We start from the raw sequence: 72,089 nt of genomic DNA on the forward strand, positions 1-72,089 counted from the left end.
AAGACTCGGGACAACGAAGGCGAGGGTGTAGCCCTACACCACCGTAAGGGTGTGAACCCAGCAGGCGAGCTGAGGTGGCACACATACTACACCACTGCGCCGAGTGGCAGCTCTACGGAGGTATGAAAGGGGTTTCATTTTTCTGTGTTGTGTACCTGCGGGAGCGGCAGTGCTCGCCTGCTGGTGCACGGCGGGGGAACCCTTCCTTGAAATCGAGAACTAGGCGTCGGAACAATGACCGGCCGTGCTGCTGAAGAAGACACGGGACGTTGCGGACTGGCACCGGGTGTTGCGTGTTTTCAGCAGAGCACAGATGACTGTACGCCGTGGGACAGGCGTGGTGCTACACTGGACATATCTGCCTTCGTTTGGAACTCTGAATATTTTGGGGGTGTCCATGTTCGAAGGGCTTTTATGTACATGCATGCTTCTGTTAGTGCGTTTACCGTATACGGGGATGTGAGTTGTTCTCATTGTCGCTTTACACGCCTGCCTTCAGTTTGTTGTTATTCCCGTAGTGACCAGTGGGCCCCTATGTGAATCTTGTGACAGGCGTGGAAGGGCTGCAGGCGCCATCGACGCGGACTGTGTGGGATCCTCAGGGTTTGAAAGTGCTATGCACGATCGGTGTATTGCTGAGCCAGCCAAATTCGGCTAGGGAGGGTCTCACCACCTGGGTGTGTCTTATGTCAGTGTCCATCTCTGACGGGGGTGCCACGTGCACAAAGTCTTAGCTGACCAGGAACCCTACTTTATTTTTTACTCTGTTTAGTTCAGTGTGTAAATATCTTGTATATGTTTTCTGTTTAAATATACGGTTTTGAAAACCCTCTATCAACTATCGTCGTCGTGTTATCAGTGCTACAAACATCAGGCACCAACGCAGACCATCGGAAGACTTCTACACGCCACAACACCGGGGCACCGAAGCAAGAAACATCAAACCAACCTTTACTCCGATCTTGGGTAAGGACCCATCACATCGTATGCCGCGATTTGCCAGGGAAAGCGAGTCTCGACAGACTTCATGAGGCCCGGTGGTTTACCTCCTCTTGGCTTCACAGACTGGCAAACCGGGAATGTCTACGCGTACTTCACAACCTCCTTTTTTATGCAAGGCCATGTGACAACACGACAAAGCTTACGGAACGTTTTCTGTCCATCACTATGACCTGCTAAGGTCGTGGTAGTATTCTAAGGACCTCCTTAGGCTATTTGGTACGAACACCCAGAAGAGATACTCACCACTGTATGTGCCTGCGCTTGGAATGTACAGCAGTAGCAATCCGTCCTGGCTTTTGATGTAGCAGCCGTAGTTCGGTGGCCGTGGCGCTGTAGCATCGTCGGTCTTTGCGGTCGTAAGCGACGCCCGAATGCGTTTGCACTGCTCGTCAGCCTGCTCCGCTTCGAGCATCTGCTGGCGACTTACCAAGGTTCCCCAGGTTTCTTCAGGCGTTGTAACCGCGAAGACATGTAGTTCTGGTTGCTTTTATGCCGGTAGGGGTGCACGAGACAGCGTCCGCGGCTTTGTTGCTGGTGCCCTTCTTGTATTACACTTTGTATTGATACTTTTGCAGGTTTAGGGCCCATCGTGCGAGGTGACCTGCAGGGTTCTGAAGAAGGGACAACCATGACAGGGCCTAGTGGTCGGTCTGCGTCGTGAAATCTATGCCATCCAAGTACATGGTAAACTTTTTGAGGGCAAACACTATGGCGAGACACTCCTTCTCCGTCACTGAATAGTTTTGTTCAGCAGCTGACAGAGTACGGCTGGTCAATGCCAGGGGGTACAGTTTTGTGCAATGCTCCTGTAGCGAAACAGCCCCTATGTCGTAATAACTTGCATCTGTTTGAAAAACGAAGCGGCGGTTGAGATCTGGCAACCGCAGGCTTGTGGTGTCAACGATAGCGCTTGATAGAGCCTGAAATGCCTGCCCCTCCAAAGCCGTCTAAGACCACCTGGCGCCCTTCCTTAGCAGCTGATGAAGCGGCCGTGCCAACTGCACAATGTTTGGAATGAAGTGCCTGTAGAAGCCGACCATACCCAGGAAGCACTGCAGACTTTTGACGTTCTCTGGTTTCGGGAACTGCAAGATCGCCTTGAGCTGGTTTCGGGAACTGCAAGATCGCCTTGAGCTTCTCCTCGTTTGGTCGCACTGAACCATGGTCCACAACGAAGCGCAGGAGCTCGATCCTGCTGGCACCCAGTTGTACCTTGCGAGGGTTTACTGAGAGGTCCGCGTTCTGCATGCGCTGCAACACAGTCTGTAAATGAACAACGTGATCCTCAAGGTTGTTTGCAAACACAACCACATCATTTAGGTACGCCATCACGTAGTTTCACTTGATGCAAGATGTCCATCATGCGCTGGAACATTCCGGGGGAATTCGGCAAACCTAACGGCAGCCTGACGAATTCAAACATTCCTCTGCTGCACGTGAATGCTGTTTTCGCGATATCATTTTCCGCCGCAGAGATCTGTAGGAATGTTCTTCTACAGCCGAGTGTGGTGAACATTTTTACCGAGCCTAGCGCTTACATAACCGCATCGATAGTGTGGGAATCGTGGAGAACCGCGACCTGTGATCCCGAGCCAGCGCGCGCTTCGGGAGAGACGCTTGTGCGCTGAAACCGGTCCAGCGCTCCGCTGGTTCGTCGGCGTCCCCCGAGAGATGGAACCACCGATGTGTGCGGGGATAGGCGCGCGGGTGCGGGCGGCGCGAACGTGTGCGCGCGAGAGTCGGAGAGTCTCGTCGGAGACCCGGTTGGGGCGAGATCGGCGGAACGCGGCGGTGGTGGCTACATGCATCTCAGGTGGAAGCTTTGTTTGTCGCGCGCCGTGAGTGCCTGCCTCCCGTTCGCGGTCACGACCCGGACGGCGTGATTCGTGAACGCCGTCGAGCCCTGTGCTCGCATGTTTTGGGATTCCTCAAATAAACGGCTGTGCTTCGGCACTACTGTCTACTGTGTTCTCGTATCGGCGAACCTCGCTGGGCTGCCATAGCCATGGGAGCCCGCGTGGTTGACACGCCGAGAGCTAGCGTGGGGGCCTACCCCAGAGAGCTGGTAAGGCCCCCGAGGAACCCCTCACACGTATCCCACATGGCGCCCGAACGTGGGTCTCGTTTTCAGACGAATTCGAGGTTGCTAGCTCCCCGAGAAATGCGTTGCTGCAGTCTTAGCTCGCTACCTTTTGTCCGGAAGACTTCGGACGAAACGCCTGGCGCCAGTCGGTTGCAGGCAGACAGTTATGATGCCCGATACAGCCGTGACGGCAAATGTGTAAACTTTCCTACCCGCACCAGGCGGTGACTCAGTAGGATGGGTGCAGTGCGAGGGTGCGGTGCTTGGGAGTTCGCAAGCCGCACGATTAGCCTGCCGCTGCTGCGCTTCGAGTCCGAGGCGGAGTGTTTGCCGATTTGACGCCTGACAAAGAGCGAGGGGGATCGCTGAAGAATCAGTCTCCTCTCGCTGCGGGCGGAAGCGGGAGCAATGGGACCGTTGTCTCCGCGCTTCCGGAGTGCGTGCGTCTTGATGCCGTGAAGACTCCGGTCGAGATTGCGTTTAGGCAGTAAGAGCTCCGCGCGGCTCGGCAGCGGGCTCGTTGGTCGCGAGATGTCGCCAGTCTTAGTAAGAGACGGACTCTCAGGCGACCTATACCGGTGATGTGCGCCCGTAAGCCGCTGGTATTGCGGTTGGTGCTGGCTCTACGGCAGCTTGTATTGCTGCGAGTGAGTTGCAGGAGTCCGCTTGCTTGATGCTGACGCTGCTTTGCCGACCAACGCACCAAGCCGAAATTACTCGGATGGGTGTTTCCACGCTGACCCCCCGTAATAGTCAGGCGAGCTGCCTCCAGGCGGGGGTGGCTGATGGAGCACAGTTGGCGGACTCGCGATTCCGCGAGCAAGCGAACGTGCATGGGGGAGTCCCCTCGGGCATCTTTGTTACCCTATTTGGCGAGATCGTCGATAAATAAGGTTTCCGGCCAGTCACAGGAGATTGCGGAGTCCCGCTGCTCCCCACTTCAAGTTTGGGAATCGTTTAAACTGGATGGTGAGAGCGAGATCTGCAAACGGATACAACCGGGAGCAACGCCAGTCACCACTGCCACGGACAGCGAGGATGGCCTGCTGAACTACTGGCCGCACCGAGCGCGGCCCGCGGAGCTACCGCCAGTTGCTGCTCCAGCCTGCCGGGCGGCAGCCAACCGTTCGGGAGGACCTGAGGCCGAAGCGGCCACGGAACCCAGGAGGCGGCGGGATCTGGCGCCTACGCGAGCGGCGCGAGCCTTGCGGCCGTTCCTGTTGCCGCCTCGAGCGGGGAGTGGGGGTCGCATCATGGCGCGACCCCGGCGTTCGTCGGCTGCGGCGCAGGCTACCCCCGGGCCTGCCAACCTGCTGTGCTGCCCAACCGCGAGAGACTCGGAACCATTGCAATGTGTTTGCGGGTTTGTGAAGCGAGCATCGCGACGACGGCATGGTGTGGCGAACCTTGGTGTGGACTGGCATGGGAGTGGCGTTCGGTGGCTGTTTTGCTGACTTGAGACGTCGTGACGAGTGTGGTGCAACGTGACGTCACTCGAGCTCAAGTGGCGTCCAGTTTTAGGGGGGAGGAGTGTGGGAATCGTGGGGAACCGCGACCTGCGATCCCGATCCAGCGCGCGCTTCGGGAGAGACGCTTGTGCGCTGAAACCGGTCCAGCGCTCCGCTGGTTCGTCGGCGTCCCCCGAGAGATGGAACCACCGATGTGTGCGGGGATAGGCGCGGGGGCGCGGGTGGCGCGAACGTGTGCGTGCGAGAGTCGGAGAGTCTCGTCGGAGACCCGGTTGGGGCGAGATCGGCAGAACGCGGCGGTGGTGGATACATGCATCTCAGGTGGGAGCTTTGTTTGTCGCGCACCGTGAGTGCCTGCCTCCCGTTCGCGGTCACGACCCGGACGGCGTGATTCGTGAACGCCGTCGAGCCCTGTGATCGCATGCTTTGGGATTCCCCAAATAAACGGCTGTGCTTCGGCACTACTGTCTACTGTGTTCTCGTATCGGCGAACCTCGCTGGGCTGCCGTAGCCATGGGAGCCCGCGTGGTTGACACGCCGGGAGCTAGCGTGGGGGCCTACCCCAGAAAGCTGGTAAGGCCCCCGAGGAACCCCTCACATATATCCCACAATAGATAGAAAGGGGTAATAGTCTCTTGTGGTGATCGCGTTCAGGCGTCTGTATTCTACGCACATGGGAACACTGCCATCTTCTTATCTGCCAACACAATTGGAAATGCCCAAGGGTTGTTTGTTGGCCTCACTGCTCCCGTATTCACCATCTCTTGCAGGGCTCCATCTAGCTGTGGCTGTTTGTGGATGCTCAAGGGCGTGGGGTTGAACCGGAGTGAACGCGAATCTCCTGTCTCGATGTGGTGTTCTAAAATATTCACCGTCCCAGGAGCCTCTGTGAACATGGCTGCAAAGGGCCGTAGTACTGCCGCCAGCCGCGATGTTTCCTCCGGTGGTCCTGAAAATGACTGCGAGATTGTTTGCAACCCGTTTGCAAACTTGGCGCTCGGAATCTCTGGAATCAACAACTGACAGTGATTCGAAGGGTTTTGCGGCGAAGCTGTTTAGCGACGTTCCGGGGCCGTAGTGGTAGTTTCCGGATTCCACGTGAAGCAATCACTAGCCCCGTTTTGGCTATGAAATCGCGACCCAGGATGGCTCGACAGGAAAGGAATTTGATCTTCCTCACCGAGCACCGGTCTCCCACAAGATCTCCAAACGCGGAAACCGTTGCTCCAGTGTCCAGTAGGGCAGGTACACTCACGCCCGCTACCTTCAGAGTAATGAAAGGTGAATTATCCACGCTTGCATCCTGTTCTTGAAGAGCCAACATCCAGCAGCTCCACATGCGCTTATCGTTCTTCGCTGGAGGCCCCTGGGGTGCTCCCTGCCCCAAGCCATTGCCTTTCATGCCCTCCATAGTGGGTGTGGCGGGCTAAACAGTAGTTGGTCTGGAGTGTTTGCTCTGTGTCAGCCCTGTCGTTCCTGTCATTATGGCAAAAAACGCGTACTGAAATGCCCACACGTATACATGACGGGAATATTTTTGCGAAGCAAGCTTATGCAAAAACTGAGACAGTCCATGAGATAAATGAGTCAATATAGAAGGGATATAGGACAGACAGACAGACGGACGGATGGAGGTACGGGTGGGCGGGGAGACAGACAGACAGACAGACAGACAGACAGACAGACAGACAGATGGACAGACGGATGGACGGACGGACGGACGGACGGACGGACGAACGAACGGACGGACAGGTAGGCAGGCAGGCAAGCAGGCAGGCAAGCCGGCTGTATATCTGCTTGAATTGTTTCAAATTATGTTTAAAGATACCGTTTCTTGCTGTTACCACCCACTAGGGCCACTTGCTTTTCTTACCCCTCCTGCTATTGGCTTCACCTCTCGCTTTGCGCTTTCCTCCCCTCCTGTTCGTCAAGCTGGGCACTTTTTCACCAGCACTCACTTTCTTTCACTTAGATTCTCTATCTCCTGCACTTTTTTGGCGTTCCCCACTCGCCCTCCTATATTTCTCCCATGTAGATCTTTCCTCTTCCGTTAATTCCCCGTCACTTTAAAGACCCCCCGTCTCAACCCATCATCTTTTTAACCATCAATCCATCCTATCTTCCAACTCTCCACCCCTGTATCTACATCTTCTTTCATCTCCATTTCCTTGCACCTTCCATGTTGTTCATTATTACTCAATCTGATGTGCGTTCCCCTCCCTCCGCATGTCCGAAATTCTCGCACGCGTTCCACTGCACTACCCCTCACAATTATTCATCCGATGATGACTGTGATTATGATTGCTAGCGGTATCCCCTTTGTAGCGGGGTAATAAGAGTCATCTTGCAAAAGCATATGTTTACAATCTTCGTTTAATTACAGCGCTGCTCTTAAGGCAGGCCCAAAATACTTATCGTTCTATTACAAGTAATTGCTGTCCTAGGCAATATTCCCCTCTCTGCTTTTCGTCCACCACCATTCTAATCTTACCCGCCATGGTTGCACCGTGGATAAGGCGTTGTGCTGCTGGGCACGAAGACGCCCGTCCGAACAGCAACAACGGCATGCGTACGCGATTTCGGCGGATGTCCAAGATCCCCAGGTGGTCACAATTAATCCATAGCTCTCCACTAAGGCGCGCATCATCGCCTGCGTTGCGTCGGTGCATTAAACCCTACAATCAATCAATTAATAAGCATCCTAATCTTATTTTCATCGCCTGGACAACCTTAAATTTAACTCCTTCTGTGCTGCCCTTAAATCACAGAGCTTCTCGAAGCAAAATTCTTCGCTCATGTATATTTCGATGGGCACAACCGCATTCCGACGTTATGTGCCGCAAGAGTTCCTGTTTCTTTTCCGCAGGCCACGCATACATTATCCTCTTGTGTATAATTCCTCAGAAAGCTCTTTGGTCGCAACAATCCTGCTCTAGCTTCAAAAAGCAATGAACTACCCTTTTCCTTTCATATGTTCACTTTTTCGGCCCTCTACATCTCTAGCGAAGTTTTGGCTTACATTTTTTCTCTCTATTTGTTAGATTCTACCGGCCTTGCTTATTTTTTCGTCACCTTGGCTGTCTTCGATTCGCCACAGTTTTTTACGTATTTCATCGTTAGCATTCCAGCCTTCCTTATCCACTGCGTGTCCGGGCTTTTGATTTATATCTGCCTAAAAATTTAGCTGTCCGCCCACGTTGATAAATTGCTGCCAACCTCCCTTCAACACATATTTTATTCTGAGCTTCTCAAACTCCAAACGACGCCCAGCCCATTTCTCCGTGCACTGCTTGCTTCGTCAGTTGTTTTACCATGCGCTCCTAAGGCCAAACGGCCTACCGTTCTCTGGTTGACCTCAAAGCATTCTAGAGCGTCTGAGTTTAAGCAGAGTACCGCATTCGCAAATGTGAGGCCTAGAACCATTACTCCTTTCCACATTCCTCCCAATACTTCATATTTATTACTACTTCCCAAAACCCTATGCTTCATTATAGCTCCATTTCGCTTTCCATTACTCCTAAGTATCTCCTCGTGAGTTCTTAAGATGTTACTCTCAAATATTTATATTTCTTGACCAAGGGTTATTCGCCATGATGGATTGACACTGCGTCAGTGCAAGAGTCTTTTAAAACCGTTATTCCTGATTTTTCATTGTTTAACTTTAACCCGAGGTGTGTGGCTTCATGACCACTAATATCTATGAGCCGTGGCATGTCACTCTGGTTATCAGTTAAAATAACAATGTCATCGGCATATAACATTCCCGTAATGCGCTGTTGTACAACTTCGCCTTACCCCATGTCCGTTAGGTTGAACAATAGTTGCCTTCGTTCTAGTTTTTTTTTGTTACCCTGCCATATAAACAAAACTGTACTAGGCTCATATGGCATCCCCGTTTCAGTACTCGATGGGTGTTTACCTGCTGTGCGCATTTTGGCCCTTCCCATTTCAGGTGCACTCTATTGTTTTTATAGATTGCTATGGGGAACTGTATTACCTCATCGTCTAAGCCCTGGAGTTTCAGCATACTCCACAGCAATTCTCTATTTACGTTTGTATAAGCCCATTCAACGTCCAAGAACGCAATCCGTAAATTTCAATGCATTTTGTTATTACGAGCAGATTATCATCTATGCGCCTGTCTTGTCTAAATCCATTCTGCAATACCCCGACAATTTCGTTTTCTTCCACCCATGATTGAATTTCTGATTGTATGGCGTGCAATACGAATTGATTCATACAGCGTGCAATACTGTATGAATCAATACTGGCTTGGGGTTGCCTGTAACTTTACATATTAAGTTCTTCCTACTTTCTAGACAATCCCCCGGTATTTTTTTTGTTTGTATCACGGTATCTACTGCCCTCATAAACGATCCCTTACTTTTTGATGCAAGCAGGTTTATCAGCTGCTCTGGTATTCTATCCTGGCCCACTGCTTTTTAGGGGGAAACGTTTTCCTCTGCTTTTTTCCAATCAAGGTGCCTCAAACTTCCTCCCATTTCCGCATTCTTCTGTGGTGCTAATGTTATCGGAGCAGACTTCCCTACCTCTATTCCCCTAAACTTCTCCTTAATTACTCAATGAATATGCGCCAATGCGTGCTCTCATTCTAAATGTTTCCCCTCCTCCTCAATCAAGAATGTTTGATGGGTATCGTTTCTTGAGGTTAGCAATTTTACCAGGTTCCAAAACTTCTTGGATGCAATTTTGTCCTTCTTCCGTTTTTCTGCCATGCTTTCTTCGTTTACTTTTGTGTTACCATTGCTGCATCATTTTCTGCACTTCTAGTTTTTTTCCCGGTAGATATCCGATTTTTCTTTCACGACATTTCCTCCATTTTTCCTTCAGGTGTCGAGGGTGGGTTGTTGATGGCATCCGGGAGATTTTACCTCGCTTAGGCGATACAAGTGAAAAAAATTAACAGATCTGCTGTGGGCCTCACTTTTTGGCATGCCGCAGAGAGCAGGTCCGCCACCTCAAATCTACTCTTTACCGATTCTACTCCTCAACCACTGCCAATTCTCGCAACACTTTCGGTTCGCAACACTGCCAGTTTTTAAAGCACTTGTAGAGGCCAAGAACGGCCGCTACGCGGCGCGGGCTGTCGTTAGAGGGCTGTAGTTTAGCGGGCTGTCGTTAGAGGGCTGTAATTTAGCGGGCTGTCGTTAGAGGCTGTACTAGCCGCGGTACGTTTCCCGTCACCATGTTTCATGCATCGCGGCAGCCAAACAAAAATTCTCAGTGCTTCTTTGTGCCTGTTCACTGTCCTCGCCGTCTCCTTTCCTCACGTCTGTCTTTACCATCTCTCCCCCTCCCTCTCCATATACTCCTCTTCCCCTCTCCGTTCTTTATTCCGTTCACCATCGCCGATTCTCCTACCTCTCCCCTCATATTTCCGTCACCCCCTTTGCACTCCCCCATATACCAAAAAATACGTTTCTGACTCCTCCCGTCCATGTTAACCTTCAGTTTCTTTTTTCTCCATTCTGTTTGTTCTATCTACCTCCTTTATCTCCTCCGCTTTCCCGTTATTTACATTCCTCTTCTTCTCCCTATCTTCCACCACTGCTTTGTGTATACCCCCTCCCTCCTACTCGGCATACTCCCCTTCTCTCCTACACAGTGTCATTGACTCACGGTGGAATTTCAAACAATACATAAAAAAAATCAGCTGAAATTCAGAGAATAGTCTACTAATGCGTAGCATTCTTATGCCGCTTGTGTTGAGTTCGTTATGGCTGGATATGAGTCCAAATATAGACTTATATACATGAACTCATATCTAGTCATGAGTAGAGTAGAGGAAACGTTGTTTTCCTTCCCTGTTTTTAAGTCTTCTTTGTTTATTTTCGCCAATGATGCAAATACCTTTATAGTGATGAAGTACCTTTACTCCGCTAATTATGTTTTTTGCCCGAAGATATAAGGCGTACTGCAGAGTAGCTCCGTTCACGATATTTTGCATTCGTATTTCCAGCATTATTTTGCGGACTTTTTTTGTTTATTCTTCGGTTTTGGGGGGAGATATATAGGCCGCATATTTTTCATTTTGTCAGATCATTTTGGGTAGAATTGTGTTCTTTCTTTTCTGCATAATTCTTGCTTCTTCTAAATTATACCCAACCATTGATCTCCGTTAACGTTATAATATAGATTTAAAGCGGAACTTCCGGCATATCGGCGTTTTCGTAGAAACGCTGGGCGTGCATGGTTCGCAATTCCCCGTTTCTTATTGCGTATTTATAGAGGCTGCGCTACAAAAGTTCTTCGTTTACTCTTCCGTTTTTGCGGGGGATGTATAGGGTACATATTTTTGATTTTGTCAGATGATGTTTGATAAAATTTTATTTTTCTATGTCTATTTTTTTCAATATTCTGTTCGACCAATCGTCTCCATTTGCGCTAACGTAACGATTAAAAAAGGAACTTTCGCCAAATCTGCATTTTTGTAATGCAAGGCGTTACAAGGTCCCGGCTGTGGAGATACACGGTTATCCTTACATGTCTCTTACTGAAGACGCGGTTACAAAAAACGACTGGAACTGGCACTTCCTTCGGAAATTCTCGAAGCGAATTCTGCAACGTTTGTCTGATCAAACGACTATTTACCCAGGCATGTTTCAACTTAGAAGCTGTCATGGATAACTATCAGTCACCTCAGTTTCTCGGGAATTCGACGTATGTCGAGCAATGCAGTCGGTTGACGTCATGTGAAGATGAAAGGATGCCTTTATTATACTTCTCTAAGGCTTCATCGTGTTGCCGTTCCTTCGATTTCGTTTGTTCGTTTATTGACCCCAATTTGAACGACAGGGAAATGTCCCAGTTTCTCCGCGTGCGCCTGTTGTACTCACCTGCTGTTTTACGTGCACCAGTCACGGGGAATGCATCGGGCTTATTTGTGTTGTATTCTGTCAGGGTACTAGGTTTGTGCAGTGTTTAGCGCAGTTTACTCGTACTCCACGACCCGGGTTCGACTCTGAAACAAACCCAGATGTGCTTCATTTATTTCCTATTTACAGCGGCGGCTAGTTCGTTCTATTCGTTTGAACGGACAGTGAATACGGTCACGTTTTAGCATTTGATAAGACACTTCAGGCTGCCGCCTTAATAAAGAGAGGTCTAATATGAAAAATATAATTTTAGGGCAAGTTAAAACAGGTGATGCAGCGATGGCGTAGATGTAGAACACCAGCCTCACGTGCAGAAGGACCGGGGTTCGAATCCCGGTGCCGGACAATTCCCACCGGATTAAAAAAAGATCCGCGTATTGATGGAATTGCACAAAGGGGCTTGGCGTGCGGCCTGACCCCGGTGACCATTGCCGGCAATGCACTCCCTCACCAGAGCAGGATTGGCCACCCTGGTGTAGTAACGGCCACAACCTCCCATGAATACGCCAATTAACCCTCGGCCCTCAGTCCCCAGCGGCTGCGAAGCAACTGACCACGGCGGCGGTCAGACCTGTGACGCAGCAGAGGGGTCTAAGAATCCCTGGATCCGGACAGGCCGCCAATGGAATGTGAACCTGGCAACGTTTAACGCGCGAACCTTACCTAGCGAAGCAAGTCTCGAGGAATTAGAGGGCATAAAATGGGATGCAATAGGTCTTAGAGAGGCTAGGAGGGCAGGCGAAGCCTCTACGGTGCTGAAAAATGGACACGTCCTATGTTACCGTGGTGTAGAGGACAGAACAGAAGTGGGAGTGGGACCTGTAGTCAATAAAAGCATAGCTGGCAACATAGAAGAACACTACAGCATTAACGAAAGGATAGCAGGTCTTGTAATTACGCTCAATAAAAGGTACAAACTCAAGGTGGTGCAGGGCTACGCGCCCACATCCAGCCACGACAAACAAGTAGTGGAACGCCTCTATGAAGATGTTGAATCGGCAATAGCTAAAGTAAAAACACAGTATACTGTAGTTATGGGGGACCTCAGTGCTAAAGTAGGCGAGAATCAGGCTGGAGACAAGGCAGTTGGGAACTATGGTCTAGGCTGTAGAAATAGCAGGGGGGACCTACTAGTTGAGTTTGCAGAACGGAATAACCTACGCATAATGAATACCTTCGTCTGTAAACGGGAGAGTCGGAAGTGGACCTGGAGGAGCCCAAATGGGTAGCACAAAAATGAAATAGACCTCATATGCGATAACCCTGGCGTCGTGCAGGATGTGGAAGTGCTCGGAAGGGTAAGGTTTAGTGACCACCGTATGGTAAGATCTCGAATTAGGCTAGATTTGAGGAGGGACCGCAACAAGCTAGTACGAAAGAAGCCGATAAATGAGCTAACAGTAAGACGTGAAGTAGAAGAATTCAGGATCGCGCTGCAGAACCGATATTCCGCTCTTAACGAGGAAGCCGAGCTTACGACACAGGAAGCCAGCGACAACCTTACACGCATTATCACGGAGTGTGCAGTAGACGTCGGGGGCACTATGGCTAGACAGAATACTGGTAAACCATCACAGGAGACGAAAGATCTAATCAGGAAACGGCAAACCATGACAATCTCCACCACAGCTGACAGAATAGAACTAGCGGAGCTCTCGAAGTTAATCAATAAGCGTAAGACAGCTGACATACGGAAGTATAATATGGAGAGGATCAAATACGCTGTAAAAACGGAGGTAGCCTGAAAGCAGTGAACAGACGTCTTGGCGTGGGGAAAAATCAGATGTATGCACTTAAGGATAAGCAAGGCAACATCATCACAAATAGGGATAATATAGTCACAGTGGCCGAGGAGTTCTACAGGGATCTGTACAATAGCCGGGACATCCAGGATCATGCCGAACCAGACAGTCGTTCAGAGGAGATAAACATCCCACCAGTAACGACCGAAGAAGTAAGGAAGGCTTTGAAAGAAATGTAAGGGGGCAAAGCACCTGGTGAGGATCAGTTAACAGCAGACCGCTTGAAGGATGGCAAAGAAATTGCACTTGAAAAACTGGCAAACCTGTATACGCAATGCCTAATGACTGCAATGGTACCAGAATCTTGGAAGAACGCGAACATCATCCTAATCCATAAGAAAGGCGACATGAAGCACTTGAAAAATTACAGGCTGATCAGCTTACTGTCAGTCGTCTACAAGGTACTTACCAAGGTAATCGCTAACCGAATCTCTGCAACCTTAGATTTCAGTCAACCTAAAGAACGAACAGGGTTCCGTAAAGGTTATTCAACAATGAACCATATTCACACGATCAATCAGGTCATAGAGAAGTGCGCTGAGTATACTGAACCCTTATATATAGCCTTCATAGAATATGACAAAGCATTTGACTCGGTCGAAACCCTATCAGTCATCCAGGCATTACGGAACCAGGGGGTAGATGAGCATTATGTAAGATTACTAGAGGATATCTACAATGGGTCGACAGCTACCATCATCCTCCATAGGGAGAGCAGTAAAATACCTACAAGGAAGGGCTTCAGACAAGGAGACACAATCTCTCCAATGTAATTCACAGCATGTATACAAGAAGTATTGAGAAGGTTGGATTGGGATCAGGTGGGAATAAGGGTTAATGGAGAATACCTCAGTAACCTCAGATTTGCTGATGACGTTGCCTTGCTAAGTAACTCGGGGGACGAATTTCAAAGCATGCTTTCCGCACTGGGCGAACAGAGTAGAACCATGGGCCTGAAAATTAGTATGTAGAAAACTAAAGTAATGATCAATAACCTCGGGACAGCACAGCGGTTTGAGATCGGTGGTGAGGCAGTGGAAGTGGTAAGCGAATATATCCACTTAGGCCAAGTTGTGACCGCAGATCCCAACCATGAGGCAGAGATAATTAGAAGGATCAGAATGGGGTGGGGTGCATATAGCAGACATTCTCAGATAAGGAATAGCAGCCTACCATTGTCGCTGAAGAAGAAAGTGTATGACAGCTGCAACATACTGGTACTCACCTACGGGGCAGAAAGTTGGAGGCTCACTAAGATGGTTCAACTTAAATTGAGAACGACTCAGCGGGCAATGGACCGGAAAATGATAGGCGTAACATTAAGGGACAAGAAGAAAGTGGAGTGGGTCAGGGAGCAAACTGGTGTTAGAGACATATTAGTAGAAATTAGGAAGAAGAAATGGACGTGGGCAGGGCATGTATTGCGAAGGCAAGATAACCTCAGGTCATTAAATGTAACAGAGTGGATCCCTAGAAAAGGCAAGCGTTGCCGGGGGCGGCAGAAAGTTAGATAGGCAGATGAGTTCAAGAAGTTTGCGGGGATAAATTGGTCACAGTTCACAAAGGACCGAGGTAATTGCAGAATAATGGGAGAGGCCTTTGCCCTGCAGTGGGCGTAGATAGGCTGGTGATGATGACGATGATGATGATGAAAGCAAGTGGTGTCAAAGCGAAGTAAATGCTACTATAGAATCTTTCGTTCTTGCATTGCTTTCTTCGTGCTTCGAGATTGCATCCACGCGTGGCGGATAAAAGAATAACAAAGACCAGGCCTTTGAGACGGAGAGAAGAACGGCGATTTTTTCGCTTTTATATCATGGCTTACGTAGAAAAGAGAGACAACGAGCGAGAGTAGCGGTGAAGCTGCTGCCGCAACCTAATGAAAGATGCGCCCTTAATACCCGCGCACCGCACACTGTTGACTGAAAAGAATATGCAACACTTCCTTCAATTACTCTAAAACAGTTTGTGAAAACCTTTCCATCTTCAATTTGTGCATAACAAACCGCGAAATCTGCAGTTATCCCCAGCACACAATGGGACTCTAAAATTTGCTATTTCATGTTACTTCAAGTTACTTCTTCAAGTTACTTCTTTTTATTTGTTGGACTGTCTTATAAAAGGGCCATGAAACCCTTTGTTCAACTTTTTTTGACATCTTAAATGCTTGCAAAAAGATGTCAACCGTCGCATCCTATACATAGATAAGGGGGTCGCAAAGTAGCAAAGCAAAAATTACTGCTATATGCACACGAGACAACTTATCAACTGCTCCGAAAGATTTTTCTTTCTTTCCCGGTCGTGGCGTTCTTCCAGAGCTTGAATTAAGTCATTACAGCGGTGTGGCGGCTGTTGGCCGGCTTTGCTTGAGTTTTATAAATGAGCGCTGTCAATAGCCACTTCTGAAAGAAAATCATCAAAGCAAAGCGAAAAGAACAGACGACGAGCAAATCATGCAGTGCCGCTCAGTGCTGGCGATAACGATAGGTTTCGGAGAACTTCCAGATGCGAAGGAAAGAGTGAAAGTGTTTATCCGAAGTGCCGCAGAGTCCCTTTGAAGTAGCTGCTGTATGCGTTTATTGAAGCGAAAGCCTGAAGCAACCCCACCTCTATGAACATGGCCTAACGCGTCGCGCGCTTTTCAATGGGAAGGGTAGGGACGCTTAGTTCAGGCACTCATCCGCTATGTGGCGCGCGCCGGCGGACATATCACCTTACGTCCCTGTTCGCGAGTCGCGAACGCTGCACCCACTTCTACGACGTGTGTCTGTCAGCTTGCCTGTTGGGTTTAAACAGCCGTTTCAGTAACATCTTAGCCGCGACGGGGCGATAGTTCGGGGCGCGCTGGGGATCTCGTTCAACGTGTCGCTCGCTTCATACTTGCTGCATTTTCTAAAAAAATAACTGACGGAGGCAGAACTTAAATATTGTAAGAAAATATTGACACGGGGCACCGACAGGCGACTAACAAACTATGCGTTTATGTGGGGATTTGCCACAGGTTAAATGAACGGGGATTGTGCGACGAGTTCCCGTGGAAGAAGAGGACGAGGTGTGGTGGTTGTGCTTCCCTCGGTGTGTACTAGCGGCACCCAGCCTCTGGCGCTTTGAATTTACGAATACATCTTTCTACAGCATCCTCGCCTCGTACCATCTTGTGGTGGAGGTACGGGAGTCTACTGAGACGACGGAGCTTCGCAGCGGTCGCCAGAGTTCGTTCACCTAGCTTCGCTCGGACGACACAGTGGCTACTGGAACCATGACACCCCCGCTTCGCAACGAGGCCGCAGCGGCTACTGCCTCTTTGACAAGCTCCCACATCTTTTTGTCACACCCCCGGGACCCTCCCTTCTTCTATGGTACGGCTAACGAGGATGTGGAAGACTGGATCAAGATGTACGAGCGCGTCAGTGACCACAACCGCTGGGACCAGACTATCATGCTCGCCAACCTGTCTTTCTGCCTCAAAGGTACGGCCCAAACATGGTTTATCATGAACGAGGCACGCCTCACCAGCTGGGACGGTGCCAAAGAAGACCTCAAAGCCATTTTCGGGACGTCCGCTAGTGGGCAGCTCACAGCAAAGAACAATCTCGCTTCTCGCGTGCAGAGTCCCACTGAGTCCTACGTCGCGTACATCCTCGACGTACTGGCCCTTTGCCAAAAAGTGGACCACCAAATGTCCGAAGAGGACAAAGTGCGCCACGTTTTGAAGGGGATAGCGGACGACGCCTTCAACCTCCTGGTTTTCAAGAACTGTGAAAAAGTAGACAGTATTATCGCTGAATGTCGCCGCTTTGAGCAGGCGAAAAGCCGTCGCATCGTTCAACATTTCACACGACTTCCGAACACGGCTGCAACCTCGTCGTGCTCCGACAACGTATTGCCAACACCACCTCAGTTCCCTTCGACAGGGGCAGCACCGAGTTCCGAAAATGTGACCAGTATAGTGCGTCGCGAACTTGAGGCCATGGCTCCAGCCGGTGCTGAGCATAACCAACAACACTGCAATATGCCTGCTGTATCTCTGATACAAGCTGTTGTGCGTGACGAGCTCATCCATCTCGGATTTCAGCCTATTTGCGCCGTCACTCATCGAAATGATCACCCTGTTCCTTCCTTTCAAGCGCCTCGACGCGACAATATACCGCCACGCTTCCGGTACCGCAACCCACATGAATGGAGGACGCCCGATGACCGGCCAATTTGCTTCAACTGCTGCCGCGCCGGCCACGTCGCCCGCTGCTGCCATAACCGCTCGTTCCAATCGCCCCCGACCAACTTCTCCCGGTACACCGACGAGGGAAATCGACGCTTCTACACTAGCCGCCAGACGCCACCCTCCACCTTCTCCAATTCTACCGACAGTCGCTGGTCCGGTCGTTCGCCGTCACCGCAGACCCGTCAGTCCCGTTCGCCCCGCCGCTCTTCCTCGCCATACCCACGCTCCAACCAGGAAAACTAGACGATGCAGCGCCCCGAGGTACCGCTGCATTTTCCCGAACACCCGAAAATCCTCTAACAACGCTGCCTGCCAAAAAGAACTTGTTAGACGTTCAAGTTGACGGTGTCCCTGTGAGTCCACTGATAGACACAGGGGCGCAGGTGTCCGTGATGAGTGCGCGACTTCGCTCTCGCCTGCGCAAAGTTTTGACGCCAGCCACTTCTTGTCTCCGAGTCGCTGACGGAGGAACTGCTGCCATTGCGGGCATGTGCACTGCCCGCATCACAATTGCTGGTCATGATACCTCTGTTTTGTTCACCGTTTTAGAGAATTGCACCCATGACCTCATTCTCGGCCAAGATTTTCTGTCGGACCATTCTGCGCTGATCGATTGTTCTCTCGGGCTCGTCCACCTTGACCTACCCCTGTCGCCAATCACCGTCGATGAACCCTTGCCCCGTCTGTGCTGCCTCGAAGACACCCGTTTGCCGCCTCAAGCTCTTTCTTACGTACCACTGTGTGTATGTATCTCTGTTCCTGACGGCGATTACGTCATTTCTCCAATAACAGCCGTGTTACTGGAGCACAATGTAACCCTCCCCCACACAGTCGTCACGATCACGCAAAATCAGACATCTCTTCCCTTCCTAAATTTCAGTTTTTCTACCCAACTTCTGCCGAAAGCCATCACTCTGGGCCTCCTCTCCGCTTTAGAGGAATGCCATGTGTCTGCATTGGCCGTCGATTGCCAACAAAACACTGGCCCTCCCATTCCGGACGAGACTGCCCCGACCCAACCTTTTGAGAAAATGTTGGCCCCAGATTTGCTGCCTGCCCAAGTCGATCAGCTCCGCTGCCTCCTGGCTTCCTTTTGGGACATTTTCGACCTGGACAATCGCCCTTTAGGGAAAGCCTCCTCAGTCACCCACCGGATCAACACCGGCAGCGCAGGCCCCGTTCACAAACGCCCGTACAGAGTCCCTCATGCAGAGCGGCGAATTATCCAACAAGAAGTGGATAAGATGCTAGCCGAGGACATCATTGAAAGTTCTTGCAGTCCTTGGGACTCTCCCGTAGTGCTGGTGAAGAAAAAAGATGGCACATGGCGGTTTTGCGTAGATTATCGGCATCTCAATGCAGTCACAAAGAAAAACGTGTATCCCCTCCCAAGGATAGACGATGCCCTTGACTGCCTTCACGGCGCTAAGTATTTCTCATCCATTGACCTTAGGTCTGGATATTGGCAAATCACCGTAGGTGAAATGGACCGTGAAAAAACCGCCTTCATAACACCCGACTGGTCTGTACCAATTCAAAGTGATGCCATTCGGCCTTTGTAAAGCTCCAGCAACATTCGAGCGCATGATGGACTCGCTGCTCCAGGGCTTCAAGTGGTCCACCTGCCTCTGTTACCTGGATGACGTTATCGTATTTTCTCCCTCATTTGCTACCCACATAGACACCTCTCGGAAATTCTAACCCTTTTCCGTCGCGCCGGTCCTCAGCTGAATTCCTCTAATGCCATTTCGGACGTCAGCAAATCACGATCCTCTGACACCTCGTCGACGCGAAGGGGGTTCGTCCCGACCCTGATAAAGTTCGCGCAGTTCGGAACTTTCCAGCACCGCGGTCGACGAAAGACGTTCGAAGCTTTCTCGGACGCTGTTCGTATTTTCGACGCTTTATCAAGAACTTTGCTGATATTGCTAGACCCCTTACCAACCTCTTGAAGAAAAACGTCCCGTTTTCGTGGAGCTCCGAGCACACTGCCGCTTTTACCAACCTTATATCCGTACTCACCCACTCTCTGCTTCTGGCTCACTTTGACCCTTATGCACCCACAGAAGTACGCACAGATGCCAGTGGGTACGGAATCGGGGCTGTTTTGGCGCAACGACAGGATGGTCTTGAGCGGGTTATTGCTATGCCAGCCGCATTCTTTCCACCTCAGAGCGCAACTACTCTATTACAGAACGCGAATGCCTCGCCCTCGTGTGGTCTATCGCCAAGTTTCGGCCTTATCTGCATGGCCGCTCATTCACAGTCATAACAGACCACCACGCGCTGTGCTGGCTCTCTTCGCAAAAAGATCCCGTAGGCAGGTTAGGTCGGTGGGCATTGCGCCTACAGGAACATTCATTCGTCGTAAAATACAAATCTGGACGCTTGCACCAAGATGCTGATTGCCTGTCTCGCCATCCGGTCGGCCCACCTGACGCTGCTGACGATGACGACACAGTCTTTCTGTGTGCCATATTTGGACTCCTTCATATTCCGGAAGAACAGCGTCGTGACCCAGCATTACGATCGATCATCAACAACATCAACTCTGCCTCACCTGACGCATCGACGGGAATGTTCGTGCTGCGCGATAACATTTTGTACCGCCGCAATACCCGTCCTGACGGGCCGGCACTTTTGCTCGCTGTCCCTGCGCATTTGCGCTCCACTGTCCTCCAGCAGCTGCACGACATGCCTACTGCTGGTCACCTCGGCATTTCTCGCACGTATGAACGCGTACGCCAGCGTTTTTTCTGGCCCGGCCTGTACCGTTCCGTCCGCCGCTACGTCAGTTCTTGCGATCAGTGCCAGCGCCGCAAGACACCAGCATCGCTCCCTGCGGGAACACTACAGCCACTCGACATCCCGGTAGAACCTTTTTTCCAGGTTGGCCTGGACTTGCTTGGCCCTTTTCCCCAGTCGACATCGGGAAACAAGTGGATTGCAGTCGCCACGGATTACGCCACACGCTACGCCATCACGCGTGCTTTGCCGAATAGCTGTGCTACTGATGTGGCAGATTTCCTTCTTCACGACATCATTCTTCAGCATGGGGCTCCACGTCAGTTGCTCACCGACCGTGGCCGTTGCTTTCTCTCCCAAGTCGTTGACGACATCCTCCGGTCCTGTTCTACTAAACATAAGATAACTACAGCTTACCATCCCCAGACTAACGGACTTACCGAACGCTTAAATCGTACCTTGACCGATATGCTTTCCTGCTACGTTTCCGCAGATCACCGTGACTGGGACGTCTCTCTGCCGTATGTGACGTTTGCGTATAATTCATCGAGGCATGATACGGCTGGGTATTCGCCGTTCTGCCTCCTTTATGGCCGTGAGCCCACCCTGCCACTGGACACTCTCATGCCTATGTCGGCTGACCAACCCTCAGTACGATCGTAGTACGCTTGGGACGCTATTGCTCGCGCTGACCACGCTAGGCAGATTGCCCGCAACCGGCTTTGTTCCTCCCAAGCTGATCAGAAAACGATTTATGACCGAAGACATCGAGTGGCGCACTTCACTCCTAGATCCCTTGTCCTCCTCTGGAAACCTACCCGCCGTACCGGCCTATCTGAAAAGCTTCTGCCCCGCTACTGTGGTCCCTTTCGCGTCTTGCGCCAAGTTACTGACGTAACGTACGAGATCTCCCCCGTGGCGTCGACACGGTCGAGTCACGCTACTTCTACAGACATTGTACATGTTGTACGACTCAAGCCATATTGTCCGCCGGACACTGTAACCTCATAGCGCCGCGACGGCGCTCGTTCCGCCGGGGAGAAATGACACGGGGCACCGACAGGCGACTAACAAACTATGCGTTTATGTGGGGATTTGCCACTGGTTAAGTGAACGGGGATTGTGCGACGAGTTCACGTGGAAGAAGAGGACGAGGTGTGGTGGTTGTGCTTCCCTCGGTGTGTACTAGCGGCACCCAGCCTCTGGCGCTTTGAATTTACGAATACATCTTTCTACAGCATCCTCGCCTCGTAACAATATTATTTGTCGATTAAACAAATAGCCAAAGGAAAATTGATATTTTCGGATGGTGGGGCCTATATTTTACTGATGTTTATCTCTCGGGAGGATTAAAGGTAGAAAAAATTGCGTGCAAATTTTTGTTCAGGCGGTCACTTCTGCCATTACTTTACAAAGTTATCACGTGCTTGTAAATTTCACAAGATTATACAAAACAAAAGAATAAGCAGCTGACGGCCCAGCCATGCTGTCCGGGTGCTTCTACAGTCCAGTCCTAAATTTTAGGAGTGCGCACTGATAAGGAGTGCGACCAGCGGGGATAAAACATGACCGAAATGCGGAGGGGACAGAGGGGGGATGCCCTACTCAGAAAATTTGGCAGCCCGTGATCCACGGAGATAAGCGCGGAAAGCCGGCATTAGCCTGCGGCAGCGCAGGTGATTTGGCTCCGAGGCAAAGGCGGTTTTGTCAGCGACAGACCAAGACAGACAAATATAGTGAAAAACGCGAAGGCATAGGAGCGCCGCCTGGGGAAGGCTAAACAAACTGTAAACTATTTTGGATAGCTTCCGAGAAGTGGCGCTGGCCGGCGGACATGAAAGCACGCAGGAAGGCTACGGAGCGGGGAATGGTGGGAAAGAGCAACAGGAGAGTTGCTGTTTGGCTATTTTTCGCTCACGCGTTAGGCAATGTTTATACAGGCGGCGTTGCTTGAAATGATCTATTCTGCAAAAAAAGTGCTCGTCGTTGTTTCAATTGTTGTCAGGTAAAAAACATGGCTGTCGCTTTAAAAGGTCAATAAAAAGAACGTATCTGTGAACAAATGAGATTTGAACCCGCCCTTAACAGTATACAAGCCCGATGTGTTGTCCCTGAAACCAGCCATTGCCAGTAGTAAAACGAAAGTGGTTAACGGCATTGTAGTTTATTTTTTCGTGGCGCATACCGTCTCGGAGGATCTGATGGGGATCTGGAACGATAGGCCTGCTTCACAAAATTCAGAGAATTGAAAAATAAAAACGTAAAAGTTGTGGTAAATGTCATGCCTCGTACTCTAAGAGGAAGAATCAAAAGCGAGTGAAGAGATGCAAAATACGGCGTAGAAAAAAAAGAGTTGTAAATAGGTTCACCAGACTTTCGCCTCCAAAGCAGGAAAGCAGTCTTAAAGCGACTCTGCAGCATTTCCAATAAACTATTTTGTAAAATCTCTTTGAAGAGGCCAAAGCTGTATTGACATCGACCACCATAGGCCTGGAGTGGCCTATGGTGGTCGATGTCCCTGTGCTGGCATTATCGTCATGTCTCCGGCCGCTTGAGCGCACGCACTGTTTCTTCCTCTTCAGTTAGTTCCCTTCGACATCCTATTAAAAGCAGACCTTGATGGTCATTTCTCCCCCCCCCCCCTTGACCCTCGAGTATCGTCCTTGGGGGTCGACGTATCCCACAACTTTGTGCCGAAACCCGGGACTAGTGTGTGCCAGGCCGACACCGACCAGCAGGACCGACAGCCTTTCTTCGACAACTTCTGCTTAAGAGTCCGGCGAACCTACCTCCATGGACAAAGGATGACTTCGATCGAGAGGAAGCTGCGCTGACTAACTGCCCTTCGGGACGAGCTTTCAGCCATCTTGATCGAGATAGAAGACGGCCTCCGAAGTGACACCCTGACTACAGCGATGGACGCGGCGATAGCCTTGGAGAAGATCGAGGCCTTGTATCAACCAATTCAGAAGCTGGACGTGGACATTTTTGTGGACACCACGGAAGAATTGGTCATGGAAGAGACCTCCAATGCGACTTCGTTCATTGACAGGGTGGTGAAGATCATAGTGGGGCTTCGCTATGATCTTCACCACCCTGTCACTAAACCCTGTCTCCGATGACGAAGTTTAAGGTGAATGAAGAGCCAAGGGAACGGCGTCAAATAGCAATGTTCAAACATCGAAAATCTGCAGCAGCCCTGTGTGCCACAGCTAACGAGACGCGGCAGTGCTTGGTTTGCTCCAGCCCGCACGATACAGGATCTTGCTCGGATAGGAAAATCACTATGGAGCCAATAAAGTCTCTCCTCACAAAAAACGGACTTTGTTTCTGTTGTCTGACTAATGAACACATGGCTCGACAGTGTAAAAGGAAGATAGTTTGCCCATATTGCAAACGACAGCACGTTCCTTCAATGTGCAACGAAGACCTAGAAGCGCCAGAGAAAAAACGTATTTTGCAGGCGTAACGTGCGAACTTGCTGCTCCCTCTAAGCAAACAAGTGACCTACGTGACAGTTCCGAAGGAGCAGAGCAAAGAACCGGTCACTTGGTCAAGAAGCATGATCAGAACGTTTCCCAAGGAAGTGGCAACTCAGACGAGAACTTATCCAGGAAAACAGAAAGCCAGCAAGTGGTGCATTCCGCGTCGTGGGAAGGACCCTCACGGACCTCTTCTATGCGCAACTCACCCCACGAGCCGGAGAGTTTTGCCATGCAGCCGCAGCAAATATTTGAGATAACAAGTCCACATACTTCTAGACTTAAGATATGTACCTCGAACCCGGCGGACATTATCCCATTGAACTGCCAACTGCTAACCTGCACCGTACTTGCGCGATCGTGTCGATATGTGTGCAACGTTCGGAACGAGAGAAGAATCAGCGGGCTTCCGACGAGTGCGCTTCTGACGACTGATAAAATTTGGATAAGAGAGGACTACGGAATCCAGGGCTTGAAAGAACCACGTTTCTTCAAGACGCCATCTTCGAAGAAGCGCTCCCACGTCATTTTCTACTGCACCAATACAAGTGCCATTTGTCTCACTTTGGTCCGTGACATCGGTTTTGAAAAGATTGTATGAAAACTACACAGCATTGCATCCTGCCGTCGGGTATGCCAGACTGTACGCACCCACTGCGCAGGGACTTGTGCCATGGCTGCCCGCTCAACGCCTATACCGTTCAGATGCAGACTGTCTCCACATTGTTGGCCATCGGGAAGATGCAAGTTCTCTGTGAAGAGGCCAAAGCCGCATCGACATCGACCGCCATAAGCCTGGTGTGGCCAGCCATTGTCTTGAAGGGACAGAAGTCAATCTCCCTGTGCTGGCATCATCGTCATGTCTCGGGCCGCTTGGACGCAGACGCTGTTTCTTCCTCTTCACTTAGTTCCCTTCGACGTCCCAATAAATGCAGACCTTGATGGTCACTTGTCTTCCCCCTTGACGCAAGAGACTCGTCCTTGGGGGTCGACGGATCCCACACATTTAATTCGTTTGTTCGCGCCTGCAAGCACTGAGAAAGCTCTAGTTATCGCTAGCACGGATCGCCTTTGCTTGAGTTTGTCGTCGCAGCAGATTTATTTATTTATTTATTTATTTATTTAGTTTACCCTCAGGGCCAGAGGCATTACAGAGGGGAGTGGTTACAAGTCAAAGAAATACAGAATACAAATACAGTGTTATTGTTAACAAGAAAGATACATGACGTTGCTCCTAATTATACAATCTTTGCTACGCATGCGCGAAACAAATGGTTATCGGCAATGGTAACAATATCTTCGGGAAGGTGGTTCCATTCACGAGATGTAAGCGGCAAAAATGACTGATAAAACGATTTCGTGTTGCTTGGCTGAAAACCCACTTTGTGACGATGATCGATGCGAGAAGAAAGGTACAGAGGCCGGGGGATTAGTTCATCGCGAAGGGCAACATGATGATAAAGCTTATGAAATAAGGTTAAGCGAGAAATCTTTCGGCGAGATGATACGGATGGAAGACCAATGTTTGACTTCATGGCACTTATACTTGCACGTCGGTTATAATTAGATAGTATAAAACGAACACAGTTGTTCTGTACCAATTCAAGTGCGTTAATTAAATTAGCGTGGTGAGGGTCCCAAACACTCGTAGCGTATTCCAATTTCGGTCGAATTAGTGTTTTGAACAGTAGTAATTTAAGCTCTATAGGTGCGTTATAGAAGTTTCGCCGTAAGTAACCTAACATGCGGTTAGCGGAGGTTATTATATCTTGAATATGAAGGGACCAGGTTAGGTTACTTGTTATGTGGACACCTAAATACTTATACGGCTCTACAGCTTCTAACGGTTGATTGATTTGATTGTGGGGTTTAACGCGCCGACGCAACGCAGGCGATGAGGCGCGCCGTAGTGGAGGGCTCCGGATTAATTTTGACCACCTGGGGATCTTTATCGTGCGCCGAAATCTCGTACACACGGGCGTTTTTGCTACAGCTTCTAACGGAGTGTCGTTTAGATAGTAAGAAGATGTAGTGGTATTAGAGCGGGATATTCGCATAGCTTTGCATTTGTTAATATTTAGTTCCATACGCCACGAATTACACCAGTTAGCGACAACATTGAGGTCAGATTGAAGAGTGGTAGTGTCATAATCAGAGAGTACTTCACGAAATATTACGCAGTCATCGGCAAAAAGGTGTACGTTGGAATTTACGAGAGAAGGACGGTCATTAATGTATATTAGAAATAAGAGGGGACCAAGAACCGATCCCTGTGGTACACCTGAATGAACCTGGCCGGGTAGAGAGTTATGACTGTTGGCTGAAACGAACTGCAATCGGTTAGTTAGAAAGCATTCAATCCACTTTAATAAATTTGAGTCAATATTTAGTTGCTGAAGCTTATGAAGTAGTAATTTGTGAGACACTTTGTCGAATGCTTTCGAAAACTCTAAAAAAATACAATCAACACACGAAGAACGATCTAAAATGCAATGCAGTTTGTGTGTGAATGATATGAGCTGGGTCTCGCAGGAATATGATTTCCGAAAACCATGTTGAGCTCGTGTGAAGAAACAGTTACTTTCAAAAAAATTTACTAGGTTTGTAAAAATGACGTGTTCTAGTAATTTACAACACACACTTGTGAGGGAGATAGGTCTGTAATTCATGGGGTTAGTATAGTCACCTGATTTATAAACTGGGACTATCTTACCAATTTTCCACATACACGGTAGCGATGACGAGTCTATTGATTGCTGAAAAATTCTTGTTAATACTATTGAACTTAACGCGCTGGTATTTTTTAGGAATTTCGCATTGATGCCATCATGACCAGGCGAGGAGTGATTAGGCAGATTTTCAATGAGTTTAGTAACACCAGGTACATCAACGACCACGGGAGGAATAATAACGTAATCATAATGATGCGTGATAGGGAGATCTAAGTCAGAAGTTGCCGAAAAATGTTAATGAAGGTGTCATTAAGGATAGACGCACAATCGCTGACAGGAATAGGGTTCTAAAATGAGTCAAAAAGCGTAATGGAATTGTTGGGTGGTGGGTTAATAACACGCCAAAAGTTTAGTGTATTAGTTGTCAGCATAGAAGGTAGCACACTAGTTAAGAATTTATTTTTTGCATCCTTGAGTGCCTAAACGTAGGTTTCTGAGGCCAACTTGTAAGCTGTCCAGCGTGCTTCACTAGGGGCAAGTTTCGCACGACGATACATACGTTTCTTTTTATTAGATAGGCGTTTATTATGAGCGTTATACCATGGCGCATGAGCGTTGGAGGTGATGGTGCGGCTTGGGATGAACTTGTCAATTAGCTCATTTATTTTACAGGCAAAAATGTTCCAGTTAGATTCCACTGATCAATTGTCAAAGTCTTAAAAAAAGGGGCCAATGAATGTCGATAATTCGTTATTTATGGCGGCAAAGTTAGCTTTTCCGTAGTCGTGAATTGTTTTCCTGGTTATGCTCGCTTTCGGCCTGGTTACATTTAGAGAAAACGTAAGTAAGGAATGATCGCTTACCCCAGGAAGATGTGAAATGGAGGAAATGAAATCGGGTCTGCTTGTTAAAACTAAGTCTAGAATATTCGCTACGTTAGATGTGCGTCTGGTAGGCTGTGCTACTAACTGGGATAATGAAAACATCGAGCATAAGTCAATGAAGTCATTTGCTAGCGTTGAGAATGGTGACAAGGATGGTGGCTGGGTGTTCCACGTGATATTAGGAAAATTGAAATCACCCATTAAGATTACTTTTGAGGTAGGAAAACGAGTGTAAACCAGGTTAAGTGCGTCGTGCAATTTATTAACAAAATCGTGCGAGAAAGACGGAGGCCGGTAGCAGACGCCAAGAATTATTGTATGATGACTGAGAGTTAGTGAAACCCAGATAATTTCCAGATCACTGCGAATGTGTATTGGTGAGGACGAAATATTTTTTGAAATGGCTAACAGAACTCCACCACCGCGACGCGCAGTCCTGTCGCAACGGTATATGTTAAACTGAGATAAGGTGTCAAACATTTCGTGGTCGCGGACGTGATCGTGAAGCCAGGTTTCAGTTATTGCAACGATATCAGCTGAACAAGAGTCAACAGCAGATGATAACTGGTGATGTTTGTTGAGCACGGTTCGTACATTGGCAAAAAGGACAGATACGTGGGGTGAAGAGGTTGCCTGCGATATTTTGCCACTTCCCCTCGCGCTTTCCTAGCTAGTCATGGGCTGCGGAGTCTCTGAGCTCTGGCTCACGGGTTCATCACGCTGCTCAATCTGTTGCACGCTATCGGTGGTTGCGTCGTAGATAAAACATTTTTTGTTGACGAATAGTTTGTTGTGACGTAGTTGAAATTTAGGTGATCCAGGCAAACTTTTACCGAAGTTTAGTAATTTTTTGCGGGCATTACGGGTAGCAAGAGAAAAATCTTCGCTCACAGTAATATTGTTATTTTTTAGCTCGGTACGAAAGGACAGGGTTTTATCCTTAACTTTGTAGTTAGAAAATTTAGCTATAATTGGACGGCATTTTCCTGATGAGTATGTACCTAGACGGTGAGCGCGTTTAATAGAACCTGTAGGAAACGAATCAATAACTTGTGTTAGTGCTGTCAGTAGTTTTAATTCAGTCTGCTCCCAACTTTCTTTGGAATCAGCAATACCATGGAAGATTAAATTATCACGCCGCGATCTGTCCTCGAGCTCGTCCAAGCGGGATGTTAAAGTGGTGTTCGCAGTTGCAAGTTGTTCGACAGAGGTTTCCATACGTGAAAGCTCCTGCCCGAAGTGTTCAAATGTTCCCGATTTCTTTTCCAGTGCATCAAGTCTGCTGTTTATACTGGCCATTTCACCTTCAATGCTTTTCTGACAGGTTTTAATTTCCTTTACGTCGGCAGCAAGATCCTCCTGACACTTCGAACTTTGCACAGCACGTGCATGCAGGTCTTTCAAACATTCAAACATAACTTTCATTTGTTCACTGGAATTATGTGGTAATGATTCAGTTTGCAAAAGCGTTTTCGACCGAGTGTCAGGGCCAGGGTTGCTCTCGACGTCTCCTGAGCGCAATAATAAAAAAGACATAGAAATACAGTCGCACACAATGCTACGCAATGTTCGTGGGCACGGGAACACTAGCAAACATGTGTCATCACTTTTTTAGTATGTAGGGAATATTGATTACACACCTGCAGCAGAAAAACGGGTTGTTTAGGAGCCATGCCGTAAGCACTGCTCCCGTGCCCACTGAAGTTCCAGAAGCCGAGCCGGCTATTTATGTTGGAGGCAGGGGGCGTAGAGGTTGTCGATTGGGCTGGTGATGCGTAGATTGACTGCGCAGTAGCTGTTCCGTCCACCAACGGCGCGCAGTCGTAGTAGAGACGATCCGGGCAAGCCGTGACCAGAGGCGTAGATAGTCGTCCGTGATCCACAGGCGAAGCCGATAACGGGGCGACGAAGAAGGCAGCAAGCAAAGCCTGCAGCAGAAAAACGGGTTGTTTTGGAGCCATGCCGTAAGCACTGCTCCCGTGCCCACTGAAGTTCCAGAAGCCGAGCCGGCTATTTATGTTGAAGGCAGGGGGCGTAGATGTTGTCGATTGGGCTGGTGATGCGTAGATTGACTGCGCAGTAGCCGTTCCGTCCACCAGCGGCGCGCAGTCGTGGTAGAGACGATCCGGGCAAGCCGTGAGCAGAGGCGTAGATAGTCGGTCGGGATCCACGGGCGAAGCCGATAACGGGGCGACGAAGAAGGCAGCAAGCAAAGCCTGCAGCAGAAAAACGGGTTGTTTTGGAGCCATGCCGTAAGCACTGCTCCCGTGCCCACTTACTTTCGTTACCTTCCTGCTTACCTTTTGTTGCGTGATGTTTAAAGTCGCTATCGAATGCGTTTAGAGCTGCAACTGAAAGGAAAACGGCCAATAGCTGCTACACCACTGTAATGACGACTCCAGCGGTCAAAGAACGCCAACACCAAAACAAGGGAAAACGTTTTTCAGCTTGTTTCTCAATTATCTGACGGTCATAAGTCAGTATATTTTGGCTGAGGTACTTTGTGACCGCCTAATCTAAGTACTGTCTGTGTAGGTTGACGACGTTCTGCAAAGATGTAAGATTTCGAAAAAAGTTAAGAAGTTAAGAGGAGTGGTGCATAGAAAGAACATTTTTGCTGCATCTCGAAGGACACGGACTGTGCCTGCACCTGAAATGAAGTTCGAGTGCATGACCAACACCACTACCGGAAAAGAGAGAAAAATCTTCCGAGAAAGTTTTAAAATATCTGATGGCCCGAGAGAAAGAGGTATTTTGCGACTCCCTCACAGTTATGGATGCATTTGTTGAGTAAGCTCTGAGAGCATTTGCTACTAAACGCGACTGGCATTCCACAATTGTCCAGCTCTATTTTTCTCGAACCTACGAACGATACTGGAGTACGGGACCTTATCGGAAAAATAAATAATTATGCAGCGGCAGGAGTTGACGGCTTTTTATCAAGTGTGATTAAGCGCGTGGCACTAGAAGTAAGTGACGTGTTAGCGGAGATTATTAATCTATGTCTCTCCACCGGTGTTTTTCGTGAGGAACTTAAAGTTGCTAGAGTGACACCGAGTAATAAAGTGGGAGCACACGACAATGTATCAAATTACAGGCCAATATCTGTCTTGACTGTTCTTTCCAAGGTATTTGCGGGAGTAATTTATAATAGACTATCGACTTTCTTTCTTACACACACTGTAATTTGGAAGTATCAATATGGTTTCGAAAAATCTAAATCAACAGAGCAAGCATTACTGTACATTAAAGATAAAATATTGCACACATTGAAAACCGGCAGTTCCCAATTGGACTGTTTTAAGATCTTAAAAAAGAATTTGATTCGATAGATCATAATATTCTGCTAAATAAATTGGAGAGATATGGAATACGTGGCGTGACAGGTAACCTTTTAAAAAGCTATTTGATTCAAATAAAGCATTTTTTTAAACTAAACTTCATTGCGTCAGACATATTAGAGCTAAAACAAGGTGTCTCGCAAGGCTCCACGTTAGGCCCGTTACTGTTTACAATTTATGTAAATGACATCATAAATATAGAAGGTCCGCAAGAACTTGTAATATATGCGGACGACACTAACGTATTCTTCACATGTGATAATATAATTAAACTTCACACAATGGTAAATGTTTCCTTGGAACAATTATCAAATTCGTTATCTATACCTATAAAAAGAAGTGCCCGACTGACTGACTGACTCATCAACGCCCAGCCAAAACTGTTAGACCTAGAGACTTGAAATTTCACGAGTTTATTTGGTCATTGAGTAGGTGCTCACTAAGGCGGGTTTTTTCAGAAATTGCCCTACTAACCGAAGAAAAGGGCGAAATTGTAGTTTCGCGAATTCTTGATTTTCTCGGTTACCCATTCACATATCAAAGCGCTTTTTGCTTGTATAAGTAGCCCTTAACAATACCTAAAAAGTAGTTCTTGAATTTCGCCCTAACATAATCAGCGAGGTGATTCCGCATTCCGGAATTAAAACGTTGTTCCTAAAGATTCTCAAATAAATCTTTCACCGATTCTTAATCCAACTGATTTTTGCTAAAATATGTTAGTCATACAAATGCACAGAACCGAACGCCTTCGCTCTGCGACGCCGCTAAAAGGGTCAAATTGTTTATCACAAATGACACGGCTGATGAGCCAAAAAGGCCTGACAGATTATGTACACGTCTAGCCAAACTGCTCTTTCAAACGACTACAGATTGCGAGGGCACACTCTGATTACGGTGTTGGAGATCAATATTTCTTAAAATTTTAAAAATTCCACTATGAAGAGAGTGAAAAGCACTAAAATAATTTTTCCGATATTAATTTTTTTACCGCCCGCCATCTGAGATATCGAGCTGGTTTGTGTTGATATAGGCAACTTACTCACGTATCTCAACCCTGTTATACAACATTTTTCAATGACACCCTCCCCATAGAGGCAAGCGGGATTTCGAGAAAACACTGTGTTTTTACACTTTCGTAAATAACCACCCAGCAAGTTGTTATCTCCCATTCGTTTTTTCTTGAAAATGCTGCCTATTTAATTTCCCAAAAGCCAATTTCAGGATTTTGTCCTAACATGCGGATAAGAAGGCCGGCGAGATTTTGTAATCTGCATCCTTTTTGGACGTAAAATTTAGTTGAGTTTTCCCGCGTTGGCTTAGCGGTCGCCATCTGTTGACACCTTCGGCAACCACGTGTCTCCCGTAGGAGCAGGTGTCATATATCACAAATTTAAAAGAGACGATGTACCAGTAAAAAGCGCAACAGTTAGCCCTCGGCATCTGCTGGTACTTCCTGTAACCTCGCGCCTCCCATAGGGAGCCCATGTTACTTATCATAAAACTGTACCGATGAGCATCGTTCATATCTTGAGATAGCACTTCCTACGAGGAAGAATACCCTTCACCCAGCCAGCCTCCATCATGTGTTCCCAACGCAATCTCCGGCCGAATTCAAGTTGTGTTTGCAACCTGGCACTCTTCCTCATATCATATTAAGAGGGCACTCAAACCAAGCTCTTCCTTTTTACATCCACTTTTCCAAACCTTGAGCTGTTGGAGAACCTGGTGGCTAATAGCGATTTGGATGTCCAGACAATACTTCCTTCAGAGCGAAGGCTGCCCACTCATCACATGGCTTTCTGAAATTGGGAACCACTCCCACTTCGCCAGCTCAATAAAACCTTTTTCACTCACTGACTCCTCAAACGCGCCATCTTGGGGCAATTTGTTTAGCGAGAGTTGCAGTAAAACACGAGTACCAGTCGTTTCACATTACCACGACGCGCCTGCAGTAGGAGCCTATGTACTGACAGAAGGCAGGCGCTCCCGAGTGTGTACCACTTCCCAATGAAGTAGCCTAATATGGCTACTAACAAATACCAATTGCTGCCCCTAATATAATGGCCCACCCGGGCACCACGGGGTACTACCGCTAGTAAGATAATAAATTGCAAATTAACGCAAAAAACACAACTTACATGATATTTAGGCCGTACAATACAAATGTCGAGAAAGAAATCCCGATTATAATCAACGGAACCAAGTTAAACGGAGTGACAGAAGAGAAGTTCTTAGGTGTTTGGTTTCACGAACAACTTTCGTGGAATACGCATATTCCTCACCTGTAAACCAAACTCTCTAAAAGTATAGGTATCATATATAGAATCGGCCATTTGATACCGCTATGGTTGAAACAAAACGTATATAATGCTCTCATTTATTCTAAACTATGCTACGGGATTTGGTGTGAAGGACTACTAATAAAACTAATCATAACAGGCTCATTGTATTGCAAAAAAATAATTTTTCGCATACATTTAGATTATCATGGCTGTTACGCAAATTTGAGGACAAGTCCTTTATTTACTGAATATTCAATGCTTCGAGCTGACCAAACTTATTACATGAAGGTTCTGCACACCATTTATAAGCAAAATACCTACACTCAAGTTAACAATAAATCTTCTGGCTACCATCTCAGGCATTGAATACGGCATCCTCCAAAAGTAAGAATGAACTATGGTGAGCAATCTTTACTGTACCAGTCAACTGAAATATTAAATAAATTGGGAGAAAAGTTAAACTTCAACGCCAGTTAATTTACGTTTAAAACAGGTCGAAGAAGTGTTACTTAAGCAAAACGCTTGAAATACTGATATATAATTAAGGGTTTGAAATATATGTCTACTGGTTCCCCCAAAAGTAGAAATTAAAAACAATTACAATCAAAAGTACATTTATACGTAATTGTGACATAGTAGTGTAACTGATGAAACTTCATGCGCGCGAATTATTGCATTTATGTGTACACTGTGATCCTTCTGTGAATTTTAGACCTATGCTTTGTATAATACCTAGGAAATGTAGTAATGACTAAGGTTTGTGCTATTTCTCTATTACGATTGTGCAATTATGCATAAATGTGTGAACAGACGTGCTAATATGTACGATATAAATCGTGCGGCTGGGGCCTCTCTCAGGCCACGTCCGCCTTTAGTCTCAGCCTCCCCTTGGTTTTCCAAGAAATAAAAATCAAATATTCAAGTACTCAAAAAATTGGAACAAATTTTGCAAGGTTCCTTAAACCGATGTGAAACTGATGCGTAATTGCAGCAGAACCTAAACAGTCAATTGATGATTGGTGTGTCTTTTATCACATAAAAACCACAATATTCTTGAAATTCCAAATACAACGTTGAAATTGTATTTTTCCATCTCAGAAGGACATTTACGAACGCATTACGAGATTGAAATCAAAGCCGAAAAATGTGGTGCTCATAGTTCTCCCCCTCTCCCCCGCACCCATATCTCAAAAAAGACAATTTGAAGCCATTTGACTGGGTTAAGGTGGATTACCAGCGAACCTGCATCAAATACATGTCACACACATGGTTAGTCAATGTACACGTATTCCTTTTTCGTATCCTCCAATAATGGTTTTGCTAACGGCGTTATAACTACCAGTAATACTTGGGAGGAAGAAAGTTTTACCGTGGCAGACAAGCATGGAGGTGTCTGTTATCACTGTGGAGAACCCATGTATTGACAGCAGACAGGCATTCTACAGCCTCTGGAACTACACTGTTAACTACCTAACAATAACAAAGAAATAAAATCTGCCGTACGACATAGTAGTCTTAGCGGCCAATCACAACAGAATTGCTTTGGTAAAGTTATGAGAGAGGAAGAGTTACAGCCCTGTGGTACAGAAGCCAGGCTTTCGCCCTAAAAACGCTTCTTTATCCTAGCCTGCGGGTCCGATTCCCGGCCGCTGTAGCCGCTTTTCTGCTGGAGGCGAAAAGCAAAAACGCCCGTGTGTAGGAGATTTCGGCGCACGTTAAAGATCTCCAGGTGGGCCAAATTATTCCGGAGCCCTTCACTACGGCGCACCTCATCGCCTGCGCTGCGTCGGGGCGTTAAACCCTAGAATCAATTGTGCAGTCGCTGCACGAAGCCATCGGTATCGCCTTCCAAAGTGCGACGCGATAAGGGAAGGATTAGCTGCTGGTCACCGTCATGCAGCACTTTATAGGCACCATGGCGAAGTTGAGATAAACGAGATGAAGTTCGAAACAGGTGTTGAAATTCGGCCCGTCCTCACTAGGTGAAGTAAAAAGGCGGTGTGAAGGAGGCAGACACGAGAAGTTATGCATACAGTTTGTTGTAATGCTGTTAGGCTGATGTCTGTTGAATATTTTGAAGCAATATGACGAGCAAAGCGGTTTTGCACGGCTTCTAAGACGACTGCGAGATAAGCTTCTGATGGGTGCCAAACAGACTGTGCGTACTCAAGTTTTGGTCGAACCTACGTCAAATAAGCATGTTTTTTTTATTTCGGAAGACGGTGATTTTTAGTTGTGTCGAAAGTACCCAAGTGTGCGTGCAGCTTCACAGCAGATATTTGAATATGTGTCACACATGACAGTAATGGCGTCATAGGAAATCCTAGATACAGTGGAACGCCGTTCATACGTTTTTCACCGGACCGGGAAAGAAAAAACGTAACAGCGAGGACAACGCAATAGTGAGCAAAGCCACGAAAATGGGCTGGCGTCTAACAGGGGTCCCTAAATCACCCCCTATCTATAGCTCCATTATTGCCATCCCGTCTGTATTAACGTATTAATTCTGTGCTGTCATAGTGCATACATATTTCAGTGGATCTCTGAAGTGTCGGTGAGGTTTGTTGACGTGCTCCTCGCCAGGCTGACGTTCATGGTTGCTTCGGCAGCGGCAAAGTTCATGTCGCGGCATTCCTTCAATGTGCCGTAGGATCCTGACGAATTGAAGACGTGGGATAGCGCGATTCCGCGGAAAAACTTCAAGGTTACGTCGCAAACATACAGCAGCAACATTCGGTGATAGGCTTAAAACATCGTCAACTGTTACGAACACATCGTGAATGGTCAAACTAAGGATACCACGAGGCAGATGGACCCTGGGGGAGAGTGCGATGCCCCCTATTTTTCCTAACATACCTGAGCATCTGTCGAAACAAAGACGCCAAAGTCATGCAGAAAACCACCCAAAGGGAATATTACGTCCTACCAAACTGATGGGCCTTTCTGCGACAAAACTGGCGCAAGTAACCGTATGAGTGGCGTAGAAAGCGCCAAGAGTAGCCAGGAAGGAGCAGTAGACGACGCGCGGAGACCGATCTCAACTAAGTAATTTTAGGGGCCTTAACCATAAGACTAGTAACACCGCGCGCGGCGGAAAAGCGCCCTAGAGCGGCGTATGCGTATACTGGGCTGTCGTACGGTCGGTGCTGGTTTCGCCCGCTCTTGTTGAAAGATGGGGATACTAAAGTGACTTTTCGCATGCAGATCTGCGGTCATACAGTGTCCATAGCCTCCGGAATGTGCTCGTGCAAGGCGGGAATTACCGGCCGCCGTAAGCATGCCGCGGTTTTGTGCGCCCACGCGTATGAGGCAACTGGTGAGACCTGCGTAACCAGACCCCAGCAGTGGGGAAAACCATCGAAAACCCCAAAGCCGGACGTGCACAAGAGCATCGCGTACCTCTTCCCCGGTATTTTATTAGGAATGCATTCTCTTGACTCTCCTTTTCACGGTGGATTCGTGATTGATTGATTATGAAGTTTAACGCGCCGACGCTACACAGACGACGAGGCGCACCGTAGTGCTGGGTACCAGATTAATTTTGACCACCTGAGTAGCTTTAAAGTGCTCCGAAATCTCGAACACACGGGCGTTTTTTGCTTTTCGCCTGCATCGCCTGCTCACCGATCGCGGCCGTCGACGCTCGACGATAGCCAAAGTCGCGCTCGCGGCAGCTTCTATCTCAGTCAAGAGCAGCAAGACCTGCCCCAAGGCTTTTAGTGGAGCATTCGTGTCTGGCGAGCCGTCGTTCTCCGACGTGTGAAGATGAACGTGTGGAGATTCCTAGGGAGGATGTAGCGAGGTCAAATTTCGAGCAGCGGGTCGCCTCGGCTTCGCCCATCTGCAGTAAAAGGAGGGTGTGTATAAGTAAGTGCGAAACGTGGTGGATTCCCCGCATCGTCTTACCTGTCGTATCTTTCACCGCTTACCCGCCGCCTTCTGTAAACATCGGGAAACAAAGTCGGCAGGTAGGCTCAGGCTGGGTTGGCGTGGCTCTCGCTCCTTGAGTTGTTTACGAAGCGTCTGCTGCATATTCGTGTGTCTTTTTTGGCAGCCACGGGGAGTCATCAGAGCTACTAGAAAGCAAGTAAATTTAGTGCAGTTGAGGTACTGAATCATAGGACAAAAGCAAGGAAACGAACACTCACTTTGTCCGCCACAAAGCCCTCACACAGGCTTCTCGGCGGTCTGCCTCGAACTACTTGCCGGGAAACGCGTAGAACGTCACGAGGGGCTCCTTTCTCGGTGTTTAAGACGCTGTTGTGGCACCCAACTACACAACAACATCTAGTGCTGTGTTTTTTTGCCTTAGGCGCGCTAGTTTCCATCACGGCGAAGTAGCAAGACGCGTACGACAAGCGAATCTCCGGAAGAGCGTATCCTGTGTACGCCGATGAAATGTGAGCAAATCCCGCGAGGGGAGAAAACGGCGCTGCATATGCGCGCGAACCTTGAGCCGTACGCTTATATAGAGAAACAATTGTGGCGCGAATCAAACCACCCGGCAATAGGCATATTCCTCTCCTCTCAGCCTACTACCTCCCCCAAAGCAGCTGAGGGTAAAGAGATTATTACGGCTTGATCCCCAGTGTCGAAATCATCCGTTGCAATGGCCTCGTAGTTGCCGGGGGCGACTTTAACGCTCAGAGTACTATATGGGGCTAGCAAACCCTAAATGCCTGAGGAAAACACTTGGAGTCAGCACTTGTGTTCAGCGAACTTGTTTTCCGAAATGAGCCTTTTACGGGTACAAGGACTGGATTGCGCGCCAAACTGGCTGACACCACACCCGATCTTACTGTTTCAACACCACCCGGATTCATTGAAAAACGGAAAACGTCCCGAACGACATGAGGCAGACATCACTATCCCATTTTCCGTGAAATAATCTCAAAGAAAATACGAGGACAAAACACGGTCGAATTTAACAATTGGTACAAGTACAGGACCTGCTTCCAGCTCCCCCCGATCTCACACTCTCAACCATTGTCACCAGTAATAAAGACGCTAAAGTCCGCCTGCGTAGAACCGATATCGACAACTCCAGAAATAAAATCATTCCACGTGCGCGAGGCACAACTGCTTCGTACTGCTGAACGCCTGACGGAGCGATTCCGAAGAAATGGACGTTAGTACCGGCTCTTGATAAAGCTAAAACACCCTTACGAAAAAATGAATGAGTACCAATGCATGCTCCAGAATGAAAAATCGCACAACATATGGGATCGTCTAGAGAAGGAAAAAGGCTTGTCAAAACTATGGGACATTTTACCCAGTGTCGCTCGGAAGTCAAAGACCAAGATTCTCATTAGGAGGAATTAATGTTGCAAGCGGAGCCCCTCACAGTAGAGGACAAATTCGTCCGCCCCTTCCTCTCCACGCAACTCGCACAATCGACTGCTTGGCTCTCTTAACTCGCCTCACAATCCCCAACCCACAAGAAAATCTGGAGCAACGCTTCACTAAGGGTGAACTTGTCCTGGCCCTGGGACAAGAGAAACCGCGATCTGCCCCTGGACATACGGTATCACGTGGCAAGGTCTATGTAATCTGCCTACAGCTGCTAAAGAAGCTCTTCTTTGTACAATCAATCAATCCTGGCAGTAAGGAACGGTGAACGAACACCTGAAACTAACCTAATTCATCCCGTTCCTAAAACTGGAAACGACTTGCCAACCTGGAAGCGTTCGACCGATTGCCCTCACACCTACTATTTCTATTTGGAAGCTCACTGAGAGAGTCATCAATATTTGGCTGCTGATTACGATACTCCCTAATGCGATATTTGGAAACAGCTGCAGTGCGCTGAGGCAGCCCTCACTTGTGGGAGAGAGAGAGAGAGAAAGGCTTTATTACGTGATCCTGCGTGGGGAGGGATGAAAAACCCTCGTCGGGGTATTCTCCCCCCTCCTGCCTAGTCTAGACCTCGAGGGGTGTTTGGCCAGTGGCCCAGCTCAAGCTACTAAGCTTCCTCCACCCGCGCCGCCCTCCCCGGCACCCTCGGAGTGCGGGGGGAAGGCGCGACGGCAGCGGAGTTCTCCGTTCGCTCTTGCCGGGCCAGGGCTTCCTCGAGCCGCTGGATGGCTTGTCTCTGGGATTCACAGTCCGACGCTGTAGTCATTGTCACTATGTCCGGCGGTAGATCGGACGGGGTAGCGTTCCCACACGGCGTAACATTGTCACTCAAGGTGTCACTGCACTTGAACACGCGCACTGCACCACTGTTCACCTGCCCGTCGCCTGATTTCCCGTGTTCCCACAAGATGTGGGAGAGGGTGGCGGGCGCTCGCGCACACACACTGCACATGTAGTCTTTAAAGCGTCCTGGGCACAAATAACGAGCCAGCGCGGGTGTGATCACCGATCTCGTCTGTAGCTGTCGGAGCAGTACCTGTTCGTGTCTGTTGAGTCCAGGATGTGGCGGGGGCTGTGTCTTTCGCTGTTCTCTGTAGTGTCTGAGTATGTCTCCATACTCTAGGAGAGGCTGGTGTTCGTCTTCTTTTCCTTGCGCTTCCTGGTCGTCCCTTGCGGCCTGAGAGTTTGAGGGGCGGGGGGGCGCCCCGCGGTGTGTAAGCGCGCGCGCGACGGCGTCCGCCCTCTCGTTTTGGTTGGCCGTTCCGCCGGGTATGGGGCCGACGTGGGCCGGGAACCATCTGAGGTATGTGGTATTCGTTTTCTGACTTGGCAGGATGTGTTGGGCTGGCGGCCCTATGACGCCCTTGCTGAAGTTGATGATAGCTGATTTGGAGTCACTTATTACAGTGGTGATTTTCGGATCGGTCTTCAGTGCTAGCGCGATCGCTGCCTCCTCCGCCTGTGTGGCGTCCCGGGCCATGAGGCTTGCGGCATTAAGGGTGGCACCGGTTTTCTCAACGGCAGCCGTGATGACCCTCTGCGTCAACGGCGTGAAGTGCGTCTCAGGAAGGGACCGCAAACCATGTCTTAGGCAGGGAAAGCACCCCATCGTCACGCGCACGCCCCCCTCACCAGCGCCGCCAGCGTCCGGCAGATGGGCGTCTCGTGCGGCACCGCATGCTGCCCCGCCCACCGCGCACTTTTCGAGAGCGCCTGCGCCGACAAGGCGAACCGCCCTCCCCTCACAATTTCCCGACACCTCCTCCTTACAGCATACTGCAACTCCGCCCCCTCCATACACTTTCGGAGCGCACTGGCGCCACCACGGCGAACCATCCTCGCTTCACTATTTCGCGAAACTCTCCTCCTTTGCTTTCTTTCACGATACGGTCTTGCCATCCTTCACTCGGTTACAACAACAAGGAAGTGATGGCACTCAAGCTGGGTCTACCGGGACGCCCCACACTGACGCAGAAGTTGGCGGAGGCGCGACAATGCGAGCGGCGGCAACAGCAGCCGCCGCATCAACAGGCGGAGCGGGCCCAGAACTCGACTTCCTCAGCCTTTCAGGCTATGGAAGAAAGTACTGTGGAATACGAGATGACGCTGGTGGCAGCAGGACCAATGCCCAAGAGGAGGGCCACCGAAAGCTTCAAAGAGCAGAGAATCAACGAGAGGCTCAACAGAATGGAAGAGCAACACAACGCGACAATCAGTGCATTCAATGAGAACTTTGCGAACCTTGGCATCGCACTACAAGAAATCATAACGGCACTGCAGGCGTCAGGCGCACACGTACCAAGCAAGCAACACCACCCACCGCAAGCATAGATAGAGCAGCAACAACATCAGCTACAGCAGTAGGGAACACGCGGTGCCTCATGGTCTGGCAGTGGAATTGTAACGGCTTCGCCAGAAAGAAGGCAGTCCTGCAGCAACACCTAGAACAGACAACCGTGAGGCCCGGCATCATCGTACTGCAGGAGACCTTTCCCGAGGAGGTCAAGGTCCCGGGCTACAAGACGAGCGTCAGCCCGCCGAGCCTGCGAGACACGACCGGCAGCACCGGTAGAGGCGACTGCGCCCTGGTGATGAAGGGGCTCATTTTCCTAGAGCACAAGGTACTCGCCGCGAACAGCCTGATTGATAAGCACACTGTCATCGAGGTAATAACCGGGGAGAAGAGTAGGAAGGAGAGCACATTCATATTAAACGTGCACAGCAGCACGGCACATAGTAAACAGAAGGTCAAGTATCTGTTCCACAAGGCCAACCACATCACTGGCCCGAACAACAAACTGGTCGTGCGCGGAGACTTTAACGGGGAGAACCTGGCCTGGGAATATAGCAGGACACTGGTCAAGAGCCGGGGCCTTCTGCAGGACGCGACCGACCTAGGACTGACCCTGATCACCGACCCGGTGGACCCTACGCGGATCGGAAACTCGGTCACCCACGACACGAATCCGGACCTTGCGTTCACTCGGAACGGCGGCAGCGACATTGCGGACACGGGGTACTGGCTGGCGGAACACTGGACACGAGCTGGGCATGCGACCACTATATCGCGGCGATCGCCATCCCGCTCAGCTGCGGCGGCCCAAGCAGCCCAAGCACCAGCAACGGCGTCAGGACGCACAAGTTCACCGACTGGGACACCTTGTGAGGGTCACTACCGGCCAACAAGTTGGTGATAGAGGACATGGAGGAGTGGACGGCGGGTCTCACGGAACAAGCCGCGGCACCGACCAGAGAGATCGAGACGGATGCCAGTATCGAGCGAGTGGACAATTGACTGGCCCACCTTATTGAGGCCGCAAAAGCCCTCCTGGCGAGGTGGAAAGCGCAACGTACCAACAGGAAGCTCCGCAAGAAGATCGCGGAGCTAAACCTTGTGATCGAGGCCCACTGCAGAACGCTCTGCGCCCAGTGATGGCACGAGATCTGCAGCGCGGCGCACGGGCAGATGCACTGTCACAGGATGTGGACCCTGCTGCGGCACCTTCTGGACGAAGCCAAGACCAAGTCGCACCAGCGAGACCGGCTAACCAGATTACAGAATGCGGGGAGGACGAGGTGCGAAGAAGCCTGGACGCCAAGTACTGGCCGGCGACCCTGGCGGTGCATCATCCGGACAACCAGGGTGCGGCAAACTCGAGCCTGAACAGAGACATTGAGGTATAGGAGGTCCGAGCAGCCCTGCACCACCTCAATACGACATCGGCGGCAGGCCCAGATCGAGTGACGAACAAGGTGCTGAAGAATCTCGGCGAGTCGGTGATTTGAGCCTGACGGACTACTACAACCAGTGCTGGCGGGCTGGGACTCTCCACTGGAAGTGGAAGGCGGCCAAGGCCATCCTGCTCCCCAAGCCGGGCAAGCCGTTGGGCTTTGAGGACCTGCGGCCCATCTCGCTTACGTCCTGCGTTAGCAAGGTGCTGGAGCACGTACTGATGAACAGGTGGCATCGATACCTGAAGGAGTCGGGGCTCTACACGGACATGGTCATCGGCTTCATGAGCAAGCTAGGCACCGAGGACGCTATGATTTAGTTCAAGAGAAAGATCTTGGACGGCAACTCCAGGACGAGGGACAACCGTGCCGTGCTCGGCCTGGACCTGCAGAGCGCCTTTGACAAGGTGATGCACTCGGCGATCCTGGTGCAGGTGTTGAGGCTGAACATGGGCGAGTGGTTGTACAGATACATCAGGGATTTTCTGCCGGGTCGCACGGTTGAAATACACAGCCGGCGACGTTCAGCTACCGGAGAAGAAGCTGGGCAGCGTGGGGGCCCCGCAAGGGTCGGTCACCTCACTTCTGTTGTTTACGCTAGTGATGATTGGAGTGGCTGAACGACTAATGCGCGTGAGTGGGGTCCGGCACACCATCTACGCCGACGATATCACGCTCTGAACGAAGGCAGGCAGTGACGCCCACATTGAAGAAACGCTACAGGCGGCTGTACACGCCATGAAGGAGCAATTGGACGGCTCAGGGCTGGTGTGTACACCGTGGAAGTCTGAGTTGGCAATGGTGACACCAAATGGAGTGAGAAAGCAGAAGTGAAACGCGAGAAGGGACCGCGAAAAAATCACGATACGAACGAGCAGCGGCCAGGTTATCACGCACATCTAAAACATCCTGGTGCTGGGCATGCTCCTAGAGCGAAGCAGAGCCAATGGCGAAACCATCAACCACCTAATGGGCAAAGTCAACACGGCCATACGCCTTATAAAGAAGATATTGACCAAAAGGACCGGAGGCTGAAGGAGACCAGCCTCACGCAACTGGCCCTGTCCTCTGCTGTGAGCAATGTGGCGGCCTTCCCCAATTCGAAGGTACACGACCGCAAAAGGATCAACGCGCTCATACGAAGCGCCTACAAGGCAACACTCGGGCTTTATGACTGCGCATGCACGGAGGAGCTCCTGTCGCTGGGGGTGCACAACACTCTCGAGGAGATTTCAGAATCGCAGAGAACCGCCTAGCTGGAGCGCCTCTCGAGCACCAGAACCGGCCGGCAGGTGCTCCGTAATTTAGGACTGGAAGCGAGGAGAGCAGATGAGAAGACTGCGGAAGGAGCGGAGGTACCAGAGTGGGTGCGGAGACACGTGCAAGTGTGCCCGATACCCAAGACCATGAATCCTCAGTACAACAGGGAGTCATCATCATCATCACCAGCCTATCTACGCCCACTGCAGGGCAAAGGCCTCTCCCATTATTCTCCAATTACCTCGGTCCTGTGCCAACTGTGACCAATTTATCCCCGCAAACTTCTTGATCTCAACTGCCCATCTAACTTTCTGCCGCCCCCTGCAACGCTTGCCTTCTCTAGGGATCCACTCTGTTACCCTCAATGACCAGCGGTTATCTTGCCTTCGCATTACACGCCCTGCCCACGTCCATTTCTTTTTCTTAATCTCTACTAATATGTCTTTAACACCAGTTTGCTCCCTGACCCACTCCGCTCTCTTCTTGTCCCTTAATGTTACACCTATCATTTTTATCTCCATTCCCCGCTGAGTCGTTCTCAATTTAAGTTGAACCCTCTTAGTGAGCCTCCAAGTTTCTGCCCCATAGGTGAGTACCGGTAAGATGCAGCTGTCATACACTTTCTTCTTCAGCGACAATGGTAGGCTGCTATTCATTATCTGAGAATGTCTGCCATATGCACCCCACCCCATTTTGATCTTTCTAATTATCTGTGCCTCATGGTTGGGATCTGGGGTCACAACTTGGCCTAAGTAGATATATTCGCTTACCACTTCCACTGCCTCGCCACCTATCTCAAACTACTGTGCTGTCCCGAGGTTATTGATCATTACTTTAGTTTTCTGCATATTAATTTTCAGGCCCACGGTTCTACTCTGTTCGCCCAGTGCGGAAAGCATGCTTTGCAATTCGTCTCGGCATCGATGGCGTAGAGGTAGAACACCCGCCTCGCGTGCAGAAGGACCGTGGTTCGAATCCCGGTGCCGGACAATTCCCACCGGATTAAAAAAAGAAAAAAAAATCCGCGTATTGATGGAATTGCACAAAGGGGCTTGGGGTGCGGCCTGACCCCGGCGAGCATTGCCGGTAATGCACTCCCTCACCAGAGCAGGATTGGCCACCCTGGTGTAGTAACGGCCACAACCTCCCATGAATACACCAATTAACAACAGGGAGTGGAGGGCGGCAAAAGCCAGGACCTTGATCGACCTCTACGCCAGAGGCAGCGGTGCTGTATATGTGGATGCGTCGGAGTATCAGTACAGAAGGAGAGCTTTCGCCTCGGCGGTGGTCCGTGCAGTCACCGGCGATACGAAGTTGGTGGCGAGCGTGTGTACACGGGCGGCGCATCGGGTCGAGGAGGTAGCCATCGCCCTGGCCCGCACCGACCCCGATTCACGAGCGTGCTGAGTGATTCCAGGACCGCGGTGGTGAACTACGCGATAGACAGAGTGTGTGTGGCAGCAGTCCGGGTGCTGCGCGCGGTGAACCTAACAGACAGAGCGGTGACAATCAAATGGTTCCTGGCCCACATGAGAAGGGGCATGTCGGCCCAAGTCAACGCAAGCCAATTACCAATTTATTTACGTGTTCCTCTTTCCAAAATAAAACAAAAAAGTGGGGAACAACACCCGCACCAGCAAAGCTATCGCAGCTTTGCAGCCAATCAGGTATAAATGAACAGGGGCTAGCGCCCAAAATGCAAATTGCAAGAAAAACCGATTAGTCGAATAAGAAAAACACCACTATACATGAAAATCACAGCACGAAGAGAGCACGAAAGCACCACACTGCAGTTTTAAGAGGTCTTAAACTCTAACACCCACAACTGCTAGAGGGAGTATCCGCATTTCCGAATTCAGGCAGTCTGTCTCCCCCACAAAGTCCGGCTGCAGAGAAGCTCACCCCGAAGAACAGCACTGCCGCGATGATCTGATGATAAGCACAAGCTGTCCACTTCAGCACAGGTAGCAACCACTAGCAGCACTTTAAATTTCATTAGAATAAGGCACAAACTAGGAATGACTATCACAGAGGCTCGCACTACACGCCCAAACAACACACATGGCTTCGGAGCCCATTTCATGAGCGCGAAACGTCCGGCATGTACTTGCTCACAAAATCGACAAGCTCGACGAGGATTTGCACGGCCCGAGAAATGTTCAGGGCTTGTCGCAGATGTGGAGATTCCAGGGGCAAGCGGACGACATGTTTAGGTCTGGTTATAATCGAGGCTGTCCTTGTGCAATACCGGAGGTAGTGGCTCACTGATGATGCAAGCTGTCCAAAAAAAAACACCTGTTTTCAGGGAGCAAGTCGATCCTGTGGAAGTAGTGCGGGAAACAGCCATGTCCGGCAACTATGTGGGCTAGTCGGCTCGGCGGAGGAAAGCAGCGCGGTATAGCGAGACGCTGGGACCCAGCGAAACAACTCAGTGTCAGCGTTGTCGGTGTTCTATCGCTCCTGCCACTCCAACCGACCAGCCCTCAAATATCTCTCCCTGACGATGTGCTTTGAAGCACGCGCTCCCACCTCTTCACCAATGGCCGCCGCAGCTTCGGCAACGAAGTCGGCAAGCTCGTTTCCCCACGCCCCCGAGTGTCCAGTAACGTGAAACAGGAAGACAGCAACAGAGGAAACCAATAATCGATAGCTTTTCTGAATTTCGTGAATAGTGTCCGATGTGTTGAGGGGGCTTTCGAGAGCAAGGAGTAGGGATAAATAATCGGTATAGATGAAAACAGTGCTCCAGGGCGTGTTATTTTGAAGGTAAAGGAATAGACGATGTAGAGCAATCGCTTCCATATCATAAGAGCTTGTGGGGGGCTAATCCGGCAGCGTTGGGGCGTTACTATAACGTAAGGAGCACTGGACCCGACGAATGCGGCACCAGCAGGTGTCATGGTGAAGGAATCATCCGTATATGCGTGTAACCCTGGACTTGCAAAGAGTCGTGAAGCCGTTTGAGAGTAAATTCTATTGTGCGGAATTCCCAAACGAAGAGCAAGACGACAGCACGTCCAGTCTTGAGGGTGGTCCACCTCTGTTGGAGAAACAGGTGTATTGGGTAAATCAACAGGCCGTTTAAGGTGAAACAAATCGAAAAGACGCGTTTCAATGTCCAAAAGGATGGACAAAGGAATTAAATTGGCCAACACCTCTAGCGCTGCGGTACGGGTGGTCGCGTAAGCGCCAGTCAGTACAAAAAGCGGAGAGCGCATCAAGGAGTGAATCTTTGCCTTAAGCGAATAATGCCGGCGGTCACCCCACTATGCCGGTTCTGCATAAGTGATGGCTGGCAGAATAATGCGGTGGTAGAGGAGCCGGAGGTGGTTTCGGTCTAAAAACAAATTCAACCTCGCAAATGCGATGAGTGCAGTACACATCTTTTCAATTCGGCCGCGCAGGTTATTCGCATGGGCAACGAATATTAAGTGCCTGTCAAAGACAACTCCCAGTAGCTTTAATTCCGTGACCTGCTGCAATATTGCGCCACCCAGCCTGATTGTTGGCTTCCGCTGCGCTCACCGCTGTCCCCTAGAAATCAGGAGGCAAGTACTTTTGGTGGGGTTGAGTTGCAGCTTAGCCGTGCGTGTCCATTTTGACACTTGCTCAAGGGTCTCATTGTCAAGATGCTCAATGGCCCGCCGCAGTCTTATCCTTGACTACAACGACCGTGTAGTCAGCGTAAGCTTGCAGGTGCACATCCGGCGATACAGGAAGGCAGAGTAGGTCGTGGATCACAATATTCCACAGTAGGGGACTGAGCGGCGAGCCTTGCGGGCTGCCTCTCACGGTTTGCGCCCGCACGCACCCAGCACAACCATTGTAATGAACCACCCTGTGGTGCAAAAATAACTGGAGCAGGCTATAAATGTTCGAAGGGCACCCCTTGTGTTCGCAAAAAGTGCAGCAAATACGGGTGCCAGATGGAATGAAATGCCCCATTGAAATCCAAAGATATAAGGAGGACCAATGATCCTTCGTCACGCCAGGACTGAAGGCGCGAGTGTAGAGTGTGCAGCGCCGAGGTGGTACTTTGGCCTTGCTTAAAGCCATACTGGTTCACGTGTAGGAGACCCGACTCGTGTAGAAAGAAGTAAAGGCGTCCATTGAGCATGCGCTCTAGAAGCTTTCCAAGCAAGGACGCAATACAGATGGTCCTGTATGATGAAGGATCATCTGGAGGCCGGTTTGGCTTAACCAGAAACGTCACCCTCGCCTCCTTCCACACTGACGGAAAATGACCAAGACTGAGGCACGTATTGATTAAGGTAAGCAGAAATGAAGAAGTTCGTCCGACCAGGAGGGTCAATATATTACCGGTTATGCCGTGGGGTCCAGGAGCTGATTTGAAATTTATATTTCAAGCAGCTGATCGCAGTTTATGCCACGTGACAGCATAGTCTTGAGATGTCTGAACCTACAGAACTGGTACAATCAGTGTCCTGAAAGCTCGATGACCGAGAGTGTCATATCGGTGCTCGTCAGCCGGCAGAAGAGTTTTAAATAGCAGGAGTAAAGATGGTTGTTGTTCGTTTCGCCGAAGTCCCGCGTCGATCAAGAACCCAATCACCCGGGCTCCAGTTGATTTGGCAGAGGGCTGGCAGGGCGATGGTGTTGAAGTTCTTGGAGACGGTGGTCGAACTGACGAACTCAAGGCGTTGGGGTCGATTAAATTAAACGAAGAGTTTATATACACCTATTTACAGTAGGAAAACTGGGTACATGAGTAGAAAAAGGAAAATCTTCAAACTTCAGCTAGACGCTACCTCCAAGTACGCAGAAATTACTTGAGCGTCTCAACTTCGTCTAACTCTTCTATCCTCGGAGCATACACAAACCGCTCGAGAAACGACGGCCGAGACTCTGTATCGCCGCAAGATCCGTCTAGTTTCCCGGTACGGCGCTGTACCCTAAACTTTCGACGCGATCTTAACCTCTAGCCTAGGGGGCTCACAAATTCCAACCTAGCTTTAACGGTCGAGACTTCTTCTCGCGCCGGGAACTGCCCAGCTCAGCGCTCAGACAAGAACCATTTCTAACGGTCCAGTTCGGCCTTATAACACCTCGAGATCTCACTTTCTAAGGAACGCCCCTGTGGCGTTCGTACACGCGTAAGGGAGTGCCCAAATTCACGTAGACAGCCGTCACTCAGTGCGCTACGGAATATTCAATGAGGCGCCAACATCTTTCAGTCAACGGCACGCTCGCGGACGAGCAAGTGCGCGCGACCCCGCGGGGTGAGAACGAAATTCGGCGACAGTGCACTGTGCCGACCAGGGCGCGTTAACAATATTGTCTCGTGCGGCGCGCGCTTCGACGCTGGTAATTCCACCTCCTCCGCGCGTGACGTCGCCGATTCTCGGAACCCGGCGGCGCCGTCTGCTTTCTCAATCGTTGATTAACCCCGTGGTATTCGGTGGGCCAGACAATCCGACTCCCGTGCGCGCCGTGACGAATTCTGCGGCGTAGAGTCCACAGTGCTGAGCCAGACGGAGTGGTGGGTTCTCACGCGCAGCACGGGCGCCTTGCCGCTTACAGCAGCCCTGACCTTACAGCAGGGCTGCAGATTCCAAGGTGGACGAGGTAGTTAAAATGTCGGGAGAGCGGAGAGGGGGCAACAGAGAAGGTGAAGTGAACTTTTAAAACGCAATTTTGAAAGGGACGCCAAATGAGTTCTTGTGGAATATTGTGGGGACTTTTCTTCTAACAACTTCATTTTGGCTTTCTCACTGTGACGCCTGTACTGACCTAGTGATCTGTAATAGGAAAATCTGAGGTCTGCACGAAGTAGCAGATGACGACACGCTTGATACTTGTGGCGCAAAGATCTCACGAACGACCGTTCCGTCGCCAGATCATCCGACCAGCATGCATTGCCCTTGTGTGGTTTAGGAACACTTTCAAATCTCTTCCGCAGTCGGGCCATTTTTTCATACAATGTGCTGACGGTGTGTTCCAACTTCTGTGGAGATTCGATGCTGTTTAAAGGCACTGTTTCAAACCAACGATCCTGGACAAGATCGTCGACCAGACGCGACTCAGAAGCCTTCGTCAGCCGATTCCTTCGTGCAACGGCAGCCTCTTGCATGCCAAAGACAACGTAACGGTGGTCGGAAAGCGTCCGAGTGTCCCGAACTTTCCAGAAAACTCTGGAAGACCAAGCCGCTCCACTCGCCAAAGTGACGTCGATCCACGTTTGCGAATGTTTGGTGGCAAAAGTCGGAAGGGAGTCCGGGTGATTCAATATTTTATGTTGAAGAAAATGAACACACTGCGACAACTGCTGTCCTCTCGCTTTCAATACATCAACCCCCAAAGGGGGTTTCTAGCATTACAATCCCCAGCAATGACCACATTGTCAGCGTTGTTGCTGTCCAAAAGGAACCAACGCAAGAAAAAATATGGTTTACAGCCACAGATGGCGCAGCGTAGACTCCAAAAAGAGTATTGACAGGTTAGACGCGTCTAAAGGGAGGGCACGAAAGGTGACAGGTGAATGGAAACAGGTCCAAAGATACATTCTGGGAAACAACCATGGAAGCGGTGCTTGGGCGTGGTAATATTTAAACCACCGAGGTGGAATGCCTGGCACAGTCCCTCCCCTAACATACGGGTCGCAAACCACCGCGAAGTCAATGGTTGTGGCTTTCATATAAGAAACGAAATGTTCAGTTGCAGCGCGAGTGTGGTCAAGGTTTGCTTGAAGAAAACGTAGTGATGCCAGTTGTGAGGTGAAACTAAGTTGAGCCGGTAATTTGGGAAGCCCGCCGAGTGTCCTCGCTGAGTGTCAGAGTGCCAGGTCTTGCAATGCGAGCTGTCAAGAGCTGGCAGCACGGCGCATTAAAGGTGTGGTTGAAACGCTCTTTCCCAGAGGCACGACACTCCCGGCACACCACGTTGTTCTTATTTTCTAGGTTGTAAGCATCTGCCGTGTGCGCCTCTGCACAATACGGACAGCTTACATGTTCACGTGGGCATCGGGTTGCCGGATGGCCGTAAGAGCAGCATTCCTGGCAGGCCGCAACGTATAAATTCTGCTTAATGGTGCAGGACGTCCAGCCTATCAAGAGTCGGTCCTGGTCTTTGAGTACATTGTATACCGATAGAAAGACCTCAATTATGTGCACATTGCTGCCATCACAATCCCTGAAGTAGGTCCGATGACGGAAGCCCTCCTCTGGAATGTCCACGATGTTGCGCGCGTTTATGTTAGCCCGCACGATTCCAGGAACCATGCTGGGGCCGGCGCCAGAAATCTTGAATTGCGGAAGGTGACATGCAGGCCGGGTAACCCTGAGTGCCGTTTTAGTTTGTGCATTTGAAGAAATCGCCTTTTCTAGATTGTTGATGGACTCGCGGTCGGCAGAGACAACAGTGAGACCTGAGCGAAATGAAATTAGCTTCACCTGTTTAACCCCTATCCCCGAGGAGTCGTTACCGAATGTTGATTTCAGCAATGTTATGGTTTCAGCACCTGGATTTGCTGAAGGATGAATCGGAGTCAGGAAAAGGACATGGTTGGGGTTGTTTGCATAGGACATGTACGGCTGTGAACCATACGAACCAGAACGTTGAGGTGCGGTGGGAGTGGACTGCGGAGCCGTGAAGTGGGCAGAGGTAGTCTGTGTAGCGTGGTTATGGCCCTGTAAGAATTCCACAAACGTTGGCTGGCTGGCCTGAGGTGGGGCCACGCCATCAGGAGCGGAATATGAATCCTGGTGGCGCCTACCTTCGGACACCTGCTTGCGTAGCTCTTCAATGCACCCCTCCACCCGAGCAAGATCAGTCTGCAAACCAACAACCATGGCTTGCATATCAAAAAACAAGCACCTTGTATTGACTGTCCGAGAGGCAACTCAAAAGTTCCTTCCCAATTTGCGCGGTGTCCCGAGCGTCTGCGGCCATCAAATCTTCATTCGTCTGCGGTAGGCGGTGTTGAGAGCTACCAGGGGAATTTTCCCCGTCATCTTGATGCGGATCATTAGGGAGATTGCCCGTAGTTAAGACGGAATGATCCGAGCTATGACTGCTGACTCCTTCTGGTGGTGTCTCGTTACATTCCTCAGCGTGCGCAGAAGTTTGGGATAACGCAGATCGAAGCGTTTCCTGGCGCAGAATCCTTGTTGCTCGATTGAAGGGCTCCATCACTGGCCAACTGTATAGCGGTGGTGGGGTAGCCGATGGTATTGCAGTCAAGAGGTGTTAAGCGTAACTGCCGATTTCAGTCATTAAAAACCTAACAGCCGACAATTCGCACTAGCAGCCACTCACCCGCTTGACTGCAAACGTCCATATTCTTGATGCGACGGCCAGATAAAACAGCGGAACCGGGAAAATATCCAGGAAAGGTCGTACTGGCACAGAGCACAAAATTCGTGACTTCATCGTCGTTTGCCTCGCTGATAATGACGGACAGAGCGGTGACAATCAATTGGTTCATGGCCCGCATGACAAGGGACGTGTCGGCCCGAGGCAACGCAAGCCACAACGAGACGGCCAACAAGGCGGCGCGAGCTTTCCCATACTGCGCCGTGCAACTGGCCGACTTGACGTAGGAGTTCTGGTGCGAGGCCAAAGACATGGTCACAGAGTACAGTGAAGTGTTTAAATGGCACCGACTAGGGTGCAAGACTATGCACCCGCCTCACCCGGGCCTGACCCGAAGCGAGGCGGTGACGTTCCGGCAACTGCAGACTGGGTTAGTGCTGCCCACGCCGGGAGATCATCATCATCGTCGTCGTCGATGAATCTGGCTTTGGTCAGACTCTGCAAATAACGCATCAAAATTACGGAAGAAGTCCAGACATCCACCGAAAAATCATCGGACCCACCGGCCAACGTCGCGAGGACCACGGGGAACCCAACATTCTTGCCGTAAGTGAAGATTTCATGAACTTACGGCCATCTGAACTTCCGAAGCGGGAGCCCACGAGCTAAGCCTACTTTGGAACAGGCCGGCTCAGGCGCGGCTCCCGATGGTGCCGCCAGCTCCTGTCGTGGACGCAGTAGCTTCTACAGTGCCGGAGAACTATCGACCAGAAGAGACGTGCATGGAGCTGAATGACTATGACCAGGAAAGAGACGACGAAGAGACAAGTAAAGGCAACTGGATCTAGGTAGTTAGTAAGTCGAAGAGAAAGAAGAAAAAGAAAGCTAAAATCACCAATAATGAAGACTAACTCCAGACAGAGTCTGCAATCTCCGCTACTAATCTGGCAGTGGAATTGCCGAAGCTTTAGACTTAAGAAGGGTGACTTACAACAATATATTGCTAATCAATCTCACCCCCCTGATGTAATAGCTCTGCAAGAAACGGCCCAGCGCGCAAAAAATTCCCAGCTACGCAACCCACATCACCAATAACGGAAGGAATGTCTACACCCTAATTAGCGAAGATATCACGGCTGTTCAGCACCCCTTGATAACAAACACTCACGATAAATAACCGAAGTAGTTCCTCAAAAAACGAAAAGAGGTCGAAGCATTTTTATCCTCAACATCTATTGCTGGCCGAAAAAGAAAGGCCCTGGACTGGCGGATATCATTCGACAGGCAAAAAGAAAAGCGGGCTCTATTCCCTTTGTCATCGCACGGGACCTAAACGCCGCACAGCAATCCTGGGGCTACCTGTATCAAACCAAACGAGGAAGAGAGCTATCCAACATTCTCGACGAAGAGAGCCTCACCCTCATCACAGACCCATGCACGCCAACCAGAATCGGCACTAGCTCGACGAGAGATACCTGTCCGGGTCTTACCTTAACATCGAACTTCTTCAACGTTAATTGAAGGAATTGTGAGGAAAGCTTAGAAAATGATCACAAGATCATTGACACTAAAGTGTATGGCCCGTCAATTAGGAGAAGCGAAACTTACGAACTGGGACGCGATAAGGAAAAAACAAAGTAAAGACCCCGCCACCACAATAGAAGACATAAACGCATAGACCCAAGACCTCTGCAACGATATTTCACAGAGCACAAAGAAAATTCAAATTTCCAATCAAACACCGGCAGTGAACAATCACTTGCTTCACTTCTGGGAAACCCGGCGCAGCTTACTGCGGAGATGGAGGAAGCAGAGACACAACAGAAAGCTCCGCTTACGAATCGCCAAACTCATCACAGAAGCGGCCCAGTATGCGGCGCAACTTTGCCGCCGCCAAAACTGGCTACATATATGTGACACCCTAAACGGAAGACTCGGCACTTCGAAGTCATGGCAAATTCTTAGATATCTGATAGACCCTACCAAGAGCAAGCTAGAATCTAGCAAGACAATGCAGACTATTATACACCAGCATCAAGGATCTGGAGAGGACCTCATGAGTGCCCTCAAGAACAGGTATTTCGCTGACACACCCAAGGAAGTTTTACCGACATACAGTGGAGCACCAAATGCCACCCTTGATCAGCCAATAACACCGGTTGAGGTGCGGGCGGCCCTCGCCAAGATCCACCGGAACACGTCTCCTGGCATGGACAAAATAACAAAGCCCTGGCAAACCTGGACGACGCTTCCATCGTTGCTCTGTCCACCTACATGAATCATTGCTGGATGCGAAGCATTTTACCGAGTTCATGGAAGGAGGCGGAAGTGAGATTCCTACCCAAACCGGGCAAGACGCCATGCGTCGACAACCTCCGCCCGATTTCCCTCACCTCCTGCATCGGGAAGGTCATGGAACAGGTTGTTCTATACAGGTTGCAAAGGCACTTAGAAACTACAGACCAAATGCCCCACACCATGTTCGGATTTCGCCCGCACCTATCAACGCAAGACATCCTACTTCAACTGAAAGTCGACATCTTCGAAGCAGCCAGTAGGACCACGCCGAAGGCCATCCTCACATTAGACCTCAAGGGGGCCTTCGACAACGTGGCTCACAGCGCCATTATGAAGAACCTCAACGACCTCGGCTGCGCCGAAAGAATGTACAAATAAGTCCGTTGTTTTCTCACAGACCGCAAAGCTATCATCAAAATGGGAGACCTTCAATCACACGTTTTCTCGTGTGGAAGTAGGGGTACGCCGCAAGGCGCGGTTCTGTCCAAAATACAGTTCAACATTGGCTTGATTAACCTCCCGAAAGAACTGAACGAAATTCCGGACATCAATCACGGCATTTAAGCCGACAATATAACGATTTGGGTGGGTAAGGGATCGCTGGGAACCATGTAGGACCGCCTCCAACAGGCCGCAGACGCTGTCCATGCGTACGAAAAGCAATGCGGCCTCACCTGCACGCCTCAGAAATCGGAGCTTCTCTTGGTTGAAAAACGCCACCGGCATCCCACCACGGACATTCACGTCATGTTGGTTGGCATCATGATTTCCCCAACTCGAAACATCAAGATTATGGAAATGACCTACCAGGGAAATTGTAAAAATACGCAACTAATACGTAAATTGGACTCGTCAACCGCTCACATCGCCAGGATGCTCCGCCGCATTGCCAGCCAAAAACACGGGATGAAGGAAGAAGACATGCTGAATCTTGTTCAAGCTTTTGTAATATCACGAATTACGTACGTCGCCCCCTACGCCACCCTCCTGGCCGCAGAAAGGCGGAAGATCGATACCATTATACGAAAGGCCTTTAAACAAGCCCTCGGACTTTCGGCAAGCATTTCTTCGTCTCGTTTGATGGCGCTAGAGGTGCAGAATACCGTAGATTGGCTTACAGAGGCGCACCTGAACGCCCAGAAAGCGCGACTAAGCACTACCCCGACAGGCCGGCAAGTACTTGTGAACCTGGGATACTCCCCTTCAATCGAAATGGAGAATGCCGAAGACATTCCACCGGAAATTAGGTCGAAGCTAAAAATTGCTCCCCTGCCAAGAATTATGACCCCTAGCACCATGAAGGCAGAAGAACAACCACGGCACAAACCTTTGAACGGCTGTACTGTCACCCAAAAACAACAGTATTCACAGACGCAGCGGACTACGCACGTGCAAATACTAAAACAGCGGTTGTTGCAACCCCCACTGATCTTACCACTAGTGTCACCCTTCGCCAGGCTACCATCCTTGAAGCGGAAGAAGCGGCGCTTGCATTAGCAATAACCCAGACCAAAGCCAAGATTATTATTACAGACTCGCAAGCGCCGTGTCGGAAGTACATACCCGGAAGGATTTCCACAAAAGCCCTAAGGATCCTAGTCCAAAACCCCCCTGAAAGAACAGTCAAAATCATTTGAACGCGTGCCCACTCATCCCTTCGCGGAAATGCAGCGACTCACGCTCACGCCCAAGATGTTGCTCCCCGGGCACCGCAAAAGGATGATGAGAGGACCAGACACTCACTTATTACATACAACGACATCACCCAACACTACATGCTCACACGACGCACCTTCCCGCCACCGGCAGAAAAATTAACAAAAGAACAACAAGTCAACTTCCGACAACTTCAAACAAATACATTTCCATTTCCCACACGGCTACACGCCATTCACCCCACAATATACTACCCCCTGTGCAGGCACTGCGGCAACCCAGCAACGCTCTTCCATATGGTTTGGGCATGCCTTTCAAACCTAGACCTTGCACCGATTCCCAGTCCTACATACGAGCAGTGGGAGAGTGAACTTGCCAGCTCGGACCCAAGTAAGCAGCTCTGGCTCGCTAAAAGGGCGTAGACGGCAGGCCACACCAATGGAGTCCTGGACTGAGGACCCCGCCCACTTACAAGCTCGATCTATCTGTCCAATAAAGTTTTCTCCTCCTCCTGCCCACGCCGGCGCTCATGAAACACGTGTGTTCTCGCTTACATGTAAGTGACTTGTGTCCGTTTGTGGCTCGGAAAGAGCTACTGCGGCCCACACTTTGGAGATTGGGAACGGAATCCGAGGGAGGCAAGCACAGTGACGACGATTCCGCCGTGGCTTGCGGCCGCCGCCAGAAGCGACCAACGGGCAGAGCAGACAAGGGCGGTCCAGGGGATTTCGGCTGTCCTCGAAAAGCAACGCCCGAACGAAAGCGCCTGGTTCTCGCTACCACTCCAGAACAGGGTCAGGTGCCGGTGCCAGAAAAAGGCGGGAATAGCGAGGGCTACTCGCCAAGTAGAGGACGCCACGGCGAGATGATGTGTGGCCGTATCGCGATGACCCTCCCCTCGTGGTGCTAGGATAGTCATCCGCCGGTTGATCAAATAGTCTTTTCACTCACTCACTCACTCACTCACTCACTCACTCACTCACTCACTCACTCACTCACTCACTCACTCACTCACTCACTCATTCACTCATTCAGTCACGCACTCTCACACTGGGTTACAACGGCGACGCGACTAGGTCCAGAGGCGGCCGCCAAAGGGCTGTGCCCTAAAAACCGGCTATCGCGAGAAAATGGCCTGGTTCCACCCATCCCAAACCGGCTTCCTCCCCGTCCTGGGTACGCACGACTACATCTGGCTACTCCGCAAAGTTAATTGAAAATCTCCAAAACACTTATCTGATTACCTTCTGGCCATCGATATGCCCAAGACATTTGACACAATCAGCCAAAACATCATTCTACAAGAACTTGCAGCTGCGTTCCCTAGTAAGCGAAGTCGGAACATGCTATGCAGCTTCCTGGGGCACCGACGATTTCGATTCCACAGCAAGAGCTCCCAGTGACAACACAAACTTCCTTTCTTGATAGGGAAGCTTCCTAAGTACCAATACTCGGCCCACTTTTCTTAAACTTGGCCATAAACAGAGTGGCTCGCGCACAAGAGCGGAACACCTCAGCCCGATTGGCTATTTACGCCGATGACATTGGCGTCTGCACGAAAGTGGCCGATTACAAACAGCAAAGATAGCATGCAAACTGAACTACCGGCAGTAGTATTCAGCCTTCCAAATTCCCTCGCAGGATATGACTTGGTTCTTTCACCGAGCAAAACAGAATTCCTGAGTATACATGGACGGCGACTAACAAACCCGCCGAACAACTTACACTCCAAATGGGCCCCGAAGCTGTAACTTTGTAACTTCGGAAAATGGCCTTATGCGACTATTCGGCGTCCAAGGCAGCAGCTGCAACAGTCCCAACGCGTGGATTCGTATCCTACGCACAACCTGACAATAGACAATGCACCTCATTTCCCGTATCTTAAGCAAATTCGGCGGATCCACCCAACAGGCCTGTCTTACGCTTGAGCGAGCGGTGGCGGTCGCCAGAATCAGTTATGGAATGCTAGCATACATTTTGTCACAAAAGCAGGTACGGGATGGAGCACTGCAAGGGCCCGGGCTGACCCGAATGCCCGAAGGGACGGGCCGGGCTCGGGCTCGGGCTCGAAGCCAAGGGCCCGGGCCGGGCTCGGACTTCAAGACATAGGCTCGGTGGTTAATATTTCCGAAGTGATGCATACAAAGGAGCGCTAAAAGTAATGTTGCCAGTCTATTCCCATGCGCCTCTTTATGTTAGTTCTACCCATTGTTTTAAAAACGTGTTTTGGTCGGTCTGATATGTCCGTGACGTAATTTTAATTTCGTTTTATGTACTGTATCAAAGTGTTACATGTTGGGGTATAACATACCAAAGATGCGATTACAAGGAATGCCGTAGCGGTGGAGGGAATATTTCGGACAGTTCACCTGGAGCTCTGCGCCTATGCTTCTGTACAAGAGTGTATTATACATGTCCCACCCACCTAAATGCGGCTGCCGTTTGCGAATCAAACTGACATGCTAGGGAAAGAGAACGCCTGAGAAACCACTGCAGGTGAACAAATTCAATGCAGCTACATACTCGTACATTGAAACGGGCGAAAAATTTCAGCACACCAACTTGTGGCCATGACAACCACGAGACGTTCCCAAGAATATGATCATCAAAGTGGATACAAGCTATTAGTAGGCCGATGTGACGTGGACAGAAGACTATGGCAGCTAAAGCCCGTGCACCACTTCACCATGAATTTTTGCATGTCAATTAATGACGTGCCATACGGCATACAGACCAGAGACTCATGATCAGTCTGACTGCCCGCTACGAACACCTACCAAATATAATGAATTTCCTTCGGCGTCTAAGCCTGGACCTCGTCACGCCCACGAGGGCACCCCTTAGGCTTATAAATATATGAGCGGGCCTGGGCTGTTGAGACGACTGGCCGGGTCAGCGTGCTTACGGACGCCCGGGCCCGTGTGGGACCCGGGATAGCTGTTACGGGCCCGGTTCAGGCTCAGGCCTCATAAAGCGCGCTCGGGGCGGGCCCGGATCTTAAAATCAGGCCCGTGCAGAGCTGTCATACGGGGCCTGAATGTCATGTACCGTGCAACAATCCGGACACTCACTGGGCTCCCTAAACATACCCGCATTGATAGCCTCGAATAGGCCGCTCAACTTCCGCCGCTCACCAAGAAAGTGGAGGAAACGCAACTTAGGCACCAGCAACGCCTTGACTTCACACCGCAAGGCCAAGCACTCAGGCGATGGGATCGGGAAAACAGCCAAGTCGACCCTAAGGAAATAACACCTTCAATGCCACACTGGGATCGCCGAACAACAAGTGTCGGACGCCGGAAAGTAATCCTTAAAAGAAACAAGTGTGTACGGGAACGATATACATGCTAACAAGATAAAGGTCCTGATGAATGGAATATCTTTACAGATGCCTCACTTGATGGTGCGCAAGGGGCCATTGCTTAGGTATGCCCTGAACACCCTGCCCTGGATGGCCACCGCCAAACTGCGCACACTACGGCCTCGCCAAAGAAACTGAACTCCTTGGAATACTCGGGGCGCTTCAACAACTGCAACACTCTGCAGCAACTAACGTCACCAAGTTCAGACTAATTGCTGACTCTCATTCAGCGTTACACGAGCGCAGCAAGGCCTACACTCACAATGGTACGGCCAATAACATTGTTGCACTAATACAGACCCACCAACCGCAAGGCACAATTGTTCGTCTTGCGTAGACACCTGGTCACACGGCTTCAGCAGATGGAAATCAGCAAGCCCACTACGATGCAAGGGAGTGCCTGCTAACCTCTCCTCTCCTGATTTCCAATTCTCAACCTGCGCCTACTCCAGTGACATGGTATTTGCAGCACCAACGCTGGCAACAAGGAAACCGTAAGCGACTCCAAGACATTACCCTTCAGGGCTTCTTGCCTGCAGGAATCCCCCTCAGATGGCAAGAAGACATTTTTACTAACAAGACCTACGAAAACGCGGCATATGCCCCGCACGAAACATGCAAATGGTATAACGGGGCCACTTCCCTCACATCGGCACCCACGTGTACCTTTTGTGGGCAGGCTAAAACGTCTAACCTGTATCATTTAGTCTGGCACTGTCCGACATTGGACAAGGGCAGAGCCATCCTGCTTGACAAATGGTCATTGCTATCTGACGCTCACACGCACTTACAGCTACTCCGGAGTAACGCATCCTTACTCGGAGCAATAGGCCAATATGCACTAGAGAGTGGTCTCTGCAAAGCAGTATAGAGCAGGTCTCGCCATGTTTTTTAGGTGGCACAGAAGAACAAAGATGCCCACGAAAGGACCTATGATCCCACAATGAACTTTAATAGTATCCCACTTCATCCCCTCCCTACTTACCTCGTTCGCCCCAAAGGGCTTTGTGCCTCCTTTATAATAAGGATATTCATTCATTGATTCTAGGATGGTGACGTTAGTTTCAGACGCTCTCGCTATGAAAGCAGATGACACGTGCGGCATAATAAATAAAGAATGGAACACGCGTTTGACTTGGCACACATAGTGAGCTCTGTTCGGCTAAGGGCACCAATTCGAGCTCTCCGCCCCCACCTTTGCTTTGATGTGACCACCTCAGAAATGCTGTCTCCAGTGTGCCGTGTGCAATGTGTGTACAATGATGACTTTCGTGCATCTTTGGACGTCTTTTCCGGCAATGTTAACTCTTTTAAACGCGCCCTGAAAAATGCATGCATTTGAAGCCGCTGTTGCCCATTCAGTATGGTATAGAAGTTATCTCGTGTTCGTGTTTTCCGTTCCCTTCCCATTTTCTACACTTGCACCGTTTGCCGTACACATACTCCCGTGCACCTATGTATGTGTGTCCGCAGGTGTGTGTGCATGCATGCACGTGCACATTTGCCTGCACTTGTTCACCTTCACATGCACCCGCGTGGGCATGCGTGTATGTATGTTTTGTTTGCACTCACGAGCGTATGTGCCGTGCATACATATAAATTTTGCTTTATATGTACTTATTACCAGTATCCATGTTCCCCAGTAAGTTACGACGGTGGATTGTACTGAACTTGCGTGTATGCCAATGTACTTTGTAGTATACCTTGTCACAAGCCCTGTCTCAGCGCGTGAATGTACCCAACTGTAACCTCAATTCCTTAAATATATACATTGAGTGTGTGTGTGTGTGTGTGTGTGTGTGTGTGTGTGTGTGTGTGTGTGTGTGTGTGTGTGTGTGTGTGTGTGTGTGTGTGCGTGTGTGTGTGTGTGCGTGTGTGCGTGTGTGCGTGCGCGCATGCGTGCGTGCTTACGTGTGTGTGAGTGCGTGTGCGTGCCTGCGAGCACGCGCGTGTGCGGTGGTACTATGTACTTTGTGATCCCTGCACTTCATAACCAGTCTCCATGTTTTACCGTTTGTTTATCTGTGTGTCGCCCTATCCTTTTTGTGTGCACCACCCAAGAAGGCCTAGTGCTGTTGGTGGGCACCACCCAATAAACAATAAACAATAAACAATAAACAATAACACAGCCGGGCGCCGCCGGGAAGTAAAAACAAAACAAACAAACTTAATGCATGGTTCGCGGCAATATGATAGAACTATAAATTTTAGTGTACCTTGAGAGACCTTGTGCTAATATTATAGGGGGTACTCGATGATGGCAGCAAATATTATCGGGACCACTCGGGAGATTCGATTATGGCTGCAATACCCGAGTAATCAATCATGACAACATCCATTAAAAAATCTATGAAATCATTACAAGCAGAATATGTGGAGCCCAAAACATCCAAAAACGCCAATGTCTTGTTTAAAACGTTAGCACCGTCAGGCTTACGGATTGGATTTGAATGGCGGTCGAGAAGCGGTAGGTCGGACTGATCATGTTCATTAACAATGCTCCAAAATGTTTTGGCTTACTTGTTCACATGAAGGTAACTTAATTTTTTGCTATTAAAAAAATTATATTTTGGTTGTTATATTGCATTCTTGTAATTAGAAACCATTCCTCTAAGTTTGTACCAATGTTCAGGTTTGCCAGGGTACTTGGTTTGTCAGAAAATTCGTTTCTTTTTGTTCGCCTTACGTTTCATTGTACGGTTACACCATGGAGACATATTTGTTATGCTTTCGGGAGCGTGAACGTCTACACGTTTTTTTTTAATTTTATTCTTAACCATACACCAGTTTCGCTCAACCGAACGCAATTCAAAGTCACTCACCAAATAACTCAGAAAGTGTTCGAGCCCCTCACATTTAGTTGAAAAATTTGCTTTGCCGATGTTAAAAATTCTTTTTCTTCTGTTCGGTGGCGTCGCGGTAAGTAATCGAACGTGATGGGTAGTCAACGGTTATCACTAATGCCTTCCATGTAACTAATCCTCGAAACAAGGTAAGCGGTGCCAGCAAAACGTCTAATATACTTGAAGTGGTGCGAGTAAGTCTTGTTGGCTGCGTAACGACCTGAGTTAAACGAAATTCGGAGAAGAGTGAAGAAACTGTGACGATTCAGACAACCTTCCGTTTGAGCTAATTAACACGGAAGATCATTCAATAGCAGGAACGTTAGTCTACGAATAAAAAAATAGGAACATTGGGGAAATCGCACGGATGGTATTTAAAGCACTATGAAGGGAACTACAAAATCCGGCAGACACAGATGGTGAACAATAGCATACGCAAACTGCGGGCTTTCGGTAGTTAAGAGTAGTCTGAATGGAAATAAATTGTAGGTATGTTACAACATCTTAGTTATCTAAATTACAACATTTAAATTACGAAGCATTCCAAGTTATAAGCAACAGCTATCAGGACGCCGCACGTAGCTCCGAAATACCGAATACTCCAGTTCAGTAGAAAATGACTCTGAGTTTTGCGGATACTAGCTTAGGCATGTTTCGGTCAGTACTATAACATCTGCTGCAGTAGTAACAGTAGCTGAACACTGATCGCCATGATTCCGAACTGCTCTACGGATATTACTGAAGAGAACCGATATGATGCGCCCGCACACCGCCATCTTCTATTAACTGCGTTTTGGACGAAGGAGGGCCAGCATTACCACTCCGACATCAAAAGGAAGCACGCGAATGATACATCTCAGAAACGGTATCTCTGCTGGGAAGTGCATCTGGCACTTTTTTGTTTAATATCAGCTTACTGTGGTGAAGCTTACACGACTTGTTGGGCGCAGTTTCTTTAGAAAATTCAACCGGTTTTTTTTTTTACATATCCGGTAGATGGACAGCAGTTGATGGACAGGAGTCCAGATTTACTTGGACCACATGGGAGGGGGCGCCTTTACTGTGCGCCGAAATCTGGAACACACGGGCGTTTTGCCTTCATCAGGAAAGGGATGTACAGAAGTCTTCAGTAGCTTCAGTTCAGTTCAGTTCAGTTTATTCCCAGAAGCATCTGGACGACTTCCTGGCTAAAAGCTGCTCGAGCAGCTTGACAAAGGCGCAGGAAGCTGTAATGTGCGTTCCTTTTTCTGTTGATTTAGCGCTGAATATTTTATTCTTCGTTTCATCATTTGTCAAGTCCAGAATCGTCGATATAGTTTTACCATTATGAGGTGCCCCAATACTACGCGTGCGTATGACACCATATGTGGGGATAGCTAATGACATATTGTTCGCAAGTACTTTCAAGATTTTTTGTTCTGATTGTAGCCAACATTCCCCTGGTGAGTCAAGTATACCAAAAACACCAAGTTTTCTCCACGGGACCTGCCTTCCAGTTCGCCCAACCGGCTTTTAGAATTTTGTTTTCTTCTGTTAGGTTTTGAGTGGTTAAAGGAACCACCGCAAGTTACTCGCGGCATGAATCTGGAATTGTCACCTTTCTTTGAAGCGGTCCAAGTTTTGTGGAAATAGCAGTTATAGTATCCTTTAGGTTTTTTTTGGTTTGATGTATGCTTTTCAGGGGATTGGTTAGATGTGCCTGCCCCTGTTCTATTTTACATGAACGGTCTTTGCGTTCAGGCAGAACGTTCAGCTTGGCATCACTGACAAAGCCTGCGGGCATGACTTGCTGCTCAACATCCTCACGAACACATTTAAGTAAGGGTCTCTCCTCTACATCCGCGGACAGCAAGAACTTCAGGACACAGACACTGATATGAATTTTCTACAAAGAGTAGTGGGTATGACAGGATAATAAAACAAACATTACTGGAACGATCTAAAAACAGTACCTAACCTGAAAAAGGCGAAACCAAGTAGCGTATGTTAGAGGCAATGTTCTGATGCTCCCATGCCTACGGCAAACCGACACACATCAGGCGTTTATATCTTCGCCGAGAAGGCTGTCGATATCGATGATGTTGCAAAGTGTCCCGATGGTCCACAAGTGCTTGCGTCATGGTGACGTCCAACGAAGTAAGCGGGCATCTGCTGGCCTGTGAAAATTTTGGAAATGGCTGAGGCGAAAGGCCGCAGCCGTGCCCCTCAGGCACCAAAAACGCGCACGTACCCGTAAACACCGCAATCTGGAAAAAGGGACCCCGACACGCCCCCGCCGGAGGGGCACGAGTAAATGCAGAGCATTAGCGGCGTTACGCGCGTGCGGTGGTGACGGGTGTTGTAATGGTGGTGGTAGGGTTGTTGTTGTTGTTGGTATGATTGCGGAGAGAGAGAACGAGACGAGTATTAGGTAACGTCAAGTGTCATTCTCGGCTTCTCGTGCACGTAGGTCGGCGTCGGCAGCGCGCTTACGCCGCTTGTGCTCGGCGTCGGCAGCCCGCCGCCTCGCCGCCTTGTCTTCCGACGACGATGCCGTTGATGCCGTTGATCGCGAAGATGACGATGGCACGATATCTTGAACTGGTGCCGCGACGCTGAAGTTGGATTGCGTCGCGGTACTAGTTGAAGGTCTTGCTTCCATCGCTTAGCAACTGCGACAACCGCGACAAAAAGAGAGCGAAGCAGAACTGGAGTGCGGCTGACACGCGACACCCGGGTTTATATTCCCAACGAACGCAGTAGAGGGAGCGGAGGCGTTGAGAGAGCGCGCTATCACGCCACCGTCACGCCACGACGCGCCCTCACCAGCTGTTTTGCTACGATGCTTGTAACGCCGGAGCGCGCGCTGCACCTGTTGTTGCAAGCGTGTTGAGGGCGAGGAGGAGTGGGGGAGAGGGTGCAGCTGTCGTGGTGCGGACGCCGAGTTACGGACGCATAACATCGTGAGTTAAAGAAATGCTCTGTATTTAAAATCTAGGGCAGCTTGCACTCATGCGCAAGGCTTTGATCACGAATCTATTGCAGGCGAGCTTTGACGGATACATAGGTACCTTCAGTAGCACGCCTTGCCTTTCGGTTCACTTCCACTTCCACGGCCATGCGAACTATACGCGGCCGCGCCATGCCGAGAACTGGGAGACGTAGTGCGCGACGTCTCTTGTACTATTCTGAGCGCATGGGAACGACGACGCGAGCCCTAGCGCGAACGGCTATCCTACGATGATCAGCGCATGCGCACGCTCCTCTCATGTGTTGCGGCGGCCGCTATCATGTGTCTTTTTGTTGTAGAGTGGGTAATGCGGCAGCGGCGCGACGCCTACGTGGTAACGCTCCTTACAGGGAGTTTGCGGCTTACACGAGCCGCGAACTTACGGCCAGTAACAACAGCTTCGCTGTTAAAAACATTCCCGCCAACCCACCCTCTGAATGTGGTTGGAAAGTAAAGCTGCAAACGACACCCACAACGATTACCCATGCGATGTCCCTACGTGGCCTTACAAAGAGTTAAACCAGAGACAAGTGAAATACACTTAACCTCAACCTTTGTTGCTACGAAGAAATATTATCTGCTAAGGTTAAATCAATGCATGATCCATGAATGCCGGTTGGTTGAGTTGTATTGGTTGAGCACATGAGTAGAAACTTTATTTATAAAACTAAAGGAAGCTCAAACCCTGTGGCAGACGATCTCATTTCTCTTCGGTCTGCCGCCGGTGAGGGTTGCGACGAGATCAGCGGCAGAGATGACGTATCACGTTGCATTTAGCGACAAAGCAGGGGATAAACCTGCAGATGAGCTCGGTGAGTGCACCGTCTGCCTCCCCATCTCCGCGTGGGGTCGTTGCTCAATCTGTAAGACAACCGGCTCTCACTCGGCTTCTCTATTCGTTCCGTGTACGATTATTGGTGGGGCAAGTAACTTTCTGTTGACAAGAGCGGTCGTTTTCTGTTGACAAGAGCGGTCGGACAGGACCCTTGTGGGGTAGAGATAAAAAGCTTCGCTTTAAGAGGTGAAACCAAGGAGCGTAGGTTAGCGGCTCTCTTCTGATGCTTCCAGGCCAGATAAGACAATACACGCATGGGTCATGAAGAAGGAGCGCATAGTAGACCTTCAGCTCATGAACCACGTATAGGTGTACACATTTCTATCATTCGTAGATGCGTTTGGTTAGTGCGCGAAACATTTTCGTGCTTGCTCGTGCTTCGTATTCGATTTGGGCCTTTGAAGGTTCGACAATCGATTGGGAACACATTCAGAGAAGGCTGGAAGCACTTTTAGGGAAGGCTTTGGTGCACTTTCGAGCACTTTGATGGTAGAAAGCTTGCGCGCTTCTCTTAACTTTGTTTAGAAAGGGGTGGTACTTCTTTTCTCGTTTCATCATCATCATGTTCCCTTCAATTCTGTACAGTTGGTTTTCTGCAGTCCGTTTTGGTTACGACACCGGCATCAGTGAGACCAAAAAGACTTCGTCTTAATAAGCATAGCCAGGCCCCGCGCTGCTACCGGAGCTCATTCTTGCAGCATTAAAAGAATAATGCTTGCAATAATGATTGCATGAAAATTTTTTTTTGTTCCTTTTTGGCTCGATACTGAAGACAGCTCTTTTCGCGGCGGAAGCTGGTGCGGAATTAAAGCGGAATGTTAAGCCAGAAAAGAGACGTGAATAGGGTAAACCGGCATTGAAGGCTCATGTGCTACCGGTCTAAAAACAAGCGGTACCTCTAGATGTCACCCTGCAGTTGAAAAGAAGCCACTCGATCGTTATAGCCAGGCGCCTTGTCCTTTGTTGTCAAAAATTTAACATGACGATGAGCTATCAAATCATTTCAACAGAAATGACTCGGAACCATATTTCTGAATTTTTTGTTCACAGATGGGGAAGCTGAAAGTCCCTCGGCAACGACTTCACCACAGGGTAAGATGGTGGGATTATTTTCAAGTACAGTGGAAAATCTCAGGGCACGTAGTTCTCCTTAAGTCTATTTGAAGGGGAAAAACTCGGCGTACTGTTGTGAAAGGTACCTTTTTATTCTCATCTACTTTTGACACAGCAGCCACGCTATTTCTGAAATTTCTCTTAACGTAATTCACCCATGTCTACATTAATTCATATTATTTGATGTTTTGCTAAGCTATGCTAATTTGTTCCAAACCTCGCTAAGTTATAATAATCGACCGAAATACGCCTTAGCTTTTATCCCAATTCATTGTAATCCGTCCTAATTTATGGGAATTCAACTTAATCCACCGTAGTACATCCAAATCAGTATCAACTGGTTTTAAACCCTCCTATTCCACACTAATTCCACCCTTCACCTTAATTTATTTTATTTGAATTCGTCCCAATCTCTTGTAATTCGTCCCGATCCGCAATAATTCACCTTACTAGTAATACAATGAATCTCTAATAACATCTAAGTGATAATAAATTTGGTAATGACTATTTATCCCTTATACATAGCTGCCATGCTTTGGTTCCCTTCAGGCCTTTGAATGTGGACGCCAAAGTCACTTAAGGTTATTAAAGGGACACTTAAGTGATTTGTAAACATTGCGGGATTTCTAGCGCAAATTGTAGTCCGGAATCCATAGGCCATGTTTCGGCCATTCTGAGTGCGTTTAGCGATATTATTTAGTAGAAAAATCAATTCGAAAAGGCTGTCCTCCTCTCTGTCCCCTCGCCCATTTTCTGTGGCGTTTTCGTGTGACGTCAGGAGGAGATGACTTGGCTTGACTGAGGTACTGCACGGCTCGCCGACCTTACGGCAGAGTCAGTCGGCCCAGCGTTTAGTCCGCCGGCCGCCGACGGGTCGTCGCAATTCGTTCGCTCAGTTGAAACGAAGCCACGACACGTTTATGAATGGAACACTGTGCCTTTATTTACTTTGTTAGTTTGTACTCTGTATCTAGCTGCAAGTGAAGGTCGCTCAACACAAGCGCTGAACAAGCGCACATGCGACGCTTCGCTGACTGGTACGCTAGTAGGAAAATCTAAGGCCATTTGAAGACGGGAGAAGACTCAGCGAAGTCAATATAGGTACTAAGGAAATAAGATCTAATCATACTTTTACCGTACAGCGTAAAACTAGGGTGCGGGAAGCACTTCCTTGCGCTGGGCGAACAAGCACACCGGTCAGCAGCACGACTACGCATCTGCGAACGCTTTTCCGTCTAAGAAATGCAATAGCTAAACGTGAGATATTGTAAAAAATATGGCGGACGCTTACTGCAAGAGGGTTATACAACAAATAATCACCTAAGCTACTTAAAATGCTAGAAATAAATAAAAGTCTCAACTAGTTTTACGTTGTATACCTTATATTTCCATCCCTGACAGCGGTTGCCCATGGTCGAGTGCCAGCGCTGCCAGCGATGGAAATATAAGGTATATAACATAAAACTAGTTTACACTTTTATTTATTTCTAGCATTTCAAGCAGCTTAGGCGGATATTTGTTGCATAGCGCTCTTGCAGTAAGCGTCCACCAAACGTCTACAATATCTCACGTTTAGCAATTGTATTTCTTAGACAGAAAAGCGTTCGCAGATGTGTGGTCGTGCTGCTGACCGCTGTGCTTGTCCTCCCAGGGCAAAAAAACTGCTTCCTGGCAGCGCTGGTTCGTGGTCGAGTAGAAGACGCCGTTCGGAATGGCTGTGTCTTTTTATGCTCTCAGCTGGAAACAGCGCATCGGTCACTGGCCGAGGTACTAGTTTGTCTGAAACTATAATGGATAACTGCAAGATCATTTATCCTCGGCTCCCAACCGGTAACGTTGTCTTGAATAACGTTTTTCTGCATGCGGACTTGAAAGACCGTCCTTACCGGGCTCCTGACTTTAGGGGTGCGTTGGCGCGCGTTATCAACGTCCGTGATGTGTTGTGCATCGGACAATAACAAATGAGTCACGTTTGGATGCTTACCTGCGTCTCTAACAGTGTCAAGCAAAAGCTAGTGCAGCTCGAGCACATCACCGTCAAGGGATTAAAGTGTATGGTGTTTAAACCGGAAACAAGAAACATCAAAATGAAGTTACTTTGGGTGCCACGCCATATGGACAACCGGAGCATTACCGAAGCACTGGAACCATTCGGCACTACTCAGTCTGTTGCTAGAGAGATAAATTTACTTCTGGGGCTCCATGTCACCCACAACTTTGTTTATGTAGAACTTCGCGATTTCTTGTACAGTCTCCCTCGGACGAGAGGCGGTCTCTGCATAGTAGTCTGGACTCTATCATGTAGTCTGTCGCTACGAAATTTCACGTTTTCTCGTATCGAGACATAAGGAACGGGCCCAGAAGGTTCCTTTCAGTCTGTTAGAATGGCCTCGATGGGACGGCGATCAGCTGCAGACGTCCGGCGGGGTCTCGGCGGTGGCGTTTTTCATCGCTGGCAGTCAATGAAGCTCCGGAAGTACTGGGTGATTTAGGATCTAAGCCGGGGCCAGTAGTATTTCGCCTTTATTTTTCAATAGTGCGAGGTGTGCCGAGATGTCCGGAAGACGGATCGTCGTGGCCAGCTTCAAAATTTTGTCACGAAGGTGTGCAGAGATGAATAGAAGATAATTCGTGCTCGTTTCGTGGCTGAAATCCTTCACGAGGACAGCTTTTTTAAGGCTCAATACTGGTAAGTTACGCAGCTCCTATAAAAATGGCAGCATCTCCACTCCGTAGATCACGGCGAGGGTGCGGAGCACAGAGACTCGAAATGACATCCAAGTTGCGCCCCGAGTGACACCCGATTGGCGCCCCGACCATCATTCGATTTTAGACATGAGTTGCACCTTGATTATTCCCTAAAACTGCCACTCACGGCTCAAATAGATTGTCGCTTGATTTTGGCTTGGTGGTGGTGTGCGCAAGGATGAACGCGGGCGGACATTGGGAGGTGCTAAGGGGCCGAGCACACTTAAAGGCGAGGGAATAAGCCGTTGAACTCTCGGTTACTAATTTTCGGTCGTAGGCCAACCATTCAACTTCCGGCCACCGAGGTGAAAGGATGTGTAATTATGTGCTCCGACGGAGCAGCTTTTGCTGCCCAGGAAGGCCGCGGAAACAGGGTGCAAGTAGCCGAAGAAGATTATCAGATTATCCTGCCCCAACTGCTAACCAGACGCATTGTTGTGAATACGTTTTTTTTCACGCTGACGGGATACGCTCGCCCGGACCGATGCTCTCGGATGTCGTCGCCTTGGGGGCGTACCAGATTAACCATGTCTGGGCCGTCACCTTTAACAACTCAGAAGCTACAAAGAAGATGCTGGCGTTAGGCGAGCAGGAAGTAAAGGGACACCGCTGCCTCGTCATCGACCCGTAGAACCAGCAAGTGAGGTTGAAGCTTCACTGGCTCTGCAAGGGGTTGACGAGGAGGACATCCGTGCCGCATTCGCGGTTTTCTGGAAAGGGACTGAAGTCACCAAGGAGGAGTGGCGTGTACAAGGTGTGCATGACAAAGGCTCAACTACCAGGACTGTTATGCTGAAGTTGTCGGCGCTTGGCTGTCGGCGCTTGTCGGCGCTTGGCTGTCCTGAAAGCGGAAAGACGGCGCAAGCACCGTTGGAAACGGAAGAGAAGACAGAGTTCACCAACAGTCATCCCTGTACTGACCTGGATTGACCTGATGAAATTTAGCGACCTGTAGAGCCACAGATAGTCATAGCCACGCGTTCTTGCGCACCGAAACGAAAAGCATTCTTTTTTTCCAGCTGCTGAGCCGCCACAGAATAAACTACCGTCATACACAGCGAGGGTCAGGTCAAGCTGCCAGGTACGCTGAAGGTTGAGAAGCCCGTCACATACTTCGCCACTGTTCAGCTTCATTCGCCCTACTAGGCACCAGAGGCGTCGCGCCGCAGCGCAAACCTTGCAGTGTCGTGAAGCTCCAAAGAACAAAAGCTATTTCTACTTGAAGACGGCGTGTACCAGATCCACACGTTTAACTTGTGCCGCAGCGCAGAGGTGTCCCAGACCCGTCAAAGCGGCGCCTCCACGCCTACTGATACGAGAAGCCCATTTGGCGCTCAAGATTTTTGGATGGACTGCGGGACTCACTGCGTGGGAATGGTCCCGAGGCGAACGCACTCAAGCAGTGCTACGAGAAACTGCATCGCACGAACGTGTACAAAACACAGCGCCAGCTGGTCGAGCTGTTGAACAGCTAAAAGGTTCAGTGTGTTGTACAGCGTTTATTTTTAAGGCTAGATACGAACGTTTCGGGCACGGGAGGATGTTGAATCTCCCGATGGGTATCACCAACATCGTGTAGACCGTGTCAGAAAATCTGTCATCCCCGCGGAAGGCAGCCATGGCCCAGGTCTGCCTTGCGGCGTTCTTCCGTAACAGAATGCTTAAGGAATGAAAAGTGCCCATAGCATAGAAAAACGCCAACATTACTCGGATTAACAATAAGGGAGATGTCAAGGACAGCAGCAATTACAGACCCATCAGCCTACTCTCGAATGAGTGCATGCTTTTTACCAAAGTTACACTTAGCCACATAGGACACATCCTATATTTCAACAACCCCGGAGAGAAGACTGGGTTTAGAAAAGGGTACGCAGCCATGGAAAACATCCGTGTTGTCATTCAAGTGATAGAAAACCCACAGAATACACTAGCCCCTTCCCATGGCATTTATATACTATGAGAAAGCGTTTTATTGTGTACTCACCGCAACCATGCTAAAAGCACTAAAAGACAAGAACTATAGGACACCTACTTAACACTTCGAGAAGACATATATAAGAAATAAACGGGCAGGATAACCCTCCACGGGCAAAGCGATAGATTCCCGATCCCAACGGGAGCAATACAGGGAGATACAATCTCACCAAACTATTGAGAGCATGTCTGGAAGGGGTATTCAAAAAACGCGACTGGGAAAACACAGGAGTAAGGATAAAGGGGAAATACTTTAATCATTTGAGGTATGCGGACGGCATAGTCTTGCTGAGTGAGACAGTAGAACACCTGCAAACAATGCTTGAAAAACTACAATCAGAAAGCCGGCCATGGGGCTAAACATAAATATGTAAAAATGTAAATGAGTAATAAGCATGCCAGAAACGTCCTCATAGGTTTAAGAAACGAAACACTAGAAAAAGTAAAGGAATACAACTACCTCGGACAGATGGTTAGTGCTGACCCCAACCACAAGAAAGGGAAATCCGCGGCAGAATAGGTATAGGTTAGAGAGCACCAGGCAAGCACTCCCAAAGAATGAAGAGTAAGTTACCTCTGGCACTCAAAACAAAAATCTATAAGAACTGAACACTGCCCGTTATGACATATGGGACTAAAACGTGGCGCTTTAATAAACTGCTAGAAAGCAAACTTAGGGTGGCTCAAGGGGCCATGAACGAATAATGGGTGTATCAACACTCAGTGAACAAGAACGAGTGACCGGGATCAGGAAACAAAGTAGAGTAGAAG

Source organism: Haemaphysalis longicornis, unplaced genomic scaffold (genome assembly GCF_048455015.1).
Source record: "Haemaphysalis longicornis isolate Haplotype H1 unplaced genomic scaffold, Haemaphysalis longicornis Haplotype H1 scaffold_118, whole genome shotgun sequence".
NCBI lineage: Eukaryota > Metazoa > Arthropoda > Arachnida > Ixodida > Ixodidae > Haemaphysalis > Haemaphysalis longicornis.